Source organism: Pseudorasbora parva, chromosome 3 (assembly GCF_024679245.1).
Source record: "Pseudorasbora parva isolate DD20220531a chromosome 3, ASM2467924v1, whole genome shotgun sequence".
Taxonomy (NCBI): Eukaryota; Metazoa; Chordata; class Actinopteri; order Cypriniformes; family Gobionidae; genus Pseudorasbora; species Pseudorasbora parva.
This window is the reverse complement of record NC_090174.1, coordinates 41,563,133-41,635,221: the sequence shown is the minus strand read 5'-3', so window position 1 is coordinate 41,635,221 and position 72,089 is coordinate 41,563,133. Positions and strand designations below refer to the sequence as shown.

General features: G+C 38.5%; 2 protein-coding genes across 2 annotated transcripts in view; one reads left to right on the top strand and one right to left on the bottom strand.

The window, feature by feature from the left end:
* zgc:110329 (uncharacterized protein LOC550500 homolog) overlaps positions 1 to 9,571 on the bottom strand; it is a 13,043-nt gene extending 3,472 nt beyond the window's left edge. Inside the window, exons 1-6 of the mRNA XM_067438916.1 lie at positions 9,177 to 9,571; positions 7,119 to 7,304; positions 4,729 to 4,803; positions 4,553 to 4,648; positions 3,490 to 3,606; positions 305 to 355 (exon numbers count right to left, since the gene is read on the bottom strand). Of these exons, the coding sequence (XP_067295017.1) occupies positions 305 to 355; positions 3,490 to 3,606; positions 4,553 to 4,648; positions 4,729 to 4,803; positions 7,119 to 7,304; positions 9,177 to 9,263 (612 nt within the window). The 5' untranslated portion in view covers positions 9,264 to 9,571. The remainder of the gene's footprint in view (positions 1 to 304; positions 356 to 3,489; positions 3,607 to 4,552; positions 4,649 to 4,728; positions 4,804 to 7,118; positions 7,305 to 9,176) is intronic.
* A 4,435-nt stretch (positions 9,572 to 14,006) lies between these two features.
* On the top strand, positions 14,007 to 58,709 carry tacr1a (tachykinin receptor 1a). The gene is made up of 5 exons (XM_067438915.1): positions 14,007 to 14,420; positions 23,955 to 24,149; positions 49,661 to 49,811; positions 51,455 to 51,651; positions 51,960 to 58,709. The coding sequence occupies exons 1-5, from the start codon at positions 14,014 to 14,016 to the stop codon at positions 52,288 to 52,290; spliced, it is 1,281 nt and encodes a 426-aa protein (XP_067295016.1). The 5' UTR covers positions 14,007 to 14,013; the 3' UTR covers positions 52,291 to 58,709.
* The last annotated feature ends 13,380 nt before the right edge of the window (positions 58,710 to 72,089 follow it).

Genomic DNA, 72,089 nt, shown 5'->3' with positions numbered 1-72,089 from the left:
GGCATAATGGAGGTGGTGCTCGTAATGGCTCTGATGTGATTTGCTTGGTTTTTGTCCATGGAAAAAACAAAGGAATGAAGCCACCATTACAGATGGATGCACTCGAAATGGCTATCGGAGGTTTTGTTTTCCTATCACAGCTCCTCCTTTAAAGATAATTTTACGTGTCAAAGTCCATCAAATGATTCTCTCCAAATGCATCACTAGATATGAGGATGCGTATTACATATCCGTCAGTGATGGCTGGTTGCACGCCATTACTAAAATGGGGACTTAAAGTGAGACCCCAGAGAGCTCTACTTACCTGCTTATTTAGAGTTTTGTAGCCACAAAGTGTGTTCACAACTTCTCCGACCTGATTAAAAAAAGTACACACACACACACACACACACACACACACACACACACACACACACACACACACAACTTATTAGTAACTTGCATACGTATAACGTTTTTGAAAACCTTCTTAAGTGAGAAGTGACATTAAAGGGGGGGTGAAACACTCAGTTTCAGTCAGTGTCATGTCAATCTTGAGTACCTATAGAATAGCATTGCATCCTGCATATCTCCGAAAAGTCTTTATTTTTTTTATAATTATATAAGAAAGATGCGCTGTTCCGAGTCTTTCCGAAAAAAGCCGAGCAGGTGGGGGCGTATCGTGTGAGCGGAGCTAAATAATGACGTGTGCGCCACCGTGTTGAGTGCGTCGTAAAGCTGTGTCATCCCTAACAGCGGGAAAAACTTTATTCAAAATAAAAATATGGCTTTTAATCAGATACAGCCATACATCTATGATCCGGAATCAGACCCAGAGGCTGCAGGGGCAGCCAGTATCATGTAGCCAGTACACCCTTGATATAAATATTCGCGCAACTCAGTTGCTGATCTGGAAAAGCAAATTCCATCCACTGTTGCCTTACCGCGGGGTTTTTGGGGAATCTGTGCAGGACTGTCTTGGTCTGGCAACCAAAAACGCACTTTTTTGGTGACATTGTTATTTGTGCACATCACCTGTGCAGCACATACAAGCCAGCGCTTTGATGGGCGTAGCCTCTTACTTTCGCTCTCTCCCTCTCCCACGCTCTTCCGGTAGAATTGTCCGTAAGGCCCATACAAGGAAATTCCGCCCCCATTAACGTCAAAGGGGACGCATGATCGCAAAAAACTTGCCGAAACTTATGACTAACCGGAAGTAGTATTTTTGACAAAGAAATACTCCCATCAAACGTCCACCTTAACTTTTGAAACTTTGTCCATGTTTAGTATGGGATTCCAAGTCTTTAACAGTGTAAAAAGATCAGTATGCATGAAACAGCATTTCACCCCCCCTTTAAGTCAGTTTGATGCTATAGCGACAGAGCGACACGAGTCATAATCTTTCCTGTAGCTCAACCAGTAGAGCGTGGCGCTAGCAACGCCAAGGTCATGGGTTCGATTCCCAGGGAAAGCAAGAACTGACAAAAATGTAAAATGTGTACCTTGAATGCAATGTAAGTTGCTTTGGATAAAAGCGTCTGCTAAATGCATGAATGTAAATGTGAATAATCTGAAAGCCACGCCCACCGGGAGGTGGGCGCAAACCAACCGTCTCCATTTATTAACTAATGCGGGAAGAGGCTTCCTTGTTATTTCTGACTTATAACAACAACATCAAAAAACTAACAATGTCTAAAAAGCGGATATGTGACAAGGTGTACAGAAAACAAGCTAAAAAAAACAGAACCAAAAACCTAGAAGTGTTTATAAGCTGCTGACCAAAAAAAGCGAGCGTAGACCTAAAAGTGCATTCATACAATAGTGACAGAGCGCAACATGCTATATTACACTGAGAACTACGCCCACTGGAGGGGAAAGTAATCAGCGATAGAAAATATAAATATATAAAACTGACATTTGGATATTTGACAAAATGTTTACTGCACACGTAGGCATACTGAGTGTCAGGATCCCGAATTTGACCCATTCTTCCTGCTGAAGCTTCACGTCTTTTTGCCTGTATCCACTGCAGTCTCCTCAAACGCTTGTTTTTTTAGGTCGACAGCTTACAAAAACTTGTCACATATCAGCTTAATACTTAGACATTGTTCTGTTTTTTTGTGTCTGAAATGACAAGGAGGCAGCCTCACGCAATACAAAGTCAATGTAGAGCGTTGGCTTGTTTCCCCACCGGTGTGGGCGTGGCCTAAATATGCTCGGTCTCTATTTGGTGCAGAAGAATATTGGCAGTATATGTTGTGTTCTGATGATCTTTGATGTTTAAAATTAATTTCATATTACAGAATTCTATATGGAATTCCAACAAACACTTATAACCATGTTGATGTAACCTTTAAAGCAGATGGTCATTGCAGTGATGGAATCTGTAATAGGACTAATGAACAGGGAGCCCATCTAATCAGACTACAAATAGACTATAAACATGCCTGCTCCCAAAAGCGCAGTCCAATTCATCTCATACATTCTGAACCATGTGACATTTCACCTCTGTTTTCCCAAAACAGGTCAGCAACAGCTACCAGATGCCATATTATAAGATGATGCAGTTTGAAATAGATGGAGAACACCAGTGAGACCTCGGTAGTAAGGGAACAGGGTGAAGAAGGTGTAATTTCCTTAGATTTACACCAACTTTTAAGGCCCATTATGCCATACATTTTTTTGGATAATCTGATAAGAGCACATTACACATTTTTTTCCATCAAAACCTGAGCAAACAATGCTACAGAAATCAGCAGAATCCTGAGCATCTGCAACTAGCTATAGTTCATTTACTGAATCGACTTTATTTACTACATATCTTGTGCAATTACAGGTAGGTCATATTGCACTTAATGGGGACATCTAAAGTCAAATATCTGAAACACAGATTAATAAAGAAATATTAAATGGAACATACAATTCTGTAGAACATTAGGCTAAATATATCTGCATTACCTAGGATGAGAATGGAAAATAATTGGACGGGGTATAAAGAATAAAGAAGCCTTGATCATGGTGGTGGTGTTTCATTCTTAGCTTGAAAAGACCTGAGCGCTCTCACTGCATAGTGAGCTGTCATACCAAAAGAAGAACAGTACATTAGTGCCCAATCAACATTCATTAACTCCAAGAGAGGGTGGGGGTGGGGGGTGGGGTAGAAGAGACTCTATGGAGTCATAAACAGTAGAAGAGACTCTATGTAGCACAGGGAAGGCAAATTAAATTCTCTCCATCATGATGCACTCTCCACTGACTCATGGAGAACAGCATTTACTAGAAAGCTCTCCAACCCAACATAAAAAAGCTCAGAAATCAGGCCTGTGGGACAGACTGCTTCGATTGCAAAAAATAATAGAAAAGAAATGTACAATCTCTTCGGCGAGAAAAGATTACTAGCAAAATCATGAAAAACACCTTGTGGCACAGGCTTTTCTTGATGCCGCGTGCAGGAGCGGCATATACATGATTAATGGATCATGACTGAAAGAAGTGCAAGGAATGACTAACACTTTGACGGATGCAGCAGGTGTAGGGAACACCGCAGGCCAAAGGACTCGTGCCATTGCAGAAGTGGTACTGGTTTACTTCCCAATCCTTGTACTCATCTCCCCCACAACAAGAAAACTGAAAAGACAAACCAAGAGAGTTATTATTTTTCTTTCCTTTTTTAAAGCCATCCCAGCATCTATGGCTATGTTCATGGTGAGAGCCAGGTTTACTTTTATTTTTTAAATAACTAAAGATATTTAAGATAATTTGTTTCTAAAAACCTTAAAACTACATTTTCTTGGTTAAAAACCTTTTCAAAAGTATCAACATAATAAATGTTTCTTTTAACTTAACCTGTTTCTTAAAGGGGTAGAAGTATTACAGTCCAGTAAATTATGTTTAATGGACATTGGACTTAAATAGAATTAAGGCAGTTCTGAAGGTGAAAGGGGGTCAAACACAGTATTAATATGGTATTCCTAATAATCCTTTAGGTGAGTAGAAATATATATGTGGCTGTGCAGGATTTTTATATAACAAATAAATATTTTTTATAAAATATAAATAAATGTAAAACCGTTTTAAAAATACCGTACAAACAGTAATACTATGAAATTTTATTGCAATTTAAAAATAACTGTTTTCTATTTTAATATAATATCAAATGTAATTAACTAATAAAATGGCCAGTTTGGATTTTCAGCATCTTAAAAAAATCATAAAAAAAATATTCTAATATGCTGATTTGTTTCTAAAGAATATTTTAACATTAAACAGTCTTGTCACTTTTGAATGAAAGCATTAGTTTCTTTTTTTTGAATGCCAAATAAAAAATGTGTATAAAGCTGGATTACAGAACCAGAAATGTTTTACCTTTCATTACGCAGGTGACCGTGTTGTGACATCTGCTATGAGAAAACTGTAATTCTTGTGAGATTACATTCATGAAAGGGACTTTGACACAACTTATGTGTTTCTTCTAGAAAGATGGACATTATTTATGGCTGACTTGCTGTAGACCATATTAGGGTGGGTGTATAACTCACTTAGGTTCTAGTAATGAAACACATAATTGAACAACCTTCTCTTGCACGTAGTCCAATATGTTTTTGAAGTCCAGGTCATCATAGTAGTGCTTGATTCCCTCGCGTATACTCTTCTGAAATAATTTGATTGTCTAAAGACAGAGAACATTTGGATTCATTAAAAACAAACCGTACAATATTCTCTCTGCTCTCAATGTTCCTCATTGCTTACCGTCTTTTCAAAGATCAGGGCAATGATGAGGGCAACAGCCTGGAGAGCCAGCAAAACACACAGCACACACAGGAACTGCATGGAAAGGTTCATTTATAGGGTTATGGACTCAAAAATAAAGATATATGAAGATATTTTTCAATGAAATTTAAAAGATTTCTGTCCCTCAATTGAAAGTTTATCCATCTGAAACTCTGATGCTTCAAAACATTGATAAAGAGATTGTAAAATAAAGAAATACGAAAGTCTTCTGAAGAGACACAATTGCTTTATATGATGAACAAATTTAATTTAGAATTATTTTCACATTTATATAAACACTGATCAGCAAACAGAGTGCATGCAAATTCGGAATATGCTCTTTTAACGTAAGTCGACGCACATACTGCTGACTGCCGGAAGCTAGTTATTTTAGTCTAGTTATATTAGTTTTAAATATAAATATCTTTCTTACACAAACGCGCCACTTCGCTTCAGAAGGCCTTTATTAACCCCCTGGAGCCGTGTGGAGAAGTTATATAATGGATAGATATACTTTTTATGAACTTCAAAAACAAGCAAGACATTTTGAATATAACTCTGATTTTATTCGTCTGAAAGAAGAATGTCATACAGTCCCTGACAAAAGTCTTGTCGCTTATCTATTTTCTAGAAATACCTGATATTAACCTGACTTTTAATTAATTCATTGGTGTTAGAAATAGCTCATATGAAAAGCTAAAACCCTCCCAAATGATGTTTAATGCACTGAAATAAATCATTTTCACAGAAAATATATTTATCATTTAATCAAGACAGACAGGTCAAATTTTGGCAAGACAAAAGTTTTGTCGCCTATATAGAAATTGAACAAATTTACTGCAAATACAAAAATATGTCAGCAAATTAAGTTGTGGTGCTGTGAGATTCAAATTTAATATCTTGTATGACTTCCATGAGCTTGAAGGACTGCATCCATGCGGTTTGGCAAGGATTCATACAATTTATTGATGAAGTCATCAGGAATAGCTAAGAAAGCAGTCTTGCATGCCTCCCAGAGTTCATCAATATTCTTTGGTTTCGTCTTCCATGCGTCCTCTTTCATCCTACCCCACATATGCTCAATGATGTTCATGTCTGGTGACTGGGCTGGCCAATCCTGGAGCATCTTGATCTTCTTCGCCTTGAGGAACTTTGATGTGGAGATGGAAGTATGCGATGGAGCACCGTCCTGCTGCAGAATTTGGCCTCTTTTATGGTTGGGAATATAAGAGGTAGCTAAGATTTCTTGGTATTTCAGACTATTGATGTTGCCATCCACCCTGCAGATCTCTCGCACACCCTCATACTGGATGTAACCCCAGACCATGATTTTTCTGCCACCAAACTTCACTGTTTTCTGGGTGAATCTCGGATCCATTCAGGCACCAGTAGGTCTCCTGCAATATTTGCGGCGACTGTGGTGTAATTCAACAGAAGATTCATCTGAAAAATCCACCTTCTGCCACTTTTCCTGCGTCCATCCTTTTAGCAGGCTGTGGGCCTTGGCAAAAGCCACACGGTTTTTCAATTGTCTTTTGTTTAGTGCTGGCTTCTGGGCACTGATTCGACCATGGAGGCCATTTCGAGACAGAATCCGACAAACTGTTCTGGTTGACACAGGGACTTCAGGTGACCAGGTCTCGTGGAGCTCTGCTGCAGTGGAAAATGGGCTGGCCTTGGATTTTCGAGCCAACAAACGGTCCTCTCGAGCAGTTGTCTTGCGGGGTCTGCCTGGCCTGGGCTTTTCAAAAACGTCTCCAGTCTCTTCAAATCTTTTTTTTATCCTCTGTACTTGACGCTGAGACACACATGCCACATCAGCAGTGGATCTGGTCTTCAGCCTCATGATAATCAAAACCTTAGTCTCAAGGTGAATCTTAGGCATGTTTGCAGAGGTCTAGTTGCAGTTGATGTGAAGGTCTAGTGTACTGGGGTTCTTTTTATACACACTTGAGACCTAATTGATCCATTATTAGTCACAGGTGAAGCTTATATGACAAGGTGACAACACTTATATCTTTGCAAAAATTGACTTAATGGGCTTTACCAAGCTGTGAATATTAGAATACTTTTTGAAAGTTTAATTTTTCACTGAAACATTATCACAAAAGCTGGTGGGATTAAAATGAGCCATTTCTTGTAAAAAAAATCTTGATTAGAAATATATTTCAGCGGCACTTTAGGTCAATTTGTACACAAGCGACAAGACTTTTGTCAGGGACTGTATACACCTAGGATGACTTGAGGGTGAGTAAATCATGGGCTAATTTTCATTTTTGGGTGAATTAACCCTTTAAGTTACAAGAAAGAAAAAAATAATAGAAGCTTGGCCTACATACAGTACATATGATAAAACAAGTAACACTCACCATGTGTAGCAGAGTCTTGTTGTCCCTGAGCGATCCCACCATCCCCATCACAGACACAGTAAACATGACGAGACCCAGCAGTATTAGAACCACAGCAGGAGCCAAAAACACCCCCTCCAGGGTGCGATTCTTCTGTCTCTCCACTTCTGCATACACTCCAATACATAGGACGCACAGACCGAGCAACTGAGGGGACAGGGACAGTGGTAGTTTTGGTGTAAAACATCTGTACAAGTCACATCAGCATTCATAATTTCATAACATTGCATTTACATGATTCGATTAGACATGCATCAAAGATGTGAAGTTGAAATCAATGTTCCGTTGCACAACCAAGTCATGCAGATCAGTCATCTGATGTCAAGTACAACAATGTACTGTATAATTTGCGTTCCTCACATGAATTCCCAAGATGACACATGTAATTCTCAGAGTGCTTAGCTAAAATGCACAATGTCAATGGAATGACGCAAATCATAAAAAAGATTGATGTAGCAGACTTAATATCAATTTGTCTCAGACTACATTAGTACCGAAACCACTTCATTTTCAATTTTCTTCTCTGGCTGTTCTTTCTAGATGGTTAATTTAATAAGCCTTGTTGGCTGATTAACTTTGTTGTTTGTCAATTTCAGATTCCTGACATCTTCAATTATTTTCTGTTAATTGATAGATGGTGGTGTTTGGGTGATGTGCAAGCGTAAAGGCTACAGGACAAGCTTAAGAGTACAGAAGGGGAGAGAGAAAAATGGAAAGAGAATTAAAGAGTATCCTGAGAGGCTTTTCTGCTTGTATCATCATGCTCCAAAACACTAATAGAAACTCCCATAAGGCACTGACTTACTGCATTTCTTGTGTGAAGACAGAACACTCTGGCTAGGGCTATAGTGAATCAAAAATAATACTGTGCTCCTTGTTGAAGTCAATAAAGAAATATTAATGGTTTGTTGTTATTATAGTAACAGATGACCAATTCTTGTGTAGCAAGGCAAAAAATAATTGACAGACCTGGGGCTTATTGCACAAAACTAGGATAAGGGATTAAGCTGGGATATCTTGGTCATCTAAGACCAGACATCAAAAATAAAGAATTATATATATTTTAGGGATACACCTTTTTTCCTTTTGATACTGATAAGCCAATAGTTAGTTATGTTCCTGTTATAGCCTGTTATTACTGCTAAATACTTGTTTATTTTTATTTTAAATATAGCAAAAACATTCAAATGAAAATAAACATATGCATCACAACAATACAATGCACATTATAAAAGATGGATACATTAATACAAATTAAAATGTCCTCAAAAAAAAAAAAACTCAAAATAAGAGGGATAAATAGGCTCTTTAACATGCTAAAGTGTCACATAATGTAATGATGTACACTTTTTTTTAAATGTAAAGAAACCATTATTAATATTGTTTATTTATTAAAATAAGCATTGCCATAGTCTATCACCACCCCTTCAAGTTAATATTGATGATTATTTTAGTCTTAAAATGGGAAGAATCAATTAAATATTCAATGTCTGTCAATAAATATCTGATAGTTTAGTCATAAAATGGAACAAAAAACAATATATTTGCAATTTTGCATCACTATCTATATCATATCTATTTTCTATCAAAATCGATAGACAAGTTGGATAGCACGAGAAAGCAAAGAAAATATATTATGTGCATGTCTATATCATTTCAATATTATTATAGCCACCAAACATGTACAGGAAACCTTAAAAAACAATACAGTGAGATACATTTATAGTAACAATAACAGAATCTTGTGCCTTTAAATCTGCCAGCGGCACATGTCTATATATTTTAGTGAGCCACAAAGCTCAACTGAGAATAAGACATAAAGAACTGGCTGAAATGTATCCTCAAATTCCCGGTAAACACGGTCAAAGTTAGTACGACTACCTATTCTGTAGGTGTAACACAAATACATGAGCGTAACGTTAGTCTTTCAGGACAATTGTTTGTTTATGTGAGGTGAGGTGAGGGAGAAACAAAGCAATGCTAGTAGTAGAACATCTTTCTGTTTAAACGCACACTTACCGAGAAAAGCATTGAATAGACATTTAAAGAGAATTTAACGAAATAATAGAAGTGATTGGTTTTTCTCAATTCTTCGTAAGTCGGCATAGTGACAGCATTAATTGAGTTCAGTTAGCTTTCCGTGCATTCGGATGTTAGCCGACGCCGCTAATGCTCAATTAACCTTTGTTCTTAGAGAGACAGCGGACTGTTTTTAAGACCCGTCTAAACACATAATAAACACTTCCGTCAAGTATGCTACTTTGCCGTCAATTCCATTGAATTGTTTTGAAAAACACATCCGCAGCTGTGAGGTGTTTTCTGATAATAACTTCCGCCACGCCAAACAACATGCTGAACAAGCCTTTTAAAGGGCCAGCACAGATTAAATTGCAGATAGACAGATCGCATTCTTTCCATGTAAAGATTTTGATTTAAACGAGACTCCCATCAAACACTTGATATCTTGACACGTTCAATGAATTTACAAGCCAGTTGACTTGTAAAGTGATAATATGTGGCCCTGGACCAAAAACAAAAAAAATATATATGTATTAAGATATTTTGGTAACCAAGCAGATAGAGCAACCATTGACTAGTATTTGGTAGTCAGTGGTTGTCTTATATGCTTGCTTATAAACATTCTTCAACATATTAGTGTTCAACAGACACTCATACAGGTTTGGAACAACTTAAGGGTGAGTAAATGATGACAGAATTTTCATTTTGGGGTGAACTATCCCTTTAAATAAAGGCTCTCCAACATGTCACAATGGCTTTCTCAGAAGGCTACTTTTTGTTCACTTCTTATGACTATACATCACAAAAAATCATTTTTTTCTTCTTCTTCTAGGCATATACACACAGCACAGACATTGATTATCTATCAGGTAGCTTGTGGTTGTAATTAAATTTTTCATAAGCTTTTTTCCTCACAGTATAGTTCTTTAACTCTCCAGCTTTTCGCTGCAGTGCAAATAATCTATATAAAAATGGTTAAGAGTGGCCGATGCCTGAATGGATTCTATAACTTCACTCTTATTAAATGTCTAGTATTCGGTCTTCATGGACCTTTGTGAAAGGTGAACAATATGGCTACAGATTTACAAAATAATGGATAAATGAATGCCGCATATTGAGAAAGTATTTGCATTTCTTCTGCTTCTGCCATTACACATTATTTAGATTAAGTTCAGTTGTAACATGGATAGACAATAAAAAACAAATAATGTATTTATTTTTATTCAAAGTCTTACATTCGCTCTAAATTGCACATGTCATGATTTATCAAGAGGCACTGGGCTTAAGAGTCAGGATATTTTTAAATGAATAAAGTTGTTGGGAAGCATTAAGCAGTTTGTGGCCCCCATCAAGGTACATTAAATTCAAACCATGAGGAGGAAAGTTGGTGTGTAAAATTACATTTATGATTTATTTCTTGTCGACAACCAGTGGTCAGCCAAATCTTGATTTGTTGAGCAAAGCTCCTTGCCAGAGGATATTACAGTATGTTGCTATGATCAAAAAGAATGTAGAGTGCACACAGGACTGGAAAAAAGATGAGAGCATTAAAAGGATTGCCAAGCTTTTCTGCATTGCATTGAATCTTTTGAGTGAACCAATTTCCTTCAGATAATCTTGACTGGTTTAATAAATGAAAATATCTGATACAACCAACAAAACAAAAACACTGCAAAAAGAAATAAGAAGGACATAAAAAATATTCCCATATGTGGGTGAAATTGCCTGCAACCAAGAGTCTGTCAAGATACATGGTTAATTAACATTGATGAGTTGCCACGGCACATCACAATTAAGTCTCACGTAATGCATGTGATGGACTTTCCAATCCTTCTAAAGCCAATGAATTGATTACCATGAAATAGGGCTACACCAGTGAAATGTTCAAGTAAAATGCTTTAATTACCTTGAACAAAACTGACAAACATTATCAATACCTACAACATTTACCTACAACAATCTACAACATTTTTTTAAAACATTAAATATTAGATCAAATGAGCGCAGAATCAACTTTGCGCTGCTGCCTGAGCCTGAGACTGCATCAAAGATCAGACAAATTTCCACGTGCATCTTGAAAGCTGATGTTTCTAATGGTTTAGAGGAAAATAAAATCAGAGGAGCTATTTTCCCCTGTAGAGCCTTTAGCCCTCCTATATTAGATATGCGCACAAGGGAAAGCAGCCTAATATGACCTATACACTATAAAAAAATATTTAGAAAAAAAGTTACCTGGTTGCCTTAAAATTTTGAGTTCATTGAAATTAAAATTTTGAGTTAATACAATGAAATTTTTTTGAGTTTCGACAACCTTTATTAAAAGATTATTAAAAGATTTTGTAAGCATATTGGGTAATTGTGTGTTTTATTTTGTATGACGCAGTGAAACATGCCAAATAGTGCTATTTTCATGATTCATCAAATTTTTTATGTGGTTCAGATACACTGTAAAAAAAATTGTGGTGGTTTTTGTTGGTTTAACTTAAAAAAGTAAGTAACCTGGTTGCCTTAACATTTTGAGTTTATTGAAATTAAAAATTTGAGTTGATACAATGAAGGAAATTAGTTTAATAAATAGAAACTCAAAATATGTTTGTATCTGAACCACATAAAAATGTGATAAATCATGAAAATAGCACAATTTGGCATGTCTCACTGCATCATCAGAAATAACACACACATAATTACCCAATATGCTTACAAAATCTTTTAATAATATTTTAATAAAGGCTGTCGAATCTCAAAAAATGTTCATTGTATTAACTCAAAATTTTAATTTCAATGAACTCAAATTTTTAAGGCAACCGGGTAACTTTTTTTCTAAATAATTTTTACACTGTACAATCATATTTTGAGTTTCTATTTATTAAACAAATTTCCTTCATTGTATCAACTCAATTTTTTTTTCTTTTTAAGTTAAACCAACAAAAACCAACCAAAATATGCTGTTAACAACAAACAGAAAATCACTCACTGCTCTTGATTGAATTTTAGTAGCTTTAATAGGAATACATTTCTTTGTTGAATGCTGCTGTTAAATGGCGAGGAGATAAACATGGACAGCTCACTCAGGTTTATGCTAATAGGGCAGGGTACTCAGCAGTTGTGGGCGGGACCTAAGCATGTGATGTCACAAATGCTAGAATCTGCAAACTTGTTCTGAGACCCTGTTAATGTTTTGTCGGGACTAAAAAAGAGGAGTGGGTGAATTCTTACCATTATAGGGTGGTTGTGTACACACACTGCCGGCACACCTTTATGTTCAAGCACCATGTAAAAATGAATTTTTCATAATAGGTCCCCCTTTAAAATCCCAAAATAAATAAATAAAAGAAATGGAATGGAATGATTCACTAAAATGCTGAAAAAATTGTTCTTTAAAGGGCAGTTTCCTGGGCTCACTCTGTATCAAAACAACCCTTTGTTATGTGGACACATTCTTGAATAATGCACAAATTCCGTATGCTGCATGATGGCAGCGAAATGATGGCCCTCTACAAAGCACCATCCATACAGAAATGATTTATTTTGTCTGATGTGGAAGAGAAAGGACTCCACAAAGCCCAGACCTGAATCCCAGCGAACAGCGTTAGGATGAAGTGGAACAGCGTCTCAGGCTCACACATCACACAGATGCTCCCATGTCTTGTTGAGCATTGGCAAAACATGGCAAAAAAAAGCAGTAATCCATCCTTTTGCAGCCATAACAGCTTACACACTTCTTGGAAGGCTTTCCACCAAATGTTGTAACATAGGGATTTGTGCCCATTCACAGCATCAGCAAAGGTATGGCACGCCACTGACGATAGGCAAACGGTGGCTTGCAGTCAGTGTTTCAGGTGATTCTGTAGCTGTCCAGATCCAATTGAAAAGTTGTGTTTACTCAACAGCATTGTAGGCATACATTGTCTAAACATTGTACAACAGGCTGACTGATTGAGCTTAACGCGCATTCAGATGGAACCGCCAGGGGGAGACCGTGAACTTGAATTACTTGTATCAAAATACGCAGCCAATGCTTTGCTGTCAAGGGGAACTGGCAAAAGACATTATCAATGTCTATTGATAAAAAAAAATGTCCACTGATATCATTGATAAGATATTATCAATGTCAAAAGTTTGAACATAAAAGCCTATTTGCCTTATTAGCTAGTAGACTATTTGGTTTTTAAGAAGCCAAAAAACATCTTTCAAATTGCATACAGGGTGAGCTCTGAATCAATCGCATTTCATATTAAAATAACTGATTTCCAAGTACCCATTGATTATTTTTGTTTCATCACCTCCAACAGCATCTGCGCGCGACCAGAAATCATCTTTCAGTGTGCGTGGCACACCTGGCGCGCTCTGCATTACATATGCAGAATAGACTTCAATTTCGTATAAAAAAGAGAGACCTGCATATGAAAATGACTCGTCCTTTCGGTTCTTATCAGAGCCGCGTGTTCGCAGCATCTGCTCATGTGTGCGCGAGACTTCTCTTTTGGCACGCGCTGCGCACTTGGCAGCGACACTCAGAGGAGTGAGGTGTGTGTAACCAAGAGCTAAAATTGGTTTCGTGATGAGAAAAAGTGAAGGAACGAGCCGTTGCGGTCTGTTCTCCTGTCTTGCTTGAATGAACACAGGGCTCATCCTTCCTTATCAGAGAAGACAATTGAAGAATATATTCGGAACACTTTTTGCACCTAGAAACTCAAAAATTTGACTTTTTTTTTCTCGAAAGGGAACATGGTCGATTGAACATTAATACGACATCCAGCAAGAAAAAAAGAAGAAGAAAAAAAAAGAAGAAAAAAGAAACTATATTTAAATTGAACTTAACATTTCCCCAATAGGAATGGATTCGATCATCACTTCCACTGACTTCCAAAGTAACTGGACAAACAACTCCATCGGACAAAATGAAACCGAGATATACTGGAACCAGTTTGTGCAACCGGTTTGGAGAATAGTGCTCTGGGCAGTGGCTTACAGCACAATTGTCATTGTCTCCGTGGTGGGCAATGTCACGGTAATATGGATCATTTTGGCGCACAAACGAATGAGAACCGTGACTAACTATTTCCTTGTGAACCTGGCGTTCGCGGAAGCGTCAATGTCCGCTTTCAACACCGTTATAAACTTTGTTTACTCTGTGCACAACGAGTGGTATTTCGGACTCTATTACTGCCGTTTCCACAACTTCTTTCCTATAGCCGCCGTCTTCGCTTCTATATATTCGATGACCGCGATTGCGCTCGACAGGTAAGTTTCTTCATTACCATTCACACAATTGCACAATAGACCGCATCTCAGCAGTGCGCGTGAGGGAACATATTGGGGTTCTCTTTGACAGGCTGTGATTTTTGCGTGTTCTGTCGTTGTACAAAAAAAAAAAAAAAAAAAAAAAAAAAAAAAAAAAAAAGCTGTCCATTACAATAATTTACATAGTTTTCTCCTGATTGTAAAACAGTGGTTTGATTTCCCTGATTTTCTCATCAGCCACCCCGAGGAGGGTCTAATTTTATTTCCAATTCCTTATTTACTACCTTATTTCCAATTACTTCACAAATAAACATATAGGTAACATAATGCAGCCACAGAATCACTATTTTCTAGAGAAAGTAAATTACATCAATAACCTGTTCAAAATGACAAATAAATAAATAAATTCCAAAAGCATCGATCGAATGTGTTGAGATGAGATTGTGTGCCATCTTTGGTAAAGAGGGAGGGAGAACAACATATTTTACAAGGGGCATCTTACCCCATATCTTAAAAAGAAAAGGTTTTATAACCCATTTAATTTACTTTTAATTCATTTAGTTTTAATTTATTTAAATTAAATTGCATTAATTAAACAGCTCACAATCTTTATCAGTAAAAATTTAATAACCTGTTAAAAATTAAAAAATAATACACAAATTTTTAAAGAAATTTCTCAATCTAAAACCATTTGACAAATTACTGTTTAAATTGAGTCAAGAACCCTATAGGGTTCCTATAAGCCCCATTTTTTTTAATAAGAGTGCACCCTATTGCCAGAAATTATGGTTGCAATGGATATGTAGTTATTGTTGCTAACATTAAGCAATGTTTAGTTCTGCCTTCACAATGCAAACACAAGTGTAAAATTGTAGCTCTTTTCAGGTCCATATTAGGAATCATCACAGTATAGATGGCAAAGGTCAGTTGTCTGCTATGCAATATGGTGATAGACAACGGTTACTTGTCATCCCACTCATAACCTACCAACCAGTCATCGTTTAGAAACCATAATTTCTTTAGTGTGTGTGCGGTTGAGAGGTGATGAAGTAATTATAAGAGTGGCATGTCTGCCTCGCTTCTTCATTCATCAGTTACATCAGTTACCAGCACAGCATCACAAGGAATTATTCACAAGAAGGCCCAGGTTTCAGTTAGCGACTGACCTTTCATCACGCCATTGTAATTGTAAGATGTCATGTTTCCAACCTTTTGACACAGCACAGCTAATTCTAAAAAAAAACATGCTTGCTTACATTTATCAACATGCAGAAACATGAACTTCGAATTGAATTCCATTACCTGAGAGACCTATAAGAGAGATGGAGGGCAGGCTTCTTGGGAAGACTGCACGGTGTGTGTTCAGGTCCTTTGGAGGAAATACTTCTCAGAGCACTAATGGGTTATTTACCTTAGAAAGATTCTTTTGGTGGTGGGGGGAAGCAAGCCAAGATTACATTCTCTTTACATAAGCATGCACTGCAAATTAATCATGGGTTTACAAACAAATAACTGAGCCTCGTTTTTCCTAATAAAAAGACATTACCAGAGCCTATATCTTTTCACTAAGCACTCCAAGTAGTTCTAGTATTAGAGCTTTATCTTAGCCATGTTTTAAGTGCTATATGTCATGCAATGATTTGATTATTATCAACTAATTGGCAATATAAGGTTGGAAAATTGAATTATGCCTAAAGATATAATGTAGAAGTGAAATTTAATTAGCATTCCCAGAATGCTTGGTTCCTGACAAACCTCAAATTATTTTACATTAGATGAAAGAGTTAAATTAGTATGAGATTAAAAAGTGCCTTATCCCTTATATTGATCATACTGATTATCCAATGATTTATACATGCATTTACGTTTGTTTTTGTTTTTTTTGTCTCATAATTATTTTTTATCAAAATGTCATACTCGGTATACAATAAAAATGACAGAATTATCTCTAGTGATGTTCTTTATTATTTTAGTCTGCTTAAACCCCAAGCAGGAAATTTCCTGCTTCCCACTTCTGAACTCATCGCATTCATATTTTGACTTGAGAGATCATGTCCAGAGAAAAGATCTGTCTACTTTCATTACATTGTGACTTTAAGAAAGGCACAATAACAAAGCTGCTTAAATTATATTATACACTCAATGGCCACTTAATGCACACCTTGCTAGTGCAGGGTTAGACACCCTTTTGGCTTCAGAACTGCCTTAATTCTTCATGGCATAGAGTCAACAAGGTGCTGGGAACATTCCTCAGAGACATTTGTCAACTGCACATCCACGATTCCAATCTGCCAATCCGCCACATTTCAAATGCACCTTGTTGTTTACGCCAAATTCTGACCCTGCCATCTGAATGTCGCAGCAGAAATCGAGACTCATCAGACCAGGCAATGTTTTTCCTATATTCTACTGTCCTATTTTGATGGGCCTTTGCGAAACGTAGCCACATTTTCCTGTGTTTAGCCGACAGAAGGGGCACCCAGTGTTTTCTTCTGCTGCTGTAGCCCATCTGCTTCAAGGTCTGATATGTTGTGCGTACATAGATGCTCTTCAGTAGACCTTGGATATAACAAGTAGTCATTTGAGTTACTGTTGCCTTTCAATCAGCTCAATGAAGTCTGGTCTTTCTCCTCTGACCTCTTGCATCAGGAAGGCATCTTCCCCATAAAACTGCAGCTCTATGGATGTTTTCTCTTTTTCGGACCTTTCTCTGCAAACCCTAGAGCTGGTAGTGTCTGAAAATCCCAGTAAATCAGCAGTTTCTGAAATACTCGGACTAGCCCATCTGGCACCAGCAACCATGCCACATTCAAGGTGAATTTAATCACCTTTCTTCCCCATTCAGATGCCTAATTTGAACTTCAGCGGATAGTCTCTTGACCACCACGGGTGCATCTCAATCAGCTCTCTACCTCAGTAGTCAGGGCACTGATCAGGAAGTCTGCCATTGTAAAGGCTTTCTCATTTATAAAATCCTACCAGTGCAATGAAATGTTCACTCCCTAAAAAGTGTGACAATGCACCAAGGAGCATTAAAAGCATCATAAGTTCTGAAGCATGAAACATAAATTACGTGAGCCAACTCATTACACATAATGACACATGATAGATGTTTTTTTTAAATACAAGCCATTATTTAATTACATTTCAGCATAAACATACATCACTAGACAGGTAATGAACATAATCTATAGCTAACATTTATAGTTTATTTAGGGCTGAAGTGCAACAAGCAAAGTATTTATCATTATGTACTTTAAATAACATTAAAGAGCAATGTCAGAAAGATATCGTTCCGATGTTGTTCATAAATTCCAGTAGGAGGGTGTTGCCATGTTACCTGAAAAAAAAGAGTTTTTCATCAGTGTGTTAATGTGTAGTGAGCCAGGGTCCTTACCAGTGCCTGAATTCATGTACACAATACAGATTCACAACCTATAGGGTCGCTAGAGATGATACACACCTCATGTCTCCGGCTGAACATGTGTAAGTTGGCCAGTAAGTGTATACTTGTGACCCTGGACCACAAAACCAGTCATAATGGGTATATTTGTGGCAATAGCCAACAATACATTGTATGGGGAAAAATTATCGATTTTTCTTTTATGCCAAATATGATTAGGATATTAAAGGGTTACTTCACCCAAAAATGAAAATGATTTCATTAATTACTCACCCTCATGTCGTTGGACACCCGTTCGTTCATCTTCTGAACACAAATGAAGATATTTTTGTTGAAAGCTGATGGCTGAGAAAGGCTTTAGATAGGCATCCATTGGCATTCAGTACATTTCCACTGACCCACTCACAAGACCCATAAAGGCACTAAAGACTTCGTTACAAAGTCCATCTCACTACAGTGGGAGTGAGATGGACTACATCTGGAACCTGGAACTTACGCGATAGTGGCGCTCCTCCTCTTCCGGGTCATGTATTGAGCGGCGGAGCTGCGTCATATTCACGTGCATGCGTCAAGTTCACGTCAATAACTTAGTGGATAAAGTCGTTATTTTGATTTTTGTGCACACAATAACTATTTTCTTTGCATTGTAAAATTATTGTACAGCCACTGTAGTGAGATGGGCTTTGCATCGACGTCTTTAGTGCCTTAATCGGTTTTGTGAGTGGGAATGTACTGAATGCCAATGGAGGCCTATCTGAAGCCTTTCTCAGCCATCAGCTTTCAACAAAAATATCTTCATTTGTTTTCATTTGTGTTCCGAAGATGAACGAAGGTCTTACGGGTGTCCAACGACATGAGGGTGAGTAATTAATGATTTTTTTTCCTACCATAAATTGTATTATTGTTATTAGTATGGATTGCTAAGTCCTTTATTTGGAATCAGATTCCAGATTTTCAAATAGATATATCTTGGCCAAATATTGTACTATACTAACAAACCATTTCATTGGAAGCCTATATTTTGCTTTCAAATATGAGGTATTTGAGGTTCTGTAGTCCATATATAAATATATTTTATTTATATTTCAAACATTTATTTGTTATTTTGGCTTACTGTGCATATTACGGTAAAATCATCCAGTATAACCTATGTGAATAATAATTGCACAATCCTAGGCTCGTTGGCTGATGTGTTTTGCTTGCCCAGATTTCAGCTCTGTTGCTCTGGTTGAGTCATTGTTAACTCAGACGGGTGTACATTCACTAACAGCAGCAGGACTGTCACCTCTGTGCAGACAGATCACTTGGGCTAAACTGCAGTGTGTGACATAATTGTGTTACAAGCTTTAGTATAGCAACGAACGATTGCCTCTTTGTCCAAATATAACATCTCAGATTCTCTCGTCTCACGTATCAGTTGTTTTTACTTTTCATTTCTTGAAATTAAACACACGTAGACCTAAAAGTGCTGACAACCATACACACCTCAAAGTCAAGCTGTGACAGCATGCTAAAGAGCATTTGTGTGCTGGTGAAATGGCACATGGCTCAGAGGCTCAAACTGTCATGTGTCAGGAGTAGGAATCCTAATGAAATTACATGACTAAAGCTAAATTTGAAAGTAAAGCACTGCAAGCATCACACTGCGTAACCACACTGTCCACCTCCGCTCCCTCTAGCATGTTGTCGTTATTGATTTTGCCCTGCCGCTGTTCAGACCGATGATCTGTTGCTCTGAGCTCCACTTATGTCAAACCGATGTGCTTGAATGAATGTCGGTGAAATGTTTGACCTCTGTACCTGCTGCAGAGTGTTCTATAAGTTTATTGTCAATTCCTCATTTAGGCCTACTCACTTATCTTTGTCACTGTATGTAATAAAATTGTCCTTCAGGACATTACATTAAACAAATTATTATTGTCTATCACGTTTAAGCTTAAAGGTTTGCCTCTTTGTCCAAATATAAGACCTGACATTCTCTCGTCTCAAAGGGATAGTTAACCTTAAAGGGTTAGTTCACCCAAAAATGAAATTGATGTCATTAATGACTCACCCTAATGTTGTTCCACACCCGTAAGACCTTCGTTCATCTTCGGAACACAGTTTAAGATATTTTAGATTTGAGTCCCAGAGCATAATGCAGTCAGTGCCCACTTCACTGTCCATGTCCAGAAAGCTAATAAAAACATCACCAAAGTAGTCCATATGTAACATCAGTTGGTTGATTATAGTCTCTTCAAGCATTGAAAATACATTTTGGTCCAAAAATATCAAAAACTACGATTTTATTCAGCATTGTCTTCTCTTCCATGTGCCTCCAAAAAGAATCAAACGATTAATGAATCAGTGAATCGATCAATGATTCGGGTCGCCAATGTCACGTGATTTCAGCAGTTTTCAGCATTAATGACATCAATTTCATTTTTGGGTGAGCTAACCCTTTAAGCTTAATGGGATAGTTTACCCTCATGTTGTTCCACACCAGGAAGACCTTCGTTCATCTTCAGAACACAAATGAAGATATTTTTGTTGAAATCCGAGAGCTTTCTGACCCCTTCATAGACAGCAGTTAAATTAACATGTTCAAGGTCCAGAAAGGTAGTAAAAACCTTGTTAAAGTCCACGTGACTCCAGTGGGTCAACCTTAATTAAATGAAGCGATGACAATACTTTTTGCATGCAAAAACAAACAAAAATTATTTATTCAACCATTTTGTTGTGGCCTGTGCCAGTCTGGTACGCTGTTTACAATACAGTGCAGCGTCGGATGCCGTAGATTAGAGCGCTGCACTATTTACAACGGAAACTTGTTGAATAAAGTCATTCTTTTTGTTTGTTTTTGCACACAGAAAGTATTCTCGTCTCTTCATAAAATGAAGGCTGCGTCAACTGGAGTCACATGCACTATTTTAAAGCTACACTGTGTAACTTTTTTAGTTTATTCTAAAAACACTTAGTTCTTTCACAAATATATGTGCTCATTAATGTATATTTACTTATTTCCAGTAATAAAGTATTCTCGTAAGTTTATAATATGCCATTGAAAATACATACATATGAGCGTTTTAACATCAATGGCACCGTGTCGAATGTGAAGAGAGGGATTGCCATGTTAATCTTGGACTAAATTGGCCACCGTAGAAGTTAAAACGAAATCAGAATTGAGAGGAACAGAAACTATTATTCACTGGATGGTCATATACCTTTTCACCACTAGATGGGGGAAAATATCACACAGTGTAGCTTTAACAATGTCTTCCTTTCTGGAACTTGAAAGTGTTAATCGGGCCTGAGAGCTCTCATGATTTCATCAAAAATATCATCATTTGTGTTCCGAAGATGAGCGAAGGTCTTTCGGGTTTAGAATGACGTGGGTGAGTAATTAATAACAGTATTTTCATTTTTGGGTGAACTAACCCTTTAAGTGTGTGCGCCTGGTGTTGGTTCAGCTGTAAGGTTTTCTCATTATCAGTGGAGTGGAATGCTTTGACAAACTATATTTCAAAGAATCTTAAATTAATGGTTTACCTGGCAAAAAAATGGCACATTAAAACTATTAATTGCCAGATACCATGGGCTTTTGCATATGACATACAAATTGCTGGTGCCAAAGTTGAATTGAGCAAAAGAATTCCAGTGAATAACAACAGATTTAGTCTGTTCTTCACGCAGAGCTGTCATATTGCTTCAGAAGTTGAAAAAAAATAACTATTTTCACAATGCTTTTTTTGTCATTTTTAAGCTTATCCTTTTCCTTTCACTTTTATTACAGAGCAGTCAGTATTTTGCATGTTCTTCTTTATAATACAAGTGAAAGATTCATATTTATATAGTCACTTATTTGTGTTCCACAGAATAATATGGTTTTAGAACAATGAAAAGAATTTTCATCATTTTAATGTGACATTGGTTTTCTTAACAACAACAACAATAACCACACAAAAAAAGAAATATTCTGTGTGCATAAATATTCAATCCATGCAGGGACTCTTTGCACAGAAGAAAAACAATCGTCTTAACAAGGACACAGCTGCCTAACAATTGGCCTGAACCTATAATTTATTAAAATAAATTGATCATTATTCAGGTTGTGAATCTAAAAGACAGCTGTGAATATTTACTAGAGTATTCCAGGAATTTGAAGACTAATTAAAAAAAGTTAAACAAGGAAGAGGGAATACACTTTTATTGGTCAGGAAAGTTTGTTCCTCAAAACTCTCTGCACAAACCAGACAGAGACTTATTAATGAATTAAGTCACTGAGAGGCCAGTCGCACTTCGAGGGAGATACGGAGTCAATTTTCCAACAAAGGAATAAAAAGTGAACCAGTCAACCATATCAAGAGCTTAACATTGGCTCACATGGAAGGATGTCACAAAAGACGCCTTTACCGCCATGCCTAGAGTTCTGACCAATAGAATAATACTGAACCAGATTTTGTGGATTTGATTCAGAAGAAATTAACAATTCTGCTTCTGTTTAGTCTTAATTGCAGTCTTAAACAGAAATGCAAATGTGTTGCCAAATGCTGTGATCATTTCAATAATCAGTAATGCAAACTGCTCACTTTTCTGCAAAATTTGCTGTTATATATCACTAATGCCATCTCATGATGGGAACCTGACAAATCCTGACATTAACCCTTTTAGGAACTATATAGAACCTTTTCTTTTGAGAGTGTATGACCACACATTTTATTAATGCCTTTTTCAAGGCATTATATGTGGGGCTAAAATCATAAGAAAAATGTTCACCAGACACAGATTATGAGGAAAATAAAGCAATGTCTGACAAAGCCTGACCTTCAATACCATCTCACAGTCTGAAAGTGGTGCATGGAGTATGATTTATCTCAGCTGTTAAATAATTCCTGCTGGAAGTGTATTCATTGTCCATATAACTGATAACTGGAACAGATTTACTTTTGCAGAGCTCATATCACAAGGTTATTGCCTGTTATACTACAGCACAAACCAAAAAATAATAACCGCACAAATCCACTAATAGGTACTCAATAGATTTGTATGCTGTGTGTGTGTGTGTGTGTGTGTGTGTGTGTTGGGGGGGGGGGGGGGGGGGGGATTTATTGTCTGGGCTTCATTCCGTTTTATAATGATACCGCTCCATATTGGAGCAAATTATTTAAGAGGATTTACCGTAGATACCACTAAGACCTTTGTGTGCTGGGCGGAGATGTGTGTGTGTTCTGTGTGTGAAGTCTGATGTGTTGACAGCTTAAATTGTTGAGAGTGCAAAGCAGCACACTATCTCTTGCTTTCAACCACAGCTCGAACGGCAAAGTATGAATGAAGATCACGGTGGGAAAATATGTGCAGCTGTACGTGTGAAATGTGCGCTGAGAGCCAAATCCACAAGCAGACAGGTTGTCTTAATTTACACAAGGTTCTGCTCTTAGAAGAAAAGATTCTATGTGTCTAGCTGCAACCTTACATGATTCTGTTAGGCACTTCATATAGCATTTCAGGAGTTCATCATGGGATCACTGTATGAATTTAGTTTGATTTATTTTTGTTTGAATTCAGTTTTAGTTTGAATGCTTTGAATTAGACAGCTCGTAAATATACTGTATCACTGTAAAATATAGGTTCTAAATAGATCCCAATTGAACCTTTTTTAAGAATTCTAAGAATGTAAAATAATTAATTGTTGGAGTTTTTTATTTTTTTAAAGGTTTTATTTGAACAATAAACAACATACATTCAGATATCAACATACATTGTGTTTTTACATTGTGTGTATATAAAAGGGGTGAGAGAAAGAACAACATCAATATATCATAAGCAAAACCTGACGACAGCACCAGTTTGTCCAGTTACAGTTATAATTGGCTTTGGAGATAGGACGCCATATGACAGTGAACTTTGCCCCTTAAATTAAGTCTTATTTTTCTGGAGACAAGGCTTTTTACAGTAAAATAATTTATTTGTATTTTTTTAAACTGAGCCAATTAATTTAGAAAAGAAATTACCAAACTAATTAATTTAGAATATTCACAATATTTGTATGTATTACATAATAGCTAATTTTAAGTTAAACTGAAATAAGCTTAAAGTAAAAAAAAAAAGAGATGTGGTTCTTTCAGCACATCTGTCTTGTTCTTCTTCCACAGATATATGGCCATCATTCATCCCCTGCAGCAGAGGATGTCTGCAACACAGACGAAGGTGGTCATCGGGGTCATCTGGGTTTTGGCTCTTCTGCTGGCCTTCCCCCAGTACTACTACTCTGACACGGACCAGCTGCCGGGCAGGGTGGTCTGCTACATTGACTGGCCTGACTACACTTTAATGGACTTCAAAACGATGTAAGCATCTCACTTTTAACTAATCGACATGCTTTATCGCCCATGCTGCCTTTTGCCGATATTGGAACATTTTTAGGTTATGGCTGTAGGTTCGAAGAATATTTTTCCAGATCGAATTTCACCAATGTTTCTGGATACTGCTGAAAATATTACCTTTATGACTCTCTAATTTGGAGTAATCAAAAATCAGTTCTGCTTTCCCCTTAAGTGTTTGCTTATATAACAAAAGAAAGGAGCTTTATTACAAAGAAAACATTAAACACAGGAAAGTCATGGTCCTAAGAGAGAAAAGAAAAACTGGCAAGACTATTAAAGCAAACATAATTGGAAATCTTGCCCAAGGGTAAATACAATGACTTTACAAGAGCAGACGTTAATGACTATTACTCCAAACTGTGGGGTATTCGCTCAAAACGTTGGCTTGTATGCAGATTGACATTAATCTGAAGTGTTGAGGTCTAATATAAAGTGCTGTGAAAATGATGCACAAAGCCGTCCCCCAGTAGGGTTCAGTCCAGCGAGTCCATTAGAAGCCGAGATCATTCTGCGAAGAGTTTTCATGGCGGTCACTTTGCTATAAAATGCGGTGAGGACAGTTGTGGTGCTATGGGAAGGGGAGGGGGGATGCACAGATGTGCCTGTTGTGATGTCACAAATCCGCTTAACTCATGAAATACGATTATACACAAATAACTCTGCTAAACAGAAAACTGTTTTGATAAATAGTGCATGTGATGTACTGATCCAGATATCAGGTTAGGCTATCTATTGTGGAGTATTTGCTCATTTCCAAGTTAAAACTGAAAAGTAAATCGAAACATTAGATGTGCAAAGAAATGTGAAAGAAAAGAAATGTGCAAAAGCCATTTAAACAGCTCTTGATAGATTATTGCAACTGAAACGTGATATATTAGCAGTGTTGGGGAAACTTTGAAAAGTAATGCATTACAATATCGCGTTACTCCCTTAAAAAGTAACTAATCGAGTTACTCAGTTACTGAAAAAAAGCAATGTGTTACGTTACTTTTGCCTTACTTTTCCTCTCCTGGGCAGGGCTTGTTTTTTTTTTTATAACAAAAAAATCAATTTTCTTGCCAATGTAAATACCTCTTTCAAGCTAAAATTGAAATAATAAGCCTCATGCTGAGGTAAAAATGCGAATTTACGTATGTACAGTAGAGGGTGCAGCTCAAACAAAACATTCAGCTGTGCTGCAATTCTGGATAATGAAAGAATAGGATGCAAGAGAAAAAAGTTACTTCACCATGCATAAAAATATTAGTTTTATTTAATAATTAATTATTGGAGGTTTGCAAAGTATTCTGATTTTGCATTTGACCGATTGTATTCATTTTGAGGAATACTGAATCAAGTTGTACAAGTGAGATGAATAAATGCTCACATTTAGTCTAGAATTATGCAATACCCTGTTTACACACCTCTGCACTTTCTCAACATGGGGTCAAGAAAGTTGTCAGTCAAATAAATGTGAAAAAGTAACTCAGATTTTTTGTTGTGAATTTTAAAAGCAATGCATTACTTTACTAGAAAAAAGTAATCTGATTACGTAACTCAAGTTACATGTAAAGCAACACTATATAATAGTGTGTGTGTGTGTGTGTGTGTGTGTGTGTGTGTGTGTGTGTGTGTGTGTGTGTGTGTCTGAGAACTGTGTGTGTCTGAGAACTGTGTGCTAGAGAGAACACTGACACTGACACTTAGTTGTAAACAACTACAATGAGCACTTAGCAAAACAATAACCAGCAACAACCATTATTACTCATCATAACACTCTCGAACACGCTAAAACTAAATAAAAACCTCTGCTCAACAATTCAAAGAATCGAGATTCTTCTTCTTAATTACATATATCACTGCTGTTATCTTTGCAGAGAAAGACACTATACAAAAAGGGTGTTACTGCCATTTACCACCTGCTTTAAAAGCCTAATTTTCTCTCTCTCTCTCTCTCTCCTCTCTCTCTCCTCTCTCTCTCTCTCTCTCTCTCTCTCTCTCTCTCTCTCTCTCTCTCTCTCTCTCTCTCTCTCTCTCTCTCTCTCTCTCTCTCTCTCTCTCTCTCTCTCTCTCTCTCTCTCTCTCTCATTCACTAAAACTCATTTCACATTTTCCCCAAACTCCCTCTTCCATTACCGTGCCTTTCACACCAGTTGAGATGTGATATAAGACCTTTTTGCTGGTGTTTCTACTAAGGGTATGGAAGCTAACACGTACATTTTCCTACTGTACACCGTATTTCTCTATAATTTACACTTAACTGCAAGAAACATTAATTAATCTCTAACCTTGATTTCACAGACAGTTTAAGCCCTGACTAAAATGCATGTTTGACCAGTTTTCACTGAAATCACTGAATTCAAGCGGTGATAGGTTGCCACCAGTGCGATAAGTCCATTTGTGAAATTTCCTCACTACTAAATATTCCACTGTCAACTGCTAGTGGTATTTCAATAAAGTAGAAGCAAATGGGAACAACGGCAACTCAGCCATGAAGTCACAGAATCACAGAGCGGGGTCAGCGCATGCTGAGGTGCACAATGCACAGAAGTCGCCAACATTCTGCAGAGTCAACAGCAACAGACCTCCAAAGTTCGTGTTGTCTTCCGATTAGCTCAATAACAGTGTGTAGAGAGCTTCATGGAATAGGTTTCCATGGCCGAGCAGCTGCATCCAAGCCTTACTTCACCAAATGCAAAGTAATGCGTGGGATGCAGTAGTGTAAAGCACCTATTAAACCCTACGGATTAAGAATGGGATGTCACTAAAGTTCATGTGCATGTAAAGGCAGACATCCCAAAACTTTTCACAATATAGTAATCTTAAAATATGTCACTGCTAATTGTTTTGTCTCAAGATTCACACCAGTAATGAGTAAGCCTACTTAAATGTCCTAATTGAAATAAGGCCTAGTTCTAGCTTAATCAAAACCCAGTCTGTGAAACCAGGCCTAAATCTCTATTGCTATCTAATTTTACACTAAAAACACTTTTACTCAACCGCTTCCACTTATTCACCATACTAAAATGAATTAGTAATGAATGTATACACACACAAGTGACCAGCTATACATCTGAAAGAATAACATATTATGATTATACTGATAATTAACCTATATAATTATGTAATAATTATAAAATAATTATTTCGGACAAAATTATTCATAAGTGCAAATTTTACAGAAAAAGTGCATAAAGAGAATCAGTTTTGACTGGAATACATTACATCTGGTTGCACTTTTGCATTCAGTTAAGCCACAAGTTTCAACGCACCCTTGAAGCTCACATTGGATCTGAAAATTCAGCATTCGCATATGGTTAGAACTCCATATGTCTCCCATACTTTTCTCCATTGGAAATTAATAACTTCCTGTCTGTTGTCTGTCAGAGATGGTGAAAATGCGGATTACATGCTCATCCACCCTGAAATTGCAGCCGCCCTCCTTATCCTTTTCATTCCATTCCTTTCCCGCAACTCTCCCGAAAAAGCCATGTGTTGTATATAAGGAGTGGGTGTCTCGACAAAATCCAAACACAAGTAGTCACAGGAGACGCATTTGAAATGCATGCTAATACCAGGTGGAAGTCTTCATGCGTCTCGACTGACCCCTTGTGATTGGGTCACTGAAAAAACATCTTAATAGCAGATGTAATTTTGGACTCAAAAATACTGATTACATTTTTTGGTAATGCTTTAGATGACGGCTCGGAAGTTACTGCATAATTAAAGGGTTAGTTCACTCAAAAATGAAAATTACTTACCCTCATGTCATTCGACACCCGTAAGACCACCTTTCATCTTCGGAACAGAAATGAAGATATTTTTGTTGAAATCCGATGGCTCAGAAAGGCCTTCATTGACACCAATGTCATTTCCTTTCTCAAGACCCATAAAAGGCACTAAAGATGTCTTACAAAATCCATTTCACTGCAGTGGCTCTACAATAATTTTATGAAGCGACAAGAATAGTTTTTGTGCACAAAAAAACTAAACAAAGCAATGACTTATAGTGATGAGCCGATTTAGAAACAAAACTTCAAACCGTTATGAATCAGCATATCGATTTATGATTTGGATTGCCAAAATCTTATGATTTCAGCAGTTTGGTGGTTTGCCGCGCGATCCTAATCTGTTCGAAGCTTAAAATTATTGCAGAACCACTGTAGTGAGATGGACTTTTTAAGACATCTTTAGTGCCTTTTATGGGTCTTGAGACAGGAAATGACATTGGTGTTAATGAATGCCTTTCTGAGCCATCAGATTTCAACAAAAATATCTTCATTTGTGTTCCGAAGAGGAACGTAAGATGGAGGTCCTATCGGATGACATGAGGGTATATGTTAATTAATGACAGAATTTTCATTTTTGGGAGAACTAACCCTTTAAAGTGAATTTACAGCGTAACTTTTGGTAATTATAGTGTAACTATAAAGTATATGTGTATAAGGGAATAATATTTAATATTGGGCAAATAAAGGGGTAACTATCAGGAAAATTGACAAATTATTAATACTGTAAGTATTTTTTACATCACAAAATGAGTAAAATGTACTTACTGTGTTCAAATTGTATTGCAAAGCATGTTTGCTGATATTGAGGTGGGATACGGGTAGAGTTAGGGACAGGTGTGGTGGGATGGGTCAGTTTAAGGGCAGGGTTAGGTGTACGGGAAGTGCCAACTGTGTAATTACAAATGTAACTACAGACATTAATTACATAATTACATGCAGGTATTTTTAAAATGTAAGTACAATGTAAAAACATGTACATAAGTACATTGTTTCAAATGATTAATTAAAATGTTAGTACATGGTAGTTAAGGCCACCTAATATAAAGTGGGTCCATGACGGCCCGGTTCTTGATCTCATTTTGTTTCATGTAGTTACAGGGTAGCTAAGTATAATAAAAACCCATACACAACCTGATATCACTCTGAAATATTTATTTGAAAAACAAACTAATTCAAAGCAGATTTATGACTCTTCTTATTAATTTTTTTAAAATAAAATATTTAATTTCAAATAATAACTTACTGACAGAAAGAGGCACATTTTGTCCCTTTTTTTTGTTTCTCTTGCTCGTCTTCCTCTTCTTCTATTGTTATTTCCACTGTTGGATCTTAAGAGCACTCCCATGTCTTGAAATATTTTGTATTATTATTTATAATTAAAAAAAGGAACAAGAACCACTTTAATTTACAGAGTTGTACTGACCCTTTAACTATACGGATAATTACCTGTTTATTACTTAATTTGTTTATTTTCCTGATAGTTACCCCTTTATTCCCCCAATATACATATTTTTCCCTCATACCTACACGTACTTACTTTGTTGCTACACTATAATTACCAAAAGTTATGGTGTAAATTCCTTGTACTTACGCAGTACCTTCTGGGCCATAGTAATGTAACATCAGCTCAGCTCTTTGCTTTTGTGATGAATGTAATCTGACTGAATCTGAGTCCTGCGTTTAAGATGTGACTCTCGCTCGGCTCACTCACATTATATTGAACAGACACATTCAGTTTTTAATAGTTTTTTATTGAACCAATGCTGCCTTCACGTGCTCTCGGAATTATCGGAAATACGAGTTAATAAAACATGGACGCCCTCACATTTTGAAACTTGAATGCATTGATCTCTAATTATGACTTCTAAACTCAGAATTATCACATTTCCAGCCAGATCTCACGAAAATGCATATAAATAGTAGAAGTGTGCAATCTCATGGAATGTATACGGCAAAATGAGTTTTGGCGTGCATATGGTACACTTTTTCACGTGCACCTGATACCAACATGTCCTCCAACCAATACGCCTATATATATAGGTTGTTTGTCACGTCCTTGAAAAACGACCCATACACTCTAAATAATGCTTGGTTGTTTTTAACCCAAAATGCTGGTTTAAGACTGTTGGGTAATTTTTGTTGGTTTATTTGATCACATTTTAAACACCATTGGTTAGTTTCAAATTTCCAGTCGTTGGGTTAAACCTGCTGGGTCGCAATGCTTGGTTGATTCTACCCAGCGTCACGTGCTTCCCGCCCGGATTCGTTTAAATTCGCTCCCAAACTGTCGTTTTGAAAAGACACTGCCAAAAGGCAAAGCCACTGGATGCAGATGTTTTAAGATAAGTCTATGTTTTCATTAATAATCATTTTAATTAGCATAATTATAGTTTTTTTTTCTTCTTCTTCGCGGCAACAATTCTTAAGCTTACATGACGTTAGTTAATCTAAAGCGTTACACATTTTTTTTTTGTGTGCAATGTACCAGTAACTTTTAGCACCATCATCATTCTCTCAACCATGCAGCAAGTAAAAACTGAGCACAAGCATCTTCAGAGCCACATGAGGCTGGATGCACTCAGCAGAAGAACAAACTGTCTTCAGCACTGTAAGCAGTGTCATTCATCCACACCATCTTACAGATTTGACTCGTACTAATGCAGTCATCTTGTTTTTCTTAAATGAGATACTTAAGTAGTGTAGCTCATTTCAAATTTTTCTTCAGACACAAATTTCACACACATAAATAAAATCATACTATACATAGCTTAATGATTGTAAATATCAAATTCATTAACAAAAATAAATCCCCTCATATTCAAAATCCAGTTTGAGAGCGTCATTGTCATCCATTCAGCGATGGATAGCATGCTTAATAATCTCACCGTCCACGTCTGAATGGATGTAGCACTTATTATTTTTATAATGAAGACATAATGACTTGTACAGATGGGTTAAGTACGCCGAACCGAAACGAGAACCATCTCGCTTTAACATAATAGATATGTCTGATTAGAAATTACATCAGATTTGTTCTATAGCCCTTGAACTGGGTTTGAAGTGTTGCACAGCACACTGTCTTACTCTATTCATGACTCCGCTGCACTGTGTTATAATAGACTGCAGACACATGCCAGAGTATAAATAGTCCGCTGTGTTACAAAAGCTCACATGCGACATACCTGACATGAGCTCACATGCTAACGTTCAAGTGCTGACAAATTATCTATATGTTACTCAAATAACATTCACACACGTTTACATATACTTTTGCTCTCACGTACACATGCAGACCACCCAGAGCAAATATTTGTTGGACAGACTTAATGGTTATGTTTCATGTTGCATTAGATCACAGCAGTAAGCAAACCAGAACAATCCAACGATCCAGATAATTCCCATGGACAAAATAAAGCCCTACAAATTAGCAGCAGACCTGGAGCATTGCATTGCAAACTGCATTTTAAATCACTATTTTTATCAGAAACATTGCACAGAATAATAAATTTTCAAAGTCTCAATTTGATCTCGCTGCTATCTAGGAGAAACTACCGTGATTTTAAAGATATCGAACCACAATCAACGGACCAGCATTGTACAGCATTGTATCATCTTATCCCCCATTGCCCTATTCATCATCTATAGGTAACCAGCCAGGCTTAAAGGGTTACTTCAGCGATTTAGCATATGGCTTTGTATCAGTAGAAATCCGGTATTATATTCAAATAATCGTGCTTCCCCCCTTATATCCCCCTGAGATTTATGTATTTTTTTTCTGGAAAAAATCCCCCCCGATGATGCAAATATTGTCATTTTGCTTCATCTGAGGATTTTCTGGCCAGAGGCTAAAGACTACAGCCAGCAGAGGGAGCTATTTCCGCATATTTTCATGGGGAGTAGGATCGCACTCACAGCACTCGGGCAGCCGCGGGCATTCATGTAAACGGAGCGGTACGGAGCAAAGGGAGTGTTTCAACTTCTCAAATTAATTCCTATGAAAGTTTGAAAGCTTCCAAATTCATGAACTGGAAACACGCCAGACTGAATGTATGTCGTGCCTGCGCTTACATCAGCTCAGCTCAGCTCTTTGCTTTTGTGATGAATGTAATCTGACTGAATCTGAGTCCTGCGTTTAAGATGTGACTCTCGCTCGGCTCACTCACATTATATTGAACAGACACATTCAGTTTTTAATAGTTTTTAATTGAACCAATGCTGCCTTCACGTGCTCTCGGAATTATCGGAAATACGAGTTAATAACACATGGACGCCCTCACATTTTGAAACTTGAATGCATTGATCTCTAATTATGACTTCTAAACTCAGAATTATCAAATTTCCAGCCAGATCTCACGAAAATGCATATAAATAGTAGGAGTGTGCAATCTCATGGAATGTATACGGCAAAATGAGTTTTGGTGTGCATATGGTAGGCGTTTTTCCGCTTGCATATGATACCAACATGTCCTCCAACCAATACGCCTATATATATAGGTTGTTTGTCACGTCCTTGAAAAACGACCCATACATTCTAAATAATGCTTGGTTGTTTTTTAACCCAAAATGCTGGTTTAAGACTGTTGGGTAATTTTTGTTGGTTTATTTGATCACATTTTAAACACCATTGGGTAGTTTCAAATTTCCAGTCGTTGGGTTAAACCTGCTGGGTCGCAATGCTTGGTTGATTCTACCCAGCGTCACGTGCTTCCCGCCCGGATTCGTTTAAATTCGCTCCCAAACTGTCGTTTTGAAAGGACAATGCCAAAAGGCAAAGCTACTGGCAAAGTAATGTAGTTAACGTTATTGACTTGTGAGACGCTAGATTAACACAGTTTGTGATTACACAGAACCATGATCCCCTTATGAAAATTAACCATGGTTTTATGTAGGGATGTCACAAGTACCGATACTTCGGTACCAAGTACTGAAATGTTAAAAATGTGATGATAGTATCTGTATAGCATCGACTCACAAGTAGACTATATTCGGTCCCGCAGCTGCGTTCAGTCGCGTCACACGGGCTCCAGGCTGTAGCCGAATATATACCAGTGTCTGTGTAAGTTATATTAAATAGGCTACTATTTAAATATTACTCTTCCATGTTTTGCATCTCTGTGTACACACACACACGCGCGCCACACGCTCGCTGTCTTTTTAGCGTCTGCCGACTGAGGACATGAGAATTTACCGTTTCATATGAGAAAATCATCATGAACACAAATACTCAAAGGTCACGGCAACCCGTCAAAATAAAAGTTCGATTTAAATGTAAATACATTGACAGAATATATTAGGTTTGTAGTTGTCATTGTTGTCAATTTTAACATTGTGTGTTGTACCATTTGTCAAGCAATAAAAATGATTGTTTTAACAGTCTAAACATGCATTCTTCATTTGTTCTTTCATGATTGTCTAGTTGTACAGTAGGCTAATGCACAGGAGAAATTTTAAGAACAACCCAGCAAGAATAACCCAGAATAGCAAATCCATTAATGGTAAAAATTGACTATTTACTACCCAGGGAGCACATGTGCTCATAAAGTGTGTATGCAGTATAAATCACTGGGTAGGTTTAGGGATGGGGTGGGTGTAGTTATAAATTAAAAAAAATATATTTTGCTAAATGGAAATATGACAAATGGCGGTAAAAAGTCCACACACTGCATTAAAATGAACATGCATTTAGATTGGTAATGACAGTCATACATCATTTCATGACGTTAAAACCTAACACGATACTGTCATTATTTTTAAGCCAGCTAGAGGGCGCATGACTTTAATATGTAAATATAGGTTGTAATAAGGTGCTTGAAAAACGACCTATAGAGTCGTATTTTTTTGGAGGACAGGTTGTATGATAAGCACTTTATGATGTATTATACGTACGAACCCCCCACCCCACCAGCCTAATCCTACCCAAGAGCCTGTCATATGCATGCCATAAAGTGCGTATCATATGCACGCGAAAAACTGCGTAGCATTTGCACGCCAAAACTAATTTTGGCGTATCCATTCCACAAGATTTCAAGATTTCATCTTATTATTGATATGCATTACCACGAGATCGTGTTGCAAATTTCCGAAAGCACATGAAGGCAGCATACTAAATGATTTGATCTTTTATTATAGGGCAGCGAAGCAAGTGCATTCTGGGAGTTGTTGTCTTTCATCCACATGAGCATAGTAGTTTAAAACCTTTCAACGACATAAATGCTCCAGTTTAAATACACATTCATCTTCCCGGTGTGAAGTACCCTTTTAATACATTTTTACACACACAGACTTACGGATATACCTACTTACATAGTCCAGCTTAAGGTAGCAAGATACCACGTTATCTTCCCCCCCAAAAGTTTATTAAAAAATAGATTCAGTTGACTAAAAAAAATGCAGGCACCCCACCACTGTTCTGACCCTTTCATCGTGTTCCTTGTTCTGTTTGATAGCGGTTCACAGATAACACATTCTCTACCATACCTCAAGATAGACAGCTCACTAACAGCATGCGGCCAGTCTGTTACAGTTTGCCTAGCCTGGAACTTAGATGTCTTTTTGGGCGACCCACAGGCTTTGCCACAGGCTTCATCTCTCTCTCCGTCCATCTCTTTTTCCTTCTCAACTCTTGCGAGAAAAGGGGGAAATTGAGCTCTCCTCGGCCTGGATTCTGACAGAGTGCGCTCCGTGCAGCGCTGATTTCAGCAAATTGCCATGAAACTCACATTTTACAGAAGAACACACAGTGCAGTTAGCCATTTAATGCTCCACAAATATGAACTAATAGGAATTATTAATGAGGTTTCTGAAGACAGAACAACACATATAGCTGAAATAAATTTACATTTGGTTGCCATTCTAGAAATGTACAAAGGAGAGATCCGCAGAAGGGGCAAATGTGAAAAATGGGGCCCCAATTAATTACACGTCACGTTGTTTTCTATTTTAATATATTGTAAATTGTAATGTATTCCTGTGATGGCAAAGCTGAATTTTCAGCATCACCACTCCAGCCTTCAGTGTCACTTCTATCCTTCAGAAATCATCAATATTAGTTGTGCTGCTTAAAGGGGTACTTCAGCGCTGGGAAGATGAATCTGTATTTAAACTGGGTCATTAATGTTGTAGAAATGTGAAAATATTTATAAATTTGGTGCTTTCTAGACCGAGAAAAGACAGAAAATGTATTTTTGTCTCATGGGGATGAAAGACTACAATTCCCAGAATGCTTCGCTGCCCTGTGAGGCCATTCCCAAAGCCACCGCTACTGGATCACTTTTACTTTCCCACCACCGCTTTCATCTTCATAAAATCAGTTCAGTTAGAGAACAGACACTACAATTAAAAACTGAAAGTGTCTGTTCAATATATTGTGATTTAGCCGCTGAGGAAGTGTCAGAAACGCAGCAGGAGTCAGATTACATTCATCGTGATGAGTTTAATGAGCTCTCGTGATGAGAGCTGAGGTAAACACGTCCACGCTCGCGGCAGTAGTTCTCGGCGAGTGTTCAGTCTGGCGCGTTTTCAGTTCATGCCTTTGAAAGATTAACTTTCATAGGAAATAACTTGAGAAGCGGCCGCACCGTTTCCATGAATGCCTGAACCGAGCTGAGCTGTGAGTGCGACTCCATCCCCCATGTGCTGAAAACATGTGGAAATAGCTCCCTCTGCTGGCTGTAGTCTTAAGCGTCTGGCCAAAAATGTTACCGATTATGCAAATCGACGATATTTGTGTCACCTGAGTAATTTTTCCAGAAATAAAATGCATAAATCTCTTGTCTCAGGGGGATATGAGAGGGGGAGCACGATCATTTTAATATACTCCAGGGTTTCTACTGATAGAAAACCATATGCTAATCGCTGAAGTAACCCTTTAATATTTTGTGGAAACCAGGGTACATTTATTCAGGATTCTTAGATGAATCGAAAGTTAAAAAGAACAGCATTTATTTTAAATATAGATTTTAGAATATAGATTTTTTTTGTAACATTTTAAATGTTTTTACTGTATTAAAATATATACATTTCTTTTAAACAAAACATACTGACCACAAACGTTTTATTGGTAATGTATTTTTAAGAAATGTGTACAGTTAGCATTTGTTTTCTCCCTATAACATTAATAAAATGCACAAAACAATTGTCCAGAACACAAATGACCCCCCCAAAAATGTTTTTAAATAACAATTTATTAATTTATATTTTATTAATCTCAAAATACTCTTATTAACCAATTGTATTATTCTTATTGATTGTTTAACATAATTTGTATTAACTTTTTTTTAAATAAACAATACAAAATAAATAAAAGAATTTAAAGAAGTATTAAAATAGGTCAATTATATAAAGCAAATAAAGTGATTTCAAAGAATCTACAAAATATCAACATCCCATCTACTTTGTTGGCCACATTATTTTTGTCACTAAGTAATTTGAGCAATTCCATAATTGGTCAAGAATTTGGTGGCAGCGATATGATGTAAAGCAATGCTTAATAAGGTATAATCACAGCGTCCACATGTAAACCATATCAGATGTTCCAGTCTCTCTCGCTTCCTGTTTTTCCGATATTTGACCGACAAATCCAAATCCAGAAAGAACATTTACAAAGATTGTTTTTGCAAATGTTCCCCTCAAACCGAGAGATCCAGTGGAGTTTTAGTGGAGACGCTAGATGACATGTGGAGGTGAGAATGAGAAAACACAGCCTTTATAATTAGGTTTCCATCTTGTCTCATTGCATACTTTTACTGCATCCTGGGCTTGATTTAAATGAAATAATTGCCCATTGCCCATTTCTTAAAATTCATACTCTTAGCTGAGGCTGAGGCTGAGACTGCATTTGTACATCTTTATAGCATTCTACCCTGGACATTACTGTTAGTTCTGTTCAAAAAGCTACTTTTATTTTAGTATGGTTCATAACCACAGATATATAATGTATTTTTTATGATCCATTTCCCTATAAATTTGGTGCTGGAGTTTGAATAAATATGATGATATTTTAAATATGATGAATACACTGGTCACTGCAAAAACAGACACCAAATCTGAAAGGTGGAAACCAATTCGAAACTGTGATACTGAGACTTTGTTTTTAACTGGCAGCCTTTTTTTCCAACACAGTTCTGTCAGACACTTTGTCATTTTGTGAGTCAAAATGGCTTCTTGGCTTTGACGCTGAAAGGAATCCTTCTGGCTGACATATTGCTATATCTCTTCATTACATGTTGACTGTGAATAGTTTGGTTGTTCGGACATATGGCATTTTAATTTTCTCAACAAGTTAAGACAGCAATTCACCACTTAACTACTATAATATTTCATACAGGAACTGCTCAATACTGATGACATTTCCACAGCCACAGATGAAAAAACACTTTCTCTATGGAATTTTACCTTGCTATACTAGTCTGAATATAGCGGAATGAATAAAAAGTGCGTACGTGGCGTCAGAATGAGTGTTTGAGTCGGACAGGGCTTGGTTTTGGTGTCACTATTTGGCACAACCTGAGATCCCCTTACAAAAACACACAATTTTAGCCAATTTCATGTTAATCTTAAGTACCTACAGAGTAGTATTGCGTCCATCATATCTTAAGATTGTCTTTAAAGACTGATAAGCTGAAATGACTCTTTCCGAAAAAAGAGCTCAGGAAGGCGATCACTGTTGTTCTATGTGGTTTACAGGGACTCTCCGTAGGCATAATGGTTTTTATACTGTACAAACCGTATTTTCAATCCCCTTACACTGCCCCTGCCCCTAAACCTACCCATCACAGGAAACATTCTGCATTTTTACTTTCTCAAAAAAACATCATTTAGTATGTTTTTGAGGCCATTTGAATTATGAGGACATTTGATATGTCCTCATAAACCACATTTATAGTGTAATACCAGTGTAATACCCATGTAGTTATACAAATTTGTGTCCTCAAAAACCCCATAAACAGGCTCACACACACACACACACACACACACACACACACACACACACACACACACACACACACACACACACACACACACACACACACACACACACACACACACACACACACACACACACACACGTTTGTTTTTGTGCCATATGGGGAGATTGGGGACATTCCAAAAGTTGTAATGGTTTTTATACTGTGCAAACCGTATTTTCTATCCCCTTACACTGCCCCTACCCCTACCCCTAAACCTACCTATCACAGGAAACATTCTGCATTTTTACTTTCAAAATTGTCAAAAAGTGTCAAAATTGTACCTTTAGCTTGTCGCTGGGGCAGTACCCTTAAAAGGACATCTTTGTACCTGTTTTCCTCCTAAAAGGTGCATATTAGTACCTTTGAGTACAGATTCGTACCTTAAGGTACTACTATGAACCTTTTTGTGGTAAAAACGGTACAACGTTGTTCTTTTAAGGGTACTGCCCCAGCGAAAAGCTTTTGTACCCCTAAAGAAACAATTTTGACACCCTCTTTTTCTGTGTGTTAAAAATGGCACTTTTTGAGGGGAAAACTATTTGTAGTGGTTTCCGAAACCATAGTGGACTTTATTGAATGCACTCATTCTATCCCACATTGCATTGCACCACACTAATGAGTGTACAGCCGATGTACACACAGTGGCTATCCAAATTCACTCACTTTTTTTCTTTTACTCCTTCAAGTGGACTGTATTAGTGGACTAAAGTAGGGAATCGTGATTGAGGGTTTAGGGAGCGATTTCAGATTCAGCCAAGGTATACCACTGGACTCCTCTGAGGCACACAAGCATTTCATGCAAATCTATGTAAAGAATCTTGGGACTGGCAATATTGTATTAAAGCAAATATATACAATATTATACAAATATATACAGTATTATTTTTAGGAGCTGTAATGTTAAGTATGAAACTATCACGTTACACATGACTTTTCATGACTTCCCCCACTCACCCACTTTTTAAAACTAAGATACACCACTGCATCGCATTATGGATAACTTTTGATTCGCTATATAACGTATATATATGTCGTGCTGTTTACATTGTATGCACTTATGCACCAATAGCCAACAAAACAAGACATTTGATGCAGTTTCACTCACCACCTGCAACAATCTGCAAATCCAACGGGCCTTGCTTTTAACCAACAGTGGGTTCTTTGGGAAGCTGACCAAGGCTATAACCAAAAACAAACTTATTTGGTGACATTGTTAAAAAAAAAAAAAAAATCTCGATTTATTACCCGGACGATGGTTCTGGATCCTGCTCTGGTTTGTGTGCAAGTGTGCTTTTCCAGGAGATTTCTACCGAGGGGGAACGATTATCAAATTTTTAACACATTTTTTATAAATGTAAATTTGCTCTCCTGAAATGAGTATTTGAGAATGAGACTTGTATTATTTTAAAAATAATCAAACTCTTTTAAATCTTTTCAACAATTATGCTTAGAGATTCAGCACTTATTATTCCCTAATCCATTTAAATGTGGACTCTCACTTTTTCCTCATTAAAAAAGTTTTCCATACAGTATTTCTTAGTTCAGGGCCGAAAAGGCACTATTAACTGGTTTAAGTAACATGGGGTTCTGAACCTAGAAAGATAAATGTTACCCTATCCTAATGAACTGATAGCAGATGCTTCCTCTCTCTCTCTCTCTCTCTCTCTCTCTCTCTCTCTCTCTCTCTCTCTCTCTCTCTCTCTCTCTCTCTCTCTCTCTCTCTCTCACTGCTTCAGTCTCTCGCTCACTCTTATATTTTCTCGTCTTCTCTTTTACTCTTGATTTCCTGATTGAACTCAACTGCCAGTGAAATGCTGAACGAGACACAAGCTGTGGTCAGTGTGAGGTTCCTGGACAGCCTCACTTTACTCATCAGAGTTCCTTTGTGCTGGACTTATTGTGCCGTATTCTTTAACTTCAGCCACGTGGACAAGCTGTTATTAGAGGAAGGGAGCGGGTGAATGGAGCCAAGTACAATTCTCCTGATGACAGCATTCCACTAAGGAATATATGAAACAACGGAAGTATAATTAATCATGGCCTAATTTTTTTCAGCTCCCTCATGGAGAGAATCACTGGAAGCAACAATATTACAGAGACCTCTGTCTTGTCTTCAGATTGGCAGGTGGCATTCCTGATATGGATATTTCTCAGTCTGGCCCTTTAGTGTTTACTGTCTGCTCTTAGAGAACATTAGGAACATTTTAGAAAGAATTTATAGAGCATTTCAAAAACATATCTCAAACTGTGTTTGAAACTGTAATCTTAAGGTTATTTGTCATTTCCAATTTATTTCCATTTTTCTTTTTGCTATTGAGAATTTGGTTATTTGGTTGTCCTAAAAAGGTAGGATAGTTTCCACCCACCCCTACCCCTAATGTCTGGTTCACTATCTTTGTGGGGACTCTCCATAGGCGTAATGGTTTTTATACCGTACAAACAGAACATCCTTTCCCTTACACTACCCCTGCCCCTAAACCTACCCATCACAGGAAACATTCTGCATTTTTACTTTATAAAAAACATCGTCCAGTGTGATTTATAAGCCTTTTGAAAAGTAGGTGATCATTGACAATGTAGGTGATCTCAGGCTTTATCCTTATGGGGACATTTGGTCCCCACAATGTAATATAAACGAGGACACACACACACACACACACACACACACACGTACGCACTTGCACGCATGTGCACACACACACACACACACACACACACACACACACACACACACACACACACACACACACACACACACAACACACACACACACACACACACACACACACACACACACACACACACACACACACACACACACACACACACACACACACACACACGTTTGTTTTTGTGACATAAGGGGACATTCCATAGGCGTAATGGCTTTTATACTGTACAAACCATATTTTCTATCCCCTTACACTGCCCCTGCCCTTAAACCTACCCATCAAAGGAAACATTTTGCATTTTTACTTTCTTAAATTTTTTTTATCCTGTATGATTTATAAGCATTTTGAAAAGTCTCAATTAAAGTCTATGAGGTCCCATGTTGTTGGACTCCAGCGTTCTTCTGCTTGCATTCTTCAGAAGATAAAAAGTCAAACAGGTTTGGAAGGATATGAGGGTGAACAGAACATCAATTTATGAATAATACAATAATTTGGCTCATAAATATTACATATAATATAATTAATATTAATGAGACAAATTAGTGACACCACAGCCCATCCCAACACTCATTCTGACCCCACATACTTTCATCAATTCAAACTAGAAAAGTGATTTTTAATCTGTGGAACATTTTTTAAGCAGCTTACTTCTTAAAGGAACTGCTTAAAATATACTGTATGCACATGTGTGGTGCATACAGTAGACTGTTAACTAAAGGAAAACATGATGCAATTTGATTGCGGTTTTTCCTTTAATATACACATTAAGCAATCTATTTCACTTTGTAATCACACTTTGTAATTGTTGAGGATTCATGTGGATTAATCTTTGACATTACATGTCTGACATTCTGCATTTGATTCATGATCTTGTTTTTTTGCCAGACCCACAGCATTAGGGTTAAGGAATGACCTGTGGCTAGATTTTCCAGACAGGCAAAATTACTTAAAGGGGGGGTGAAATGCTGTTTCATGCATACTGAGCTTTTTACACCTTTAAAGACTTGGATTCCCATCCTAAACATAGACAAAGTTTCAAAAACTAATGTTGGACGTTTGATGGAGTATTTCTGTGTTAAAAATACTCCTTCCGGTTTCTCACAAGTTTCGGCGAGTTTTTTTCGAGTATGGGTCTATTTGACGTTAAATAGAGCGGAAGGTCCTTGTATGGGCTGTACAGGCTCTTCTCCCGGAAGGGTGCGCGCGCGTCACTAGAGGGAGAGAGAGGAAATGCACGCTGTAAACAGTCTCTCAGCTGCAGATCCAGTCGTCCGTGAACACTTATGTGGCGCGCCGTGCTACACTTTATTCCTATGGGTGACGTCGAGCGGCTTCAGCACAGCATTCCGGGAAGGCAGCGCTGCATTTGAACCGATTTGAACGCAGAAATGACGGGAAGCTTCAAGGCATCGCTTCAGTCGCGTCGCAAAGTGGATTTCCACGGTCACTGCTGTCACAGGACTTCACCAAATCATACCAAAGAAGTGTGTTTTTGACAGAGCGGTCCTGCTTTGGAAGATGCCGGTGAGTAAATCAACTTCAAATGTCTCTGCTATTGGCTACCGTCGCATGAGTAAACATCAGTAAACGATACGATCGCGTGCTTCGTCATTCAAATGCGCTAACGGTTACTCCATTGTTGTTCTGTATAACGTTACACTATTCTGACTCTGACGTGCAAAACCGTTTTGCTTGCTACCTCTAAGGTCTAGTCACATACAATAGTCCATAAACCGAATCATGTCCTCATAAACTGCACACAAAGGCCCCTAAATACAGTACATACCACAGAGATGGACATCCTGATGTTGCCGTTTCTCCTGTTCAATTTATTTCAGCCTCAGATTTGATTGTGGATCATTATCTGTATTAGCTGAGATAGATGGGTTTCTCCACGCTTGAGGACGTCACCGCTTTGCGCGCTCATCGAGAAGCACCTGGCTGCAGCCTGCAGATCGAGGCGGGGTTGCATGTGGGGGCGGGGTTGCACGTGTCCCCCCGCCCACAACTCGTCTCATTGGTTAGTGCCAAAGTATGACGTCGATTGAGGCGGGGTTGCACCTGGAGCGGGACTGCACGACTCGTCCCGCCCGCAACTCTTCTCATTGGTTAGTGGCGTTCAAGTCTGACGACGTTACGGCAATCAGGAAATGCGGTTAATAACAATGTCCTGGGGCAGTATATGTTCAAGACAGCATGTTTTTAGGAGACATTGATATTCTGAAACACAGTTGTAGGCCTACTAATAAACATATTAGGGATATTATAACAGGTGAAACAGCTACTCATAAAAGTTAATTGTGGAACAGTGTATTTAGAAATATAAACTGGAATAAAGCTTAGTGTATTTTTGAAGCATACTGCTTAAATAATAAAGTAAAAGAAGTTACATTTAAATTTTTACATGGTATATATCCAGCTAAAAGTGTGATAGAGAGGTTTAATTTAGATATTGATTATTCATGTGATTTTTGTTCAATAGAACAATTATATATTATTCATCTATTTTGTTATTGTATATACACAAAGATTTTTTTGGGTGGACGTGGAAAATTTCATTAGAAAGAAAACAAATGTTATATTTAAATTAAATAATTTTGATATATGTATATTATTCCAATGGATGTAATAATAATAATAATAATAATAATAATAATAATAATAATAATAATAATAATAATTTCACCTTTATTGTTCAACCTTTCATTATTTTGGGAACACAAAAAGAAATGGTCAAGATCCAAGCCACATTTTATTCATTTTCTTCAGGAGACTAAGGACTATTGCACCAGTTTGAATAATATTGTGAATAAAAAAAGACTTGTAATATTCTTAATGAATATACTTTTTTTTTAATTAATTTATCAAGGTTTGTACACTCTGGCATTTTTTTGTTTCATTGTTCTTTTTTTATTTTATTTTGTTGTATTGTTGTATATTACATGTTTTTTCTCGCAATAAAAAAAAAACATATGTTAATAACAATGTTTATAATTTCTTATACTTATGAAGTACTATCATGTATAAAACAAAACTGTGCATCCGTTAATTACTTATACCTGGTGATAATATAGTATCAAACACAACACATTGTAAATTGGTTAATTTTTGGAAAACGTTTTATGTATGTAGACTACTTTCCTAACAAGGTTAGGTTACTGCTTTTGACTTTTCACATCGCAATGTTACAACCCCAAATCAGAAAAAGTTGGGACAGTATGGAATGTGCAAATAAAAAAAGAAGTGATTTCTAAAATTACTTTGACTTGTATTTCATTGCAGACAATATGAACACAAAATATTTCATGTTTTGTCTGGTCAACTTCATGTCATTTGTAAATATGCATCCTTTCCTGTCATTCAGACCTGCAACACATTTCAAAAAAAGTTGGGACAGTAAATCATTTACCACTTTGTAATGTTGCCCTTCCTTTTCACAACACTTAAAAGACGTTTAGGGACTGAAGACACCAAGTGATGATGGTCCATCCCAGATGCCTCCGAGCCCAGAGAAGTCGACGGCGCTTCTGGACACTGTTAACATAAGGCTTCCTTTTGGCACAGTACAGTTTTAACTGGCATTTGTGGATGTAACCACGTATTGTGGTACTTGACAAAGGTTTGCCAAAGTAGTCCTGAGCCCATGTGGTGATATCGCTTATAGATGAATGAATATTCTTGATGCAGTGCCGCCTGAGGGATCAGAGATCACGGTTGTTCAGCTTAGGCTTGCGGCCTTGTCCTTTACGCACTGAAATTCCTCCAGATTCCTTGAATCTTGTAATTATGTTATGCACTGTTGAATGTGAAATATCCAAATCTCTTCCTATCTTTCTTTGAGGAACATTGTTTTTAAACATTTCAATAATTTTCTCACGTATTTGTTGGCAAACTGGCGATCCTCAGCCCATCTTTGCTCCTAAAGGATTAGATCTTTCTTGGATGCTGCTTTTGTACCAAATCATAATTTCAATAACCTGTTGACATCACCTGTTTCAAATCACATCATTATTTAACCCTTTTACCTCATTACTAGCCCTAAATTGCTCCTGTCCCAACTTTTTTTGAAATGTGTTGCAGGTCTGAATGACAGGAAAGGATGCATATTTACAAATGACATGAAGTTGACCAGACAAAACATGAAATATTTTGTGTTCATTTTGTCTGCAATGAAATACAAGTCAAAGTAAATTTAGAAATCACTACTTTTTTAATTTGCGTTTTCCAAACTGTCCCAACTTTTTCTGATTTGGGGTTGTACAATGCAATAGTTTAAAATTATTTTTGTTAATGTATATTGTTTATAACAATATACATTAACTTAATTACTTATTTGTAAGTTATTTCTATTGTTATTTCCATCTTATTTGGTTAATATAATTATATTTTATATATATCTTTTATGGTACACGCATCATTTAAATAAAAGTTTAATATTCTCAGCAAGTCTTAGGATGTTATTAAAATGAATAGATTATGGATTTACTTAATAATGAAAAGGGTTAAAAAAAAAAAAATACCAGCATGGTTTGTATAACAACATGCCAAGACAAATAGTTCATTGCACACACACACACACACAGCTTCTCTATAATTCAATTCAAGAAGCTTTTGGCATGACAAAAAATAAATTTTGTATTGCCAAGGCATTGAAACGTGTGTAATGTATATATTGCGTCTGAACTCTGTGTGTTTCTCTACTGTCCACCACAGTAACCTCAGCTCAGTGTGTGTGTGTGTGTGTGTGCGTGTGTGTGTGTGTGTGTGTGTGTGTGTGTGTGTGCGTGTGTGTGTGTATGTAGGCTATGTGTATATATTATATATTATTATTATGATTAATGTTCATATATGTATTTTTAATTATGTTCATAAATTCCTAGCTTTGGCAATATTATATGATTTACATTCATGCCAATAAAACAAATCTGAATCTGATCTATATCTGAAAGATATAGAGAAATAGAGAGATATTATACATCGTATATAATGTATATGTTCAGTTGTTACATAATTTCTGTATTACATGTTTTATTTATTGTTATTATTATTTATTTATTTTATCATTAATATTTTATTAAAATGTATTATTTTGCTATATCTAGCCATCTGCACATAGCCTACTATGTATGTCTTTTTATTTTAGTTCTATTATTATTACTAATATCTCTAAATATATTCAGATGTTACAAATCATTTTTCTATTGTTTGAATGCCTTGGCAATACAAAATGTATTTTTTGTCATGCCAATAAAGCTTCTTGAATTGAATTATAGAGAAGGTGTGTGTGTGTGTGTGTGTGTGTGTGTGTGTGTGTGTGTGTGTGTGTGTGTGTGTGTAGTTGTATATACAAATCCCACCTTCTTTATTCGAATTAATTAAACGGTTTTTATATCTCAATAACATTTAACTATTTGTCTTGGCATGTTATTCATATAAAAACCATGCTGGTATTTTTACCCTAACCCTTTTCATTATCAAGTAAACCCATAATCTATTCATTTTAATAACATCATAAGACTTGACATTCTTGCTGAGAACATTAAACTTTTATTTATATGTTAATGCATGCGTGTAACCATAAAGAATATACTAAAATAACAATATAAACAACCAAAATAGATATATAACTTACAAATAAGTTATAAATAAATAATATACAGTTTACAAATAATTTAAAACTATTGCATTGTAACATTACAATTGCGATGTGAAAAGTCAAAAGCAGTAACCTAACCTTGTTAGGAAAGTAGTCTACATACATAAAACGTTTTCCAAAAACCAATTTACAATGTGTTGTGTTTGATACTATATATTATCACCAGGTATAAGTAATTAACGGATTCACCGTTTTGTTTTTTATGCATGCTAGTACTTCATAAGTATAAGAAACGATATTATTAATCGCATTTCCTGTTTGCCGCAACGTCGTCGTCAGACTTGACGCCACTAACCAATGAGAAGAGTTGCGGGCGGGACGAGTCGTGCAGTCCCGCTCCAGGTGCAACCCCGCCTCAATCGACGTCATACTTTGGCACTAACCAATGAGACGAGTTGTGGGCGGGGGGACACGTGCAGCCCCGCCCCCACATGCAACCCCGCCTCGATCTGCAGGCTGCAGCCAGGTGTACTTGCGCTCATCATTCTTTAGCTCCGCCCACACGATACGCCTCCAGGCGCTCGGTTTTTTCCGGAAAGACTCGGTACAGCCCATATTTCTTTTATAAATATGATAAAACTAAAGACTTTTCGGAGATATGAAGGATGCAATACTACTCTATAGGTACTCAAGATTGACATGAGATTGACTGAAACTGATTGTTTCACCCCCCCTTTAAATTTGGATTTAAAGCAAGATTTGGCAAAGCAAAATATCTTTGAGAATGGCAAAATAATAAAAAAATTAAAAATCTAATAATTGTACGTTGCTATTTTCTGTGGGAGGAATTCACAGAGAATGAATTACACCTGCTGACAGATATTAGAGTTCAAATAAATGCATTTATTTGCATATGCTGTTTGCATTCAGCACCCAGTTTACTAAATTTATGATTATATTTACATGTATGCATTTGTCAGAAGATTTTACTAATTGAAATGAATAATTTTACAGAGCCCCCACACACATTTTTGGTTTTGATAAAATCACATCGTCTTGGTTTTGCATTTTAAATCATTACAGCTCTGTAAAAAATTTAAAGACACTGCAAAATTATCAGTTTCTCTGGTTTTAATATAGGTATGTGTTTGGGTAAAATTACTGGTCAAAATAACTATAAATATGCAGTGTTGTCAGACCTCGAATAATGGAAAGAAAGTAAGTTCATATTAATTTTTAAACAATACAATACTAATGTTTTAACTTAGTAAGAGTTCAGAAATCAATATTTGGTGGAATAACCCTGATTTTGAATCACAGCTTTCATGCGTCTTGGCATGCTCTCCACATTGATGTTGGGTGACTTTATGCCACTCCTGGAGCAAAAATTCACTCAGCTCGGATTTGTTTGATGGCTTGTGACCATCCATCTTCCTCTTGATCACATTCCAGAGGTTTTCAATGGGGTTCAGGTCTGGAGATTGGGCTGACCATGACAGGGTCTTGATCTGGTGGTCCTCCATCCACACCTTGACTGACCTGGCAGTGTGGCATGGAGCATTGCCCTGCTGGAAAAGCCAGTCCTGAGTTGGGGAACGTTGTCGGAATTGAAGTAAAGGAAGATTGGCAGAAGGAAGCAATTTTTTTTCCAGGACAGCCTTTTACGTGGTTTGATTGATGCATCCTTCACAAAGACAAATCTGCCCAATTCCAGCCTTGCTGAAACACCCCCAGCGATCATCACCTCTCCTCCACCAAATTTCACAGTGGGGACGAGACACTGTGGCTTGCAGGCCTCTCCAGGCCTCCATCTAACCATTAGATGACCAGGTGTTAGACAAAGCTGAAAATTGGACTCATCAGAGAAGATGACCTTACTCCAGTCCTCTACAGTTCAGTCCTTATGGTCTCTTGCAAACCTCAGCCTGGCTCTTCTTTGCTTTTCATTGATGATTTTTTTAGATTTGTATGAATTCAGCCCTGCCCCTAGTAGGAGCCTGTTTCAAACTGTCCTCGCCATGCACTTCACCCCAGCTGGCTTTTGCCATTCTATTTGTAGGTCACTTGATGTCATCCTACAGTTGTTGAGTGACATTCGAATGAGTTGCCGGTCATTCTGGTCAGTGGAGTGTTGTTTTCACCCTCTGCCAGTCTGTAGCTTTGTTGTCCCCAATGTCTGCTGCTTGACCTTGTTCTTATGAACCGCTGTCTTTGAAATTTTATGGATGAAAGCAACCAGACGCTCACTATATCCCTCTACCCGTAAAGCCAGAATTTAACCCTTCTTTTCCTCACTCAAAACTTTCCTTGGCATGGTCAATAGACATTTTTTTTATTCCAATTACATTTTAGGTACTACTAGCACAATTTTTGCCATCCAGCTGGTCCTACTGCAAGAGGATAGTGATGACCACAGAAGTGTTTTTTATACTTTTTCTTATTAAATAAGTTTTGGTTCAGGTGATCACCTAATCAGCACCTCATTCACTAGAATGAGGTGTGCATGTGTTGGAATTCAACACATTAGCTGTGTCTCATTTCAGAAGGCTGCGTCCTTCAGAGGTCGCATTTGAAGGCTGCATACGTCATAAGGCCGTCTCATTTTTAAAAAGTGAGAAGGTCACTCCAAATGCGACCTTCGAATGCGTCCTTCTTTCACAAGAATTTGGAGTGTGCATGAGGTGTATCCTTCACGGCTGGAGATAACCCACAATTCTTTGCGTCAGCGTTAACAACCGTCTTTTTAAAAAAATATTATATGAAAAAACGGAACCACCATCAGATATACATGCGAGTGTAGATGTGGTGTTTAAATGTAAGTAGTTCAAGCTTGTTTTTGTTTTTTAAGCTCTATTACCCCAAACAGAGTTGTGGTAAACAGGATTACAACTGTTTAGTGCTTTTTAAACATTTAGAACAGTACATTGCTGTCAAGAAACATTTCATAGTCATTTTCAAGTTATAAATAATTTTCATTCATATAAACTGGCGTGAGAGCGCAACGAGGACGAACTTGTTGGCATAGCAACGTGATACTTCCTGCCTGTGTGTCCTACGAAGGACGTCTCGTTTAATTCTGATTGAGGACACTCCGTATACTGCATCCTACACAGGACGTGTCCTCCGGAGGACGCAGCCTTCGAAATTTAACGAAATGAGACACAGCAATCAGAGATGCTGATTTAAGAAAAAATGGCAGTGGTTTCTTAATTTTTTCAAACCTGTATATATTTTGCATATTAAAAGTGGATTTGAGATGGTAAGTTAATAAGAATGTTCAAACTGGTGCAAAATGAATTATACTATCTAGAAATGTTTGAGTTATATTAATCTATCTATCTATCTATCTATCTATCTATCTATCTATCTATCTATCTATCTATCTATCTATCTATCTATCTATCTATCTATCTATCTATCTATCTATCTATCTATCTATCTATCTATCTATCTATCTATCTCTTTGAAGGTACTTTGTGTGTGTAGCGGTGCTGATTTACTTCCTCCCTCTCCTGGTGATGGGCTGTGCTTACCTGGTAGTGGGTTTGACTCTGTGGGCCAGTGAGATCCCAGGAGATTCGTCTGACCGTTACCAAGAGCAGCTGAATGCCAAACGCAAGGTCTTTATCACATCATCCTCTTGCTCCTCCTTTTTTTCATCATTCTTTAAACCAATGACACTTGCATATACACACAGTCCAAGTCAGACACTGAACTCTGAGTTAATAGAGCAGACAGAGTTCACACACAAGGAGAGAAGGGTCAAACAGGGCCGCATGAAATAATCACGATGAAACTCACCTGCAGTGAGAAGGTCCGTCTGCTTCTTTCATCTGTATTCTGGGTGTGTATGTCTGCCCCAGTCCCCACACTTGAAGATACACCATTTCCTCTTTATTATCTACTTTACATTTTATGGCTATTGTTTTGCCTTAACATTTTCAACTCCTCCCGTACACAAAATATCTTAATCTATCATGTTATCACACAAGTATGATGACACAATGTGACTACCCCTGAGCACTCGTATGTCCCTGTTTTAGGTTTGAGCCTCATAAACATCAAAGAGTCTGTGACAGTCCGCTGGTGACGGAGTGATTTTCTACTGCATACTCTGGCTTCTGGCAGAGTGTGTCATGGTGGTTTTCATGCCGATTTTAGACACACTTGCTGATCAGGAATCTCCAGTGTTGTAGAACGAGAGTAGTTTAAGGCATTAGTCCTACCTTTCACAGACCTAGAACAACAGTGACCAAACGACAAAAAAAGATCAGTGCAAAATAAAATGATTTTGCTAAAAAAAAAAAAAAAAAAATGTTTTTTGAAGGTGCACTCAGTAATTGTTTTTTGTTGTTGTTATTGTGTTGGTCGGTATGACCACCAATTTGGAGATATGCAGAGGCAGCATGGATGCAGCATCACACTAAAGATTTCAGTTACTGATGCCATTGTAGAAATGCATAATTCTAGAGAGATTTTAAGGTGGTGAGACATCACCTTGTATAAAAATGAATGGGAGAAATCATAACAATGTAGTCCAGTTAACTCATGAATGTGCATGGACATTAGCCAAACCAGCCTGGAAAATTCATTGTGTGTGTGTGTGTGTGTGTGTCTGTCCATCATGCAACTCACTGCTTTTGAAATACAAAAGTTTTTATTAGTACTATTAATTTCTTAATGTGCAGTTTGAGTAAAGGAAAATTACTGAGTGTACCTTTAAAGCTATAGTGTGTGATTTTAGCACCACTAGTTACACCAAATGGAAAGATGTGTTGGTTTCCCAAATACTGTCATCATCCATATTTTTTTACTTTCAGATCAACAAGTAGTTCCACCAAAACTCATGCCATTATTTGACCCAATGTGTCAGGTTGCAACAAATTATTACACTAATTTGGGAAATCAACCTGCATATGCCTTACTTATTGTTGCTTCACATTACAGTAAGCTGGGAAAAGCATGTTAAACATAAAAAATAACCATTAAAATATAATTTGAGCTGTTTTTGAAATTTGGCTCTTTGATAAATGGGTTACATGTTATTACATGTTTGCATGCTGCTTGCTGGTGGTGGCTTAGGGCCATTGGACCTCCTGAAAGTTAATGTCGAGAAAATTATGTCTTGACTGCATTCTGCCAGTTTTCGTGCAATGTGGGCAGCATGCGAAGCTCAGGAAATGCATGAAGGACAGAAACTGTATTTATAGGCATACAGGATAACCAATATTAAAATGTTCTACTCCTTTTTCCTGACCCTCAGGTGGTGAAGATGATGATTGTGGTGGTATGTACGTTCGCTGTTTGCTGGCTGCCCTATCATGTCTATTTCCTAATTCACCAGTTCTACCCGCACCTGTTCGAGCATCCCTTCATTCAGCAGGTCTATCTGACTATCATGTGGCTGGCAATGAGCTCCACTATGTACAATCCCATTATCTACTGCTGCCTCAATGACAGGTAATTTCACCTGGAGTGAAAACACAGTAATTGACACACACACACAGTCGCATCTCTTTCCAGAGTCGCTGTAATATTTACTGTGATATCATTATTGTTCGAAATTATCCATCTTTGTACCTTATACAGTCCAATGTTGTGATGTATTATTCTGTAATATAATCCTGGTTTTACCGCCTCAGATGCTGAAAATCCATCACAAAAGCATTTAAAAAGACAAAGTAATAATATCCTCTAGTCAATTTTCACCTTCAAACTCATCATCATCACATTTATGTATTATTCTGTGCTTCTGCACACCTCCTCAGGTTCCGTGCCGGATTTAAGCAAGCGTTCCGCTGCTGTCCATGCGTCCCTGAGGGATCCTACGAGGGTCTAGAGCTCAAGTCCACCCGGTACCTTCAAACCCAGACCAGTTTGTACAGGGCCAGTCGAATGGAGACCACTGTGTCCTGCGTGACGCAGCCGTGCGAAGATGGCCACAAGGTTACCTTTGGGAGCATCAGAGGGGCTGCTGGGAAGCCGGCAGCTCACAGCCCTTCCAGGGAGTTCGCCTCCAATGGCTCGTCCTCTCGCAGTATTTCCAAGACCGTGTCAGAGACCTCCAGTTTTTACTCCAGTAATAACATACAGGAATAAGAGCACAGAAACACAAGAGTCAAGCAGGACGAATGTCACCATCTTTCTAAGATGCAATCGTTTGATGAATCCTCTTAAATTCTCTCCCAGTGTAAATCTTGAGGATTACCTTGAGTGTGTGCAGGTGTGTTTTAGCTGGTCGAGGACACACACAGCAAGTGTTTTTCATTTCAAACGATCCGTCATCTTCCATTCTTGACACATTCTATTCATACCGTTAAACTATGATTAGAGGAACATTTACATTGATTTTTTGCAAATGCTTTTTTACCAACATAAAAATTGGCATTGCATTGTGCCGACTTAAATTAGAGCCTGATTTATTGATCCTGCTATCACTGAAGACATTTGAAAAGTTTACATTAATGGACATGTGATGCAGTGGAACAATGAGTCATTATAGTATATATGGCCACTTATATTGGTCTTATAATTGGAACAGGAATAAGTAAAAACAAACCCCTTTTAATCACCCAAGATAGCCCACCTTGCTCAAATGATATTTGAGCACATGTTGTTTCTTCAGTGGCTTATCTTCGTGTGGGGAGATTATTTGAGACCTCACATCATATTTTCTCTGCATGCACATTCTGCCTTCAAAAGCTCTAAACCGGCTGAGACTGAAGAAAAGAAAAAAAACAGAGGGCAGAGATTATATTACTGAAAAAGCTACGGTGGTTTCATGGTCAGTTAAAGCAGTGATCCAGCTTGTGAAATGAACATAAACTATGTCAGTTGTCAATATCAACACTTCCACAGGCAAATGAAATGACTTTTCAGCATGTGCCTGGAAGCACAAAAGCTAGTGGTGAAAGCTCTAAAATGCCACTGATTTTGTGCTGCTCTGAAGAATAGATCTGGGGAAAAACGTGATGCGCAAAGAATTTTTGCACAAGGATTTTTTTTTCTTTCTTTTGAACGTGTCTTTTTAGTTGTTGTTTTTTCTCCCCGTCTGTTCATTTCTTTCTTTTATGTTCTTTTTTTAATTGACTCTTCACTAAGCTCCGCCCCTTGGTTACTGTTGCCACCTTGGTTACTGTTGCTGTTGTAGACGAGATGAGCAGCCTGATTATCAGTAAAATGTGCTCATAAAGTGATAACAAATTATTAGATGTTAGTTTTTTACGGAGGCTGAAATTAATGACATCACAAAGCTTATTTTACAGCCAGGCTATGCCTTTTTTTTATTACGCGGAGACTGCAAGTGAGAATTTTTTGTAATATATAAGTTGAGGCTTAGTGAAGTGCCAATTCTGTAGTTATTTTATTGTACAAGCATACATGTGCTTGTGCACACATCTCCCTCACACTGCACAAGGCCAAAGTAAAATTAGCTCTTCAGGCACCTCCCTGGATACAGTCGATGCAATATGATACCGAGGTACATAGGATTATGGGACAAAAGCGGTGAGGGGTTATAAAAGTTACGCAACGGATGTGGGATGGGGGGTTGAAAGAACACCTGCTGCTGTTCTTGACCAGGATTGTGACAGTGATCTGTTTTTCCAAAACAGAGGAGCAAGTATGATTGTCTGGCTCAGCTTTCATTGTTCGCACAGTGGCAGAAGTCTAGTTATGGTGCAATATGTTTTGAATATTTCTGAACATAGTGCACTGTAAATGAATGTGATCTGAATGTGCTTGACTGTTTGGCAGGTGCTAACAGCTCATTCCAGGAGTAAATGAGCCACATTCTGTTCCTGATCTACACACATTTTTTTTAACCATCAGTAAGGCTTTTGCAGAGTCGCATCTGTCTTCACACTATATGTGTATATAGTGTGCTAAGCCAAAATTGGCAAATATTTTAATGGTCTTAACAATTTTAATCACAAATCACTGGGCAGGATATTAGCAAGAATTGCACAAATACTGTAGATAGCCTTCCCCTTTGTTATCTTTACATGTTTTAACCATGGGGGTAACCCTGCAGACAGGAAGAAGAGTACCATTGACTTATGTCCTGATCAGTGCCCTGACTACTGAACTAGGGAGCTCACTGAGACACACCTAGTGTTTTCCCATCAATGTTAAGGGCTTCAAACAGATCATGAATAGGTGGTTAAAAATGTCCCCCAGCTTGTTTGAGTTTAATGTGAGACCAAATATTCACTATAGGTTTCAAATCTGGACTTGCCAAAACATGAGCCTGATGGAGCATTGTCTTGTTGAAAAATAATATCTGATCATTCCTCTTTAGATAAAAACTTTTCAGTTGTGGAAAGCAAGCCATTCTGTAATATTCTCCTGTACTCCAAAGCATTAAATGACTTTTCACAGTGAAGTAGCTCACCAATACCAGTAGCTAAAAAGGCTCCCCACACAATGACACCTCTTCCTCCAGTGCTTTTTTATATTAGCAGATTTTCAAAGACACTGTTCTGGAGCATCACCATGCCACTCATGTTTCATTATGATTTACCACTCCACAAATTCCCATTTTCTGCCAAAACTACTCTGTCTTTGATGTTTGTTTGAGACAGCAATTGCTTTTTAAATATGTTGGCAACAACACATTTTACTTACCTAATAACAGTAATTAGAGTTAATTATGCATAATTACATAAACTAAACTAACTAAACCTTACTCAAAACCCCAATCCTACCCTTACCCTATAGTAAGTACATGTTGTTAATTAATATTTCTCAGTACTTAAATATATAATTACACTGTAACAATGACACTTTAAAATAAAGTGTAACCTACATTAGCTTAAATTTGACAAATTTCTTGGACAATTAAAAGTGTAAAAATTAAAAAACAATAAAAAATTTTTTGTCATTTTGGGCTTGGCCCATTTTATGACCAGTCAAAAGATTGGATTCGATTTTTGATTTTGAAAGAAGTCTTATGCTCATTAAAGCTAAACATACACTAATCTAAAGGATTATTAGAAGCACCATACTAATACTGTGTTTGACCCCCTTTCGCCTTCAGAACTGCCTTAATTTCTCCGTGGCATTGATTTAACAGGGTGCTGAAAGCATTCTTTAGAAATGTTGGCCCATATTGATAGGATAGTTTACAGTTGATGGAGATTTGTGGGATACACATCCAGGGCAAGAAGCTCCCGTTCCACCACATCCCAAAGATGCTCTATTGGGTTGAGATCTGGTGACTGTGGGGGCCATTTTAGTACAGTGAACTAATTTTAATGTTCAAGAAACCAATTTGAAATGAATCAAAGCTTTGTGACATGGTGCATTATCCTGCTGAAGTAGCCATCAGAGGATGGGTACATGGTGGTTATAAAGGGATGGGCATGGTCAGAAACAATGCTCAGGTAAGCAGCGGCATTTAAACGATGCCCAAATGGCACTAAGGGGCCTAAAGTGTGCCAAGAAAACATCCCCCACACCATTACACCACCACCACCAGCCTGCACAGTGGTAACAAGGCATGATGGATCCATGTTTTCATTCTGTTTACGCCAAATTCTGACTCTACCATCTGAATATCTCAACAGAAATTGAGACTCATCAGACCATGCAACATTTTTCCATTCTTCAAGTGTCCAATTTTGGTAAGCTTGTGCAAATTGTAGCCTCTTTTTCCTATTTGTATTGGAGATGAGTGGTACCTGATGGGGTCTGCTGTTGTAGCCCATCCGCCTCAAGGTTGTGCGTGTTGTGGCTTCACAAATTCTTTGCTGCATACCTTGGTTGTAACGAGTGGTTATTTCAGTCAAAGTTGCTTTTCTGTCAGCTTGAATCAGTCGGCCCATTCTCCTCTGACCTCTAGCATCAACAAGGCATTTTCGCCCACAGGACTGCCGCATTCTGGATGTTTTTCCCTTTTCACACCATTCTTTGTAAACCCTAGAAATGGTTGTGTGTGAAAATCCCAGTAACTGAGCAGATTGTGATATACTCAACAATCATGCAATGCTCAAAATCCCCTTTCTTTTCCATTCTGAAATTCTGTTTGGATTTCAGGAGATTGTCTTGACCAGCACCACACCCCTAAATGCATTGATGCAACTGCCATGTGATTGGTTGATTTGATAATTGCATTAATGAGAAATTGAACAGGAGTTCCTAATATCCCTTAGGTGAGTGTATATTAAAAAATAAAACAATAATATTTAACAATGTAGTTTATACAGTTTTTTGATCAAATGTCACAGTGTTGGTGAGCATAAAAAGCTTATTACAAAACAAAAAATGCATAATTATTGCAAACCATTGACTTTTAGAGAAATAATAATTAATAATAATATATAATGTGTATAATAACAAAGAAAGCCAAATACGATATTTTCACAACACCAAAACCCACTGGCATTGTATGGACACAAACAAAACAACAACAACAACAACAAAAAAGACATTTTTCAAAATATCTTATTTTGTGTTCCACAGATAATAAGAAAGGGTGAGTAATTGATGACAAAATTTTAATTTTGGGGTAACAATCCCTTTAAGATCAACATAAAGAAAGGCATAGGTAATCACATAAAAAAAATAAAAACAAAAGGATTTTTCGTCTGGTTTTGTGGCACCTCTGTGGACTGCATTTATCTATGAGTGTGTGAGCACAGGAGGATTTGCTCTCATCAGCTCTATCTCTCTATAATCAGAGTAATTACCCAAGAGAAGAGAACACAGAGGGGAGGACAACAGCTGTGTATGAAAGCATTCACACTCTACTCATCCACCCTCCAGCATTCCTCACATCCCTCCCAAGGCCTTTCTGCATGGCTGCTTGATTTCTGTCAAAGATATTATTCGTGTCCATACGTAAACATTTTGAGTGTGTGTGCGTTAAACCTCTACATGAGTCCAGCTGGTATAGTTCATCAGTTATTCAGAAAGAAAGATGTGCTTTGATTTCCGTCCAGCACAGGAGGCCTGTGCTGCTGGTTTCACTGACTTGAAGTGTTCATATGAAACTGATCACAAGAATTCTTGGCACCACTTTCATTAGTTTTCATTAAAGGGGGTAGTGACAAGTCTTTTTATGTAATTTCTGTGTCATAATGTATTTGTAATGGCCATTTTCCACTCTTTTAGACCTTTTGGATTTTTTGAGGTGTTTCGCTGCTGTACCTTTAGGTTTTCTGTGTATAGGCCCTAATTTCTCTTTCTTTGTGAAAGGAGTAACAGCGCTGCCGATTACTCATGTCGCGTGTTGTGGATTTTCTGTCTAATAGAGTTGGCGCTGATCCATCTTTCACAAACACTCTTTTTGCAAAGCCTGTATTACAATGTGACAGGTTCACAGAACAACATCTGCACACTTATAGGAACCCTGGTACATGTAAACTTCAGCTTCTTCTGAAGGCCATGAGTGCCATCTCACATCTTTTATCATAAGTTGTATGCCTTTTATCATCGTTTGAAATGTAATTCAATGTTGATTTATATATTTTCATATGTATTTTCATATCTGAAAGTACATCAACAAACAGTCTATTAAGAATATAAGTGTTAATGACTTATTAATGACTGTGCATTGCCTGTTAATGAATTTACCAAGATAGATATTTTGTAAATATATGCTTTTGGCAGTATATGTGTTTGTAATATATTATAAAAGAGTTAGTTTATTATATTGCAATATGAACATGCACCAACATGTAACTGGACTTTTCAGTGACTATGGTTCAAGTTTTTCTTTCCACTTTTGCTTTCAGTGTTAGTGCTGAGTTGCTCTCATTTCATGTATGCTTTTGTAAAGGTCTTTGTATGCTTCTGCGTCGTCTAATATATCTGTATTCAGGCCTGTGTGTGCTTTGAAGGGAAGAGTTTGAACATCTCCATTTGGCATTAAAGTCGTGAAGCAAATCAAGCAGGTTCATCTAGTTAGGATAGATCATGTTAATCACTTGTGACATAATGTGCCACTGAAGTTATTGAGCAGAGGGAAAGACACAAGTGTGTGTCTCACAGTAGGTTAGAGCTATCAATGTCTCGTTGAAATTCAGCTCAGTTGTCAGATGTTGAGCTCTGCTCTTGTCTGCGGAGCAGGGTTGATCTTTGTTGTTCTTACAAAAGATGTCAAAAAGAGTTAATCTAAGTCAATCTTTTCTTGCCGCCCTCTTTTCTTAAGAAAGTTTTGGAGACTTGTGGTGAATATCTAAATAATTCATTTATATTTAGTGCTAGTTGGCCTTGAGATTGGTAATTACAGCTTAAATTATTCATTTAATACACATTTTAAAATGCTACTTTGTTGTTTTGTTATTTTAAAATTATAAATATTGTTTATTTAATTACTCATGTTTTTGAGACTGCACTTTTTTTACATTGTATTAAATTTACATTATATTACTTTTGATATTCACCTTTAAAAAGACTAATAATTGAATAACACTGTTAAATGTAATCTTCACAAAGCATCAAAATGTATAACCATTTTTCATATTGTGTATAATGTTGTGATGCTTATTCGTTTAGCATTAAAACTATGGATTTAGTTTTTTGGTGTGTGATAAATTTTATTTTTATTTTTAATTTTATTCATATATCATGAAAATAATTATTTGCTTAATTATATTGCTTATCATTTTAAAGGGTTAGTTCAGCCAGAAATGAAAATTCTGTCATTAATTACTTACCCCCATGTTGCTCCAAACCCATAAGACTTTCATCTTCAGAACGCAAATAAAGATCTTTTTAATGAAATCTGAGCGCTTTCTCTACTATAAATAGCTATGCAACTGACACTTTGAAGCTTCAAAAAGATAATACTGTAAAACTAATCCATAAGAATTGAGGCTTTTATTCACATATGAACATGGATCAACGAACAGAAACAGCAGCTCATCCGAACCTGCCTTGAGGAAGCTTAAAATTGCTGGGTAACTCACAAGAACCAAACTTGGTGTGTAACACGAGAATGGACCTCATTGGTTCTTGAGGAAGCTCAAAATTTCTGCGTAACACATGAGAATGAACCGCATCGTTCCTTGAGGATGCTCAAACTTGCTGCATAACAAATGAGAATGAACCTCATTGGTTTTTACACGTCAAGTGAACCTGCTTGAGGAACCTCAAACTTGCGGCGTTATACACAAGAATGAACCTCATTGGTTCTTGAGGAAGCTCAATCTTTCTGCGTAACACATGACAATAAACCTCAATGGTCCTTGAGGAAGCTCAAACTTGCTGCATGCGAGAATAAACCTCATTGGTTCTTGCACGTCAAGTGAACCGGCTTGAGGAAGCTCAAACTTGCTGAGTAATACATGAGAATGAACCTCATTGGTCCTTGAGGAAGCTCAAACTTGCTGCGTAACACACAAGAATGAACCTCATTGATCCTCGCACATCAAGTGAACCTGTTTGAGCTTCTGTTTACCATAACTAATGAGCGAGTTGATGAATGTTTATACAGTACATGAATAAAAGCCTAAATTCAATCTGTTTATCATATAAAGCGATCGTGTCTTTCAGAAAATTTTGGACTAAAGCGATTAATTCATATGGATTAGTTTTACGATCTTTTTATGAACATTTTTAAGCGTCAACGTGTCATTTGCGTAGCTGTCAATGGAGAGTAGAGAAAGCTCTCAGATTTCATCAAAAAGATCTTAATTTGTGTTCCGAAGGCTTACAGGTTGGGAACGACATAAGGGAGAGTAATTAATGGCATAGATTTTTGATGAAAATCAAAAAGTCATCATTTAGTCACACCCAAATTGTTCCAAACAGCTCAGGTTACGGATGTAACCTATGTTCCCTGACAACAGGGAACGAAACACTGCGTCCTAGAACGCTTCGGGGAACGCTTCCAGCATGACGTGTCTGAAGCAACTATCGAATCACGTCAATCCTATTGACCGGCGACAGCCCATGACATCTTCAATGTGCAACCAGGAAGTATATAAGGGCGCCTTGCAAACATCTTTAGTCTGAAGCAAGCGGCAACCTCCCGCGATCTCTCTTGAAGCCAATACGGAAGTAATGTAAACTGCAATTCCTCAACTGGCCACTAGGGACAGGCTCCAGAAGGGAGCAGAATCTCATTGAGCCCCATGTTAAAATTCTCAACTTTAAAGCAGAAAAAAACATGTTTACAGTCTGGTACAAATTGTGGGTTTGGCTTATAAGGCTAATTTTGATCTTCATGACAACTCTGAGGGGGGTGAATTTTTTTATAACTCATTCGTTTACGTTATATAAAGCCTTAAGGTTCTGCATAATTAAGGGCGTGGTTACAGGTGGATAGCCATTTATCCGCCGTCTATAGTTATTGCGTCACCTCAGCTCCGCGCACATCCCGCCTTTTTGCCCATTTTCTGTTATCCGGGAGTGACACGCGATGACTCGCTCACAAGATGGCAACGCCCAGCTCGGCCATACTTTAAGCTTCAGAACGGCTTATCGGAATCCTATGGGTGACGTCACGGACACTACGTCCATATTTTTTTACAGTCTATGGTCTGAAGGCACTGTTCGGCAGGCAGGCCCCGAGGCATGGCCCCGAGGCCCTGTTCTCAGGGAACATAGGTTACATACGTAACCTGAGACATTCCCTTTCGAAAGGGAACTCGAACTGCGTCCTAGAACGCTTCAGGGAATGATATGCCAATGCCGCCATGCTGAGGGGAGTGCATGCCCACTGGCAGTGACAACTGTTAGGACAAGCAAATTAAACTTGAAAAGCCTAAACCACTCCCCCTCTGGTCACACTGGGCTGTCAGTGACAGCACTCCCTACGTTCATAGCCCAAGCTATAAGCCTCAAGAGAAACCTTAATGCATACACATGAGGTCCTACTCAGACTGCTCAAAGGCCTGGGACTTCAACAGAAGGGGTCCCTTTAAGGGAATGTGGCCAGGGGGCCCGAGGGCACCCCAGCCAGTCACTATTCGGAAAAACCTTTCCCGCATGCCACCAGGGAGGCCTGACCTGGTGTCTGGTGAGGCATCCAGACTGAGAGACTGCGAGCTACCAGTATCCTCCTCAGACCGGATCTCAGAGACAGGTATCCTAGAGAGCAGTACTCAGTGTAGCACTTTCCTAACCCTTGCTAGCGAGGGGAGTTCACCTGCTCGATCTTTGGATCTACCGAGCACTTATCTTACAGAAGTGCTCAGGAGGCCAGACAGGCCTACGGACTGATCTAACAGGGAGGGCACGCGAGGGGCCTACGACCGTCCGATCAAACTTAGGTGGCTGTGTGCTCATAGATGACCCTTAGAGAGGGGAGCACTGCCTGGTGGGTAACCCCCAGCTGTAGGCCAAACTACCAAAGGTTCTATTCTACAAAGAACTGGTAAAGAAGACCTAATCTTGGGAACTTTGCCTTCAAAGAGGCCCAGAGAGGCCTACTACCTGATAGCAAGTTTCAAGGAGGCCTAAGGGAGGCCTACCACTCAATAGCAATATTGCTGACCGCTAGAGCAATCAGACTCGCCTTTATGGAGGCCTAGTGAAGCCTAACACCTAAAAGCTAGCCCTCAGGGAGGCCTGGTGAGGCCTACTACCTAGCAGCAATGCATGCTAACTTCCCAAGCAGTCGAGTTTACCTTCCTGTTGGCCTGATGAGGCCTACCACCTGATAACTTGCCTCCAGGGAGGCCTGACCTGGTGCAATTTATCTTTGGACAGCTCGGTTCGGCCAACCCTGTCTGTTCAGGAAAACAGAGTCTCCGGACACTGCCTCTGTGAGGCATCCAGACTGAGGGACTGAAACCTGGCAGTCCTTCTCAGACCGAATCTCACCCAATGTAGGGAACTTCGCCTTCAAGGAGGCCCAGAGAGGCCTACTACCTGATAGCAAGTTTTCAAGGAGGCCTAAGAGGGGCCTACCACTTGATAGTAATCCATGCTGACTGCCACAGCATCCAGCAACTTCGCCTTCAAGGAGGCCCAGAGAGGCCTACTACCTGATAGCAAGTTTTCAAGGAGGCCTAAGAGGGGCCTACCACTTGATAGTAATCCATGCTGACTGCCACAGCATCCAGAATCACCTTTATGGAGGCCTAGAGAAGCCTGCCACCTCAGAGCAAGCCCTCAGGGAGGCCTGGTGAGCCCTAATACCTGCCAGCAATGCATGCTTACCGAATCTCAGAGACGGGTATCCCAGAGAGCAATACTCAGCGTAGCGCTTTACAACCCTTACTAGCGAGGGGAGTCTAACTGCTCAATCCAAGGATCTACAAAGCACTTATGTCTTCGCGGATTGACCAATCTTCCTTGGATTGACCAGCTGAGTTCATCTTCAGGGAGGCCTGATGAGGCCTACAAACTGATAGCCCGCCACACTGCCTCGGTGAGGCATTACGGACTTCACCTTCAAGGAGGCCTACAGGAGGCCTACCACCTGATAGCAATACATGATAGCCAGTCAGGCTAGCTGTCCAATTGCCCTGCATAGGAACTGGCCTTCAGGGAGGCCCGGTCAGGCCTACTACCTGATAGAAAGCCTTCAGGGAGGCCTGGTGAGGCCTGCCACCTGCCAGCAATAAATTACTTAACTGCCAAGGTGACTGAGTTCAACCTCAGGGAGGCCTGGTGAGGTCTACTACCTGATAGCCAGTAAGGCTAGGTGTCCAGATGTCATATGTCTGACTTTAACTTCAGGTAGGCCTGGCGAGGCCTACTACCTAATAGCAAGTCACGCTACCTTCAGGGAGGCCTGGTAAGGCCAACCACCTTATAGTCTGTCTCCAAGGAGGCCTGGTGAGGCCTACTAACTGATAGCAAGCCTTCAGGGTGGCCTGGTGAGGCCTACTACCTGATAGCTAGTCATGCTAGCTGCTTGTCCAGACTTGAGAACTCACCTTCAGGGAGGCCTGGTGAGGCCTACCACCTGATAGCAAGCCTTCAGGGAGGCGTGGTGAAGCCTACCACCTGATAGTAAGCCTTCAGGGAGGCCTGGTAAGGCCTACCACCTGATAGCAAGCCTTCAGGGAGGCCTGGTGGGGCCTACTACATGCTAGCAATACCTGCTAACTGTCAAAGAGACTCAGACATGGGAACTCATATCCAGAGAGGCCCGGTAAGGCCTACTATCTGGTGTTGCATCTACAGAGAATTCCCAATCTGTATCTCGCCTTCAGGGAGGCCTTGTGAGGCCTACTAATAGCAAGTACCATCTGGCTGCTAATTAACGACGCTGCTGCTTATCATCAGGGAGGCCTGGGAGGGCCTACTAGCTGACGACAAACATTCTGTACAAACCAACATCATTGTGAGCATAACTAGGGCCCACAGGAGGCCTCTCGAGGCTATCTCCTGTTGCAGCTGCCACTATTGTTCAACATATAACACATATAAAACACATACCCCTAAACTCTATACAGGGTCAAAGGTCTGTAGAGAAATACATTTTAGTGTTATCAAACAAAAAATGACAGACCATCTCACCTGCGGCATGTAGAGCGAAGACTCACAGCACAGTTCTCATATGACCATGGTGTCTACCACCCTTGCATGCCTGAAAGAGGCGCTCTCAGTGATCAAGCCAAGGTGGGCCGATATCTATCCACCCAGCCCTGATGTAAGAAGCACCTGGGGAAACGAAGAAGAAACATGAAGGTCAGGTTTCTTCTTCTTACAGGAGTTTTGCCTCGCATGCAACCTACTCCTCCTCAGAGGGGCCACATGAGAGGCGATACTCCGGATTCTGGCCTGGTACGCCTGAAACACCACCATGGTGTGCAAAGCTATAACAGCCTGACCTGCTGTCGTGTATGCCCTGCCATTAATGTACAACGTTGTAAGAGAGGAGATGGCAGAGTTGGAGCTCTGTGTTGATGGCTACTCATATCTACGATAGTTTGCAAACGTTTTGTCAATAGGCAGCATCAACACACCCATATTCCCTCAAAATCAGTGAAATTAAATCGCTGATGACGATGAACATCAGGCCAAATATGGGTTCTTCCGTGCCCTCTCGATCTCTGTAAGAGGAAGGAACAGAAGGCTCAACTGAGCCGATGGTTTATGGCCGGGGAGAAATCGATCATCCAATCTAGCACAAGCGATCTCTCCTCTATCGCGCCAACATGGCAGCTGCAGACTGCCTGCAGCACGTTCCATAACATCCATCAGCTCAGCATACACGGTCAGGGTGGCTGAGAGTACCAATCTCACCAGCCATCCCTAAGAGCACTTGCTTTGATAATTCTCGTCAGCCGCCAGATCATCTGAGAGGAATACACCCCTCTCATGATGATTGGCGAGCTTCATCTGGGAAACCCATGATGTGTGCCAGTGCCCAGCTTTGGCATGAGCGAGACCACATCACCAGTCCCAGATGCCGAACCCCCCTCCTTCAAGAGGAGAGCCAGATGAGAACGGAGCGATCTTGGAAAACTGCTCACAATTTACACAAACAGCAATGTCAATGTGTAAAACACAAACTGACTGTAGATGCTCTTGATCCCAGGCAGCAAATAATGAATTTGTATTACCTTAATTCGTTTAAGCAATTCAGACAGAACAGTCCCTGAAGACGTAAAAGATGGTGTCATGTTTACAAGGCGCCCTTATATACTTCCTTGTCGCACATTGATGATGTCATGGGCTGTTGCCAGTCAATAGGATTGACGTGATTCGATAGTAGCTTCAGACACGTCACGCTGGAGGCATTCCTCAAAGTGTTCTAGGACGCAGTGCAAGTTCCCTTTCGAAAGGGAACCTGTATACATTTATTTTGTTCTAAAATATAAAAATACTATGGTAGTCAATAGCTGCCGAGATCTGCTTGCTTACAAATGTTCTTCCAAATATAATCTTTGTGTTCAGCAGAAGAAAGAAATTTATACAGGTTTGGAACAACTTGAGGGTGAGTGACATAACTTTCTTTTTGGGTGAACTATCCTTTTATAATCAATGCATCCCTACCAATTACATGCATTGAGTTAAGATTTTAGAAATGATGAGGGATGACAAAAAAGTGTAATGAGATTGACTAAAAAGTTTTAGCGTGATAGGAAAATAAATGAGGCTGAAAACAAAAAACTTTGGCTGAATAAAACAATCAATGGACCAAATCATTGAGTAAATGAGAAGTAAAGACAAAGTCTAGTTATCATGGCTGATCTTTCGCCACTCATGGAAGCCAAAGAGTTTTTTATTTTTCCTTATGCTCTTCGATTCAAGGAAAGGAAAAAAGTACAGAGGGTATGATTGACAAGTACACCTCACAATGATTCAATGGGATGTCCCGCTAATACTAATGAACTTAGGGTTCAGAAGATCTTGAAGCCAGTCAGAGGCTCTATGAGGAGTTTTTTTCTACAATTCAGTGAGGGTGCCACTTCAAGGATGGCTCTAAATTATAACAGTGTTTACATTTCTTTTACCTGATCCTATTGAGGAATAGCAAAAGAAGAGATGGTGGTCTTCTCTTTCATCAGAGTTTTGGTATAGTCAGTGCCTCTCCAACTCTCACAGCCTTGTATGCTAAAATATGGATTTTAAAGCTAAGCAGAATGCGTATAGGTGTGTAAAATTGTCCCATAAAAACCATGGCAGTCTCATATAAATGTGTGTACATTGCTTCTTAAAATAGAAGACCTCTGTGGTGAGAGTTAAATCATTTGTGAATTCACACTTTTCAATCAGTGCCTGAATACAAATTCTTGTCTTTCTAAAGCCTGTCTGCACTAACAATGATAACAAATGGTGAAATGTGTAGTTATTCAATTTCAAAAGATGTTACAGTTCCTCACGAAAACAAAAATGATATTATTTCCCTCAATGTGCCATTGTAACATGTTTGTATTGGAAAACCAGTCGCTTTTGTCCCTTTAAGTTGTTTAGTTGATGTGAGCAGTAATGCTATTTTAAGTCAAAACATATATGTTACCTGCATTTAAAAAAAGAAACAATAAATGTTATAAATGTTTTTTAAATCAAAAGTAGCGGTCTTAACTGAATCTGAGAGAGTGCTGAGCAGAGAATCCAAACTGGTCATCATAAAACTATCCCTGTTTTGTTTCTTATGCCTATACAGCATACAAATTAATGTGTGCGTGGGTTTTATGTTGTATAAGTCTCTCAATCTTCTTTTTCTCACAAATCAAGGCTGGCTGAATCAGTGCTGGCACTGGGCTTCAGGGACCCTGTCAATGTCATGAGTGGGAATGCATGAGGCCTTAAAAACTTAAAAAAAATAAAAATAGTATTTGTCCAAAAGCATTTACATCTGTTTGAAAGCAATATGCTGCAATGTGCATAAATTAATGTTTTCAGAGCATATCAAACACTTTCTCTTATGTTAAAGACTGAAAAGGACCAGATAGGTGAAAATACTGTTGTCTAAAATAGATCCAGATTAGAGAGGATAACAAGAATAACCTTTTAAGTCCTGGTTCAGCCTTTGCCTCCGGAGACCGGGTTTGTAAGAGGACGCGAGTATAAGCGCTGCACGGGTGCCCCTCTGGTTTCTCTTTTCTGACATCTTTTTCCTTCAGTTTCCCATCAAGCTCTCCACATGTGATTAAATAATAACAACAATGATGTGTTTGGCCTGCAGCGAACACATTGGAAATGACAAATTAAATTGCCTCTTGTTGACAGGACATGTGGAACAAGGAAGAATGTGCTGTTGATTTTTTTTTTTCTTCTGTTGTGGACACATAAAAATAGCTCTTTCTATGTTTTAGGTTTTGGATTTGTTTCTCAATCCTTCTCTTGACTTTGTAGTAGATTTAATTTCCCACATTTCTATGCCCTTGGTATTGCACCGTTAATCTCTCACTCATCTAGATTCAAATGGCATTTCTGTCCTTAATCTAATGCCAACATAATGTTGAGGAGAAACTCAAAGGTCAAGCTGAAATTCTGTAACAAACAGCAATTTCGTAATCAATCTCCCCATAGAGAAGAAATTAAACTATTATTTTTAATACTCATACTAAAATAAATAATCAAAACCCATGAGTAAAATAGATCCATATTTAGCCTGGTTTTAGATTTGATCTGGATAACATTCATTCACATATTCACTCAAAAGTTTGTTCCATTAGCTTCATTAAAAATACAAGACACTCCAAAAACATGGAGTTGTTAAAGATTGTTAAAGAGTAATTAAAGGACCTGAGCCAGACATAAACATATACATATACATATACACTACAACATATAACATATTTAACTCACCACTTTACCTTGCTAGTACCAGGTTGACCCCATTTTGACTTCAGAACCCCCTTTGCCTTAATTCTTCATGGCATAGATTCAACAAGGTGCTGAGAGCATTCCTTTATGATGTTGGCCAATATTGTCATGATAGCATCATAACTGATTGGTCAGCTGCACATCCATGGTGCCAATCTCCCATTCCACCACATCCCAAATGTTCAATATTGCATTGCTGTCTGGTGACTGTAGAAGCAATTTGAGAATAGTGAGCTCGTTGTCATGTTTAAGAAACATGTCATGTTTTTTTTTTGAGTTTTGTGACATGGTGTGTTATCCTGTTGGAAGTAGCCATTAGAAGATGAGTAAATTGCACATACATACATGGACATAGCAAGCAACAGTTCTCAGGTAGGCTGTGGCTTTTAAAAGATTCTCAACTGGCACTGAAGGCCCCAAAATGTGCCAAGAAAATACCCATTAAACCGCCAGCGGCAACCTGAACTGTGGATGCAACCCACCTGACATTGGTCCGATGGCAACGTCGTCTCCCTGGCCAAAAACAGTCAGGGTAGGATGGTATAAATCTGAAAAAGTATGTAACAGAACATTTCGTAAAAATGCATTACAGATAATGTCAAAGATGTCCGTTCAACTTTCATTTTGGAACTATTTTTCAACCATGATGGGACATGCCAGAGGGACGACTTTTCAACAGTCATTAAAGGTCCACATGTTTGCTAGGAAGGCAGGATGCATCAATTCTTTCATGTTGTTTTATGCAAAATTCTGACCCTACCATCTGAATGTCGCAGCAGACCAGGCAGCTTTTCCCCCAGTATTTTACTGTACAATTTTAGTGAGCCTGCGAATCGTAGCCTCAGTTTCCTGTTCTTAGTGGACACCGGTGTTCTTCTGCTGCTGTAGCCCATCAGATTCAAGATTCCATGTATTTGAAAGCTTCAAGGTTCCAGTTCTCTCTGTAGACGTCGGTTGCAACAAGTGGTTATTTGAGTGACTGTTGCCTTTCTATTAGCGCAAACTAGTGTGTCCATTCTCCTATGACCTCTGACTTCAACCAGGAATTTTCACCCACATAAATGAAAGCTTTTGCATAAGTTCTGCCAGGAAGACATAATTGTTACGTCACTTCAACTTCTATCTATCCAATCACATTCTAATACTTGGGTATAAAAGATCGGTACTTACTCATGTTTGAGTTCGCAGATGCTGACGCCCCAATTCATTCAACGCGTGCTGACGCTCCAATTCACGGTGCAGACGCTGACGCTACAGTTAGTTGACGATCTCGTAGTGGTCGATCGACGGCCCTACTATAAAGTAACTAAGTACAATACAGTGACGTTTAAGTCCATGTCAGCCTATTATTTTGTTCCTTGGGCTCGCGGCAAAAGTCGCTTGTGCGAGGAAATCTCGAGTTCAGATTCAGTCAATCACTTTAATGGAGGTCTAACTGGGCATATTATCAAAGATACGGCTGCTTCATCACCATCTGGCGTCATACATCAAGCATTCATCGCATGGATATGGTTATGCTTTTTCGATGACGATTGGGTGTAGTATTTTCTCTCATTTTCTTTGCAAGCATGTTTAGTGCTGTCGCATGCGTCTGGGACGCAGCACCTGCTCGTGCAACGCGATCGGTCATTGTTGTGGCTTGTTTGTGTCGTAAACTAACCACATAATGCCTTGAAAATATAATGCATGGGCTATATCATTAACAATAGTTTTGAACGGAACCGACGGTACAGCATATTTGCCTCTATCATTCTCCCCATGAATGCAAGACAATCTCATGGGGTTTAAAGTAACATGCACCCTTTAATAGGGGCGTCACAATGAACTAAGCTGAATCACGGATCAGCTCAGTATTATGAGATTGCTGAAGTAAATTAACATGTTAGCGTGCTCTGAGTAGTTCTTAAAAGTACAGCACCGACATCACTGTATGGGTGGCTCGTGAAATAATGCTTTTTTGCAAGCAGCGAGTTCGCCATACAACATAATTTAAACTGATAAAATATCAAGCTTAAAGTTTGGGCCTGTCATCCAGGAGAGTTAATTTACATGTTTTGATCAAATTTATGCGGATCCCAGTGTTGAAAACGTCTTCATCATTTACATGGCTTCCTTTCTATGAGGAAGAAGTGTAGCGAATGTGCTCCTTGAAGATGCTTCATATTTGCCTTAAACATGCGCATCTATTAATTATGTATTATAAATTAGTTAATCAAATCGAGGGTTTAATTTGTCAGGTAGCTCTGTTAGCCTTCGTTGCTCTGGTTGGTGTAGCGCTATCCTATCGCGTGCAGAGGGAGTTTGAAAGATAGCCGTTTATCCGCCCCTCGGATTGAGCTGTCAATGGTGAGTTTCCAGACCAAACATCTTGATGGGGGTCTGGCTTGTCAGGCTAACATATTCCCAATGTGGCAGTGTCCTGATGGAGGGGGATCACTGCAGCACCATGCAGGAGGCAAACAAAGTTTTCTGGGCACTTCTGTGGACCAAGCATTCCACAGCTGCAATGCAATGGAAAAAATATATTTAAAAAAATAATAACAAATAAATAAAATAAATAAATAAATATAAATAAAAAATACAAAATGCATGAAACTGTCAAATGCTTAATTTCAGCCAAATCAGTTTTGAACGTATACTGTTTTGGTCTAATCTTACTACACTGTGACTCGAATCTATTGCATGCTCTACTCTTCATGGGTCGAATGTGTTCCCTTGCAGGCTGAATTATCAGTTAGGGAATTTATATAAAAATTATTTAAAAAAAAAAAAAAAAAAAAAAAACCCAGCAGCTGTCGGTGAGAACATCTAAATAACTATCAAAGACATGTTCGCTTGGGTAAAAGGAGTTTTCAGGATTCTGATATTTGTCTCAATCGCACATTACGAACCAGGATTAGGGCATCAATGAGGATAATTGCATAATTATCTTCTTCATATGTTTTTCAGGGTCCAAAAGCTAGCAGTTTTATCAAGCTGTAAGCAGAAGTCACACCAATGGTTCAACTTCTCCAACTGCCGATGCAAAGAACTGCAGTTCTCCAACTCGTATACATATAGGACATTCTCATGGATTCTCTACAAATGCAACTCAAATGTGCAGAGTCTGCTTCCTCTATCAAGGTGCTGTGTGCATGGCACTATATGTATTCTAGTACAAGCAAGTTCTGACTCAAAATAGCTCAACACTTCAACTTCAAGCCATAATTTCATGCAATCACAGGTGGTGGTATGCTCTTTGTATTTACTAATGCTCATTGATCCTGTTTTCATTAGTATCTATAGCTTTCATGAACTTGTCCATGGCCTAATGTGGACTATTGTGCATCATCTCTATTTTTGCCTTTTCCACCATGAGGCCTACTGCTGTTAGCTGTGGGGCTTTGTTTCCGTTAAAGGAAATATCTCTAAGCACAGTATCCCTAATCATTCTGCACTTTTCCTACTCTCCAACGGGTTCCCATATCAAGAAGGCGATTTAAAACTTACCTTATGAAAGACCTACAGTACTGCTGACCATCTCATCTGTATAACAGACACTCTTCAGGATTATGTTCAGCCACAACAACTACTAAACAAGTTTTTATGATGGTCAAGATGATCATCTTCAGCACTCTAATCCTATAGTATGGCCAAATCTTCAGGTAATACTAAGAATTCTCATGTGTCTTAAGCGTCAGGTAAGCTACACTTCAATGAACTCCTTTAATCTTATATGGTATGTATCCTACCTTCACTTCCGTGATTATTTATCTAAATGTTCGGTAAAGACTTATATTTATTTTTCATAACGGCACTAAGGCGGGTTCGGACCCACACCTCTCGTCTGCCTGCAGTGCTATAAGATGCAGTCTTTCCACCTCCCTCTATACCAGACATTTCTTTAGGATCGGGGCAGCCCCCACAGCTGCAGAACGTGGCATTTCTACTGCAGCCATCAAGTTCCTGGGCAGATGGTTCTCTTCTGCATTGGAGAATTACATAAGACCTAAATGTGATTTTAAGAGGACCAAAATCATCCTCGAAGCTCAGCAAGCTCCAGTTATGGTTCAGGTAAATCCCTATGCTGCTACTGGTGGTGGTGGTATAAAAAATAAATAAATAAATAAACAAACTCGTCTCTGTGGGGCCCTGCGGCCTTGTCTCCGTTGGCCCTGCGGCCTTGTCTCTGTGGTCTAGCAGACCGTGTGGCCCTGCGGCCTTGTCTCTGCTGCCTTGTCTCCGTGTGGCCCTGCGGCCTTGTCTCCGTGTGGCCCTGCGGCCATGTCTCCGTGTGGCCCTGCGGCCTTGTCTCCGTGTGGCCCTGCGGCCTTGTCTCCGTGTGGCCCTGCGGCCATGTCTCCGTGTGGCCCTGCGGCCTTGTCTCTGTGGTCTAGCAGACCGTGTGGCCTTGTCTCCGTGTGGCCCTGCGGCCTTGTCTCTGTGGTCTAGCAGACCGTGTGGCCCTGCAGCCTTGTCTCTGTGGTCTAACAGGCCGTGTGGCCCTGCGGCCTCATCTCCGCGTGGCCCTGCGACCTTGTTTCCGTGTGACCCTGCGGCCATGTCTCCGTGTGGCCCTGCGGCCTTGTCTCCGTGTGGCCCTGCGGCCTTGTCTCCGTGTCACCCTGCGGCCATGTCTCCGTGTGGCCCTGCGCCCTTGTCTCCGTGTGGCCCTGCGGCCATGTCTCCGTGTGGCCCTGCGGCCATGTCTCCGTGTGGCCCTGCGGCCTTGTCTCCGT

What these genes read in the sequence shown, in the direction of transcription:
- tacr1a (XM_067438915.1), top strand. Translation starts at nt 14,014, where the DNA reads ATGGATTCGATCATCACTTCCACTGACTTCCAAAGTAACTGGACAAAC. An exon ending in AGCTGAATGCCAAACGCAAG is followed by an intron (nt 49,812 to 51,454) that starts GTCTTTATCACA and finishes CCTGACCCTCAG; the next exon opens with GTGGTGAAGATGATGATTGT. An exon ending in TACTGCTGCCTCAATGACAG is followed by an intron (nt 51,652 to 51,959) that starts GTAATTTCACCT and finishes ACACCTCCTCAG; the next exon opens with GTTCCGTGCCGGATTTAAGC.